Genomic DNA, 50,768 nt, shown 5'->3' with positions numbered 1-50,768 from the left:
AGACACTGCGTTGCGCGCGCTTGCCTCGGCACGTCAGAATTGCCTCAGTTTGGAAAGGATCGGGTTCCACTCCAGGGCTTCCCCCTTTACTGTGTTGACATGTGAACACGGCGGCTACTCAGCAGTTTCTTGGAATCAATCCTCCCACCCGAAACGCCTTCCGGTCCAAATAAAGCTGTTCCGAACCAAACGGAGCAGCGAGGCTCAAAAAATGGCTGAGTCACGCTTACTCCAGACTAGCGTACATCCAGTTCTGAAAAAGACCTTCTCAGTTTACGGAGGGCGTGGTTTCTTTGTGTCCAATTGTGACGTGACTTCGGCACGTCTCTCTCTCTCTCTCTCCACATATATATAGGTACTACGTCAGGCGGACGAGCTTAGAACGTTTGCGAGAACCGGCGGTGCAAGGTGGTTCCTGCTTCAACAGTGATTGGACGGAACCGACCGACCCACCGTGCTTAGGCCTTTATCGACTTCTTTGCATTCAACACAGTAGCCCCGCCGCCGCGCTGCCATGGCTTCCTCCCCTTCTCAGGTGCGCCAGAACTACCATCAGGATTGCGAAGCGGCCATCAATCGACAGATCAACCTGGAGCTGTACGCTTCTTACGTGTACCTCAGCATGGTCAGTAACCGAGTCTCTTGGAGGGGCGGGAGAAAAGAGGGAGACCGCTGGACACCCCCCCCCCCCTCTCCTCTCTCCCCAATCTTGGAAGCCCGGCACGCATCGCTCCTTGCGGGCTGGAGGAAATAATCCTCCGCGGCCGCAGCTTCTGTGTTTACGCCGCTTCTTCCCTCGAGTGTCCCTGAGCCGCCAGCGAGGCCTGCCTCCTCTGCATGCGAGCGAGCGGTATAGAGTCCTGCGGGGTTTTATCCCTCGAAAGAAAACGAAGGTGTTTTTTTTTTCTCCCTGCTTTGGGGGTGGGTGGGTGAAGAGCGTTTGTGAACGGTCCGCTTCCAAGATAGCCAACTCGCCTCTCGGACTTGGCCTGTCGCTGGTTTCGGGGCTTCTGTCCACGGGCGCGCGTGGGTTGCTCTCGTGCGTTGCTTTCCGTGGAAGAAAGCAGGGCCGCTCTGAAGCCCCCGATCTTTGATCAACCGGCGTGCCCCCCGCCCCCTCATATGACGATTCAGAAGAGGTTTCTAATAAAGGAGAATATTTGTAGCTCGGGGTTGAAATGAAGGGTCCTTGGTGCCCTCTGAGTTTGCTGCTTTTCTTGCACACGTTTCCTTAACCCAAATTAGGTAACATCGGTGCTAAATCAGAAGACGTTTCCTTTAGGCCTAAGCTACCTTGCTTTCCCCCAAAAAACATTTGCAATGCTTGGCCTCGCCTCGCAGTTCCTTACCTAGAAATGGAAGCCCAGGCGCCTCTTTCTGTGTGTGTGGTGGTGTTGTTGTAACAGCCGTTTCACTTAAAGGATTGTAGGCTTGACTGGGGGGAAGCGGGCGGAGGAATCCCTCTTGATCCTGATTTTTATGCCTCTGGGTGGCTGGAGAAGTGACGCAACTTGTTTATGAGCAGTGTGCCTGCTGTGGTATCTCGGATGTAAAAAAAATGGGATTGCGCTTTAATTGACTTTGTACTTTTTTTTCTACGAATTTGATTAATGTGGACTTCCGCACTGTGCTGGGAAACTACGAATTCGATTAATGTGGACTTCCGTGCTGGGAAACTAATGTTTGATTTTAGTAAAAGGCATTTGATAACATTGTTTGGTACTGATGTTGAAGTCCAACACATGCAAGAGGGCAGCAAGTTGGGAAAGACTCTTGTAGATAATCATGCATGTTAACTCTGGCAGTGGTAGCTGCCTTTTAAAACTGAAGGGGTTTTTATAACCTTCCTTGAAGAATTGCTATATGACTGAAATTATAATTCAGTCATTGAGGAATTGGATCAGAATTGTTTTTTTAAAAATCTGGATGGTATTTTATCTAATTTAAAAAACTTTAATTTTTTTGACAAGCTACATTTGCCAATATTTATCCAAATAATTGTTTCCTGTCCTTAATTAGGAATCTGGAAAAGTTACAAGCTGTCTAATTTTGCAAAGAGTAAGTTCTTTGTTGCAAATGAACTAGCTATCTTGATTTGGAGATAGTTTTCAGGTCCTGTTCTTGCTGTAGGATATATAGAATCCTTGATGATTTGATCTTAAATGTATCAGCACTTCGTATTGTATAATCTAATTATTCTAATTGTTTAGTAATAACATCTGCAGGGAGGCAAGATTGCATCAGAAGTAATGCAAGCTGCCTTTTTTCCTACCTGTGTGTGACATTGCATGCCCCAAAGCGGTGGAATGTATGTCACACGTCCCATGGATTCCGCTAGCAGTTGGTTGTCTTAGGAAAATGCAAACTGGTGAATTAAGCATAAATAGATGACTGTCCTAATGCAAGAATTTTATTTTGATTTTCAGTCTTATTATTTTGACCGTGATGATGTGGCCCTCAAGAACTTTGCCAAGTACTTTCTGCACCAGTCTCACGAGGAGCGTGAACATGCAGAGAAACTCATGAAGCTGCAGAACAAGAGAGGTGGCCGCATCTTCTTACATGATATCAAGGTAGGTTGTATCAGGGGAGATGAGATGGCAGGAATATAACAGGTGAAATGTTGCTGCTTTCTGCTTAGGCTTCTATAGAGAAATTCAGAATGATGTATCATGAATCTACGTTTGACTACAAGAAACTGCACATAATTGATAGATATGACTTAAATTAGTTCGGGAGGATGTGTAAGCAAAATGATGTGATCAAAACAGATGTGGAAAAATGACAAGAACCATTGCTTTACATGGAATGCTTTTGGAACTCCCATAGAAACCCTGACTTTGTTCTCTGCTGAAAATGCTGATCCAAAGTTACTCTGTTCAGATGTTATACTTACTGTGTGTGGCTGCTGAGCCTATCTTGCCTTGATCACTGGTTTTGAGAACCCTCATTACTCCCCACAATAGGGCATTAGCATACCTCCCTGATAAATGACAAAAAAAAACCTTACCCCCATGGTTTATCCCTGCCCGTGATCAGGTTAGATTGAGAATCTGTATGAGATACATACAGGCTGCGATATGTCCCTATAGCCTTTAGAACTTGCAGAGGCTCTTGACTGATATACTGATGTTTACAGAGGTCTTTCTAGATAAGTAAACTTGAGAACTGCTGGGAAAAGCATAGATACATGTGTTGTCTCTGGTGTACTGATAATTAAGCTAAAATTTTCAAGAATGTGTTTAAAATGCTTTTAGCTGATTCTATAGTGCTTGCACAGAACAAATAACCTATTTAATAAACCTACATAGTGTTTGAAGTTACATTGCCTGTGTCTTAAAAGGCAAAACCCTTCCCCACTTTATGTTTGTGAGTGGTGGGTGAAGCTGAAAGAGCTATTTTATTAAAAGAAACCTAAGTGAGAATATCTTCAAACAATAGAAAGATAATCTTGTCATTGAATTGTAATCCAGTTGGTGGGCCAACAAAGATTGCTAGAAACTAACTGAGCAACATCTAGAAGACTGCAGTTTGTCTACATCAAACTTTCATCTTCAAATCTTTCAGACATTACTAAGCCAGTTGATTTCTTTTACTCCTCAATTGTTCTGAGCTGGTGGAGGGGTGGAAAGATTGCAGCAGTTGGTGGAAGCAAGTTCATGGAGGCTTCTTTTGTAAAGTTATTTCAATCTGTGACCCTGTTTCATTCCAGGTTCAGGGACTGGAAAAATGGTGCTATTAAAACATGTGGTCTTGCAACTTGGAAAACCAAGGGCTAAGGTGCTGGCTTCAGTGGCCCATTTTTCACTATATCAACCAGTTCTGAACATCATTATGGTGTTGTAATCATTCTGATTCCAGTGGTTCAGCTTTAAAAAATATTTTTTTAGAAACCGGATCGTGATGACTGGGAGAATGGACTGACAGCCATGGAGTGTGCTTTGCACTTGGAAAAAAATGTAAATCAGTCACTTCTGGATCTACACAAGCTAGCAACTGACAAAAATGACCCTCACGTAAGTCATACTTGCTCTATGTAATGTCTTTGGCTGGTATTGAAAACAATGTACCTTTGACTTTCTTGTAACTATAGGTAGTCCTTGACTACTTGACTTACAATCACAGTTGAGTCCAAATTTTCCATTGCTAAGCAAGATAGTTAGGTGAGCTTTGCCTCATTTTATGACCTTTCTTACCATATTTAAGTGAATCACTGCAGTTGTTAATTTAGTAACACAGCTTAAGTGAATTTGGCTTCCCCATTGTCTTTGCTTGTCAGAAGGTTGTAAAAGGTGATCTCATGATACTGGTACACTGTAACTGTCATACAAGCCAGTTGCCAAATGTCTGAATTTTGATCATGTGACCCAGGGGATGCTACAGTGATTGTAAGTATGAAAAATGATCATAAGTCACTTTTGTCAGTGCTGTGGTAAGTTTGAACAGTCACTAAACAAATAGATGGAAGTCAGGGACTACCTGTATTTCTTTAAATACAGAGCAAGAGGCAAATTATTGATTCAAATTTAACTAAAGAATTAGAATATCAAACTAATGGATTTTCAATGTATCCTAAGATATAAACAATAGATTTAATTCTTGCATTCATCCTCTGAAGGCTCAAGTTCTACTCTTTTGCTGCCCATGCATCCAGATATATGTTTTCTAGGCAAATTTGGCTTTATTTGACTTGCTGGAGGTGGAACTTTTAAATAACATTGGTTGAGTTTAGTAATTCATGTTTTTTAATCTGTGTTTCTTTTATTTGCAAAAAAAAAACTTGTACATCTCTAGGAAGAGAGACAAGGTTTGTAATATTGCTTTTGTCTTCTAGTTATGTGACTTCATTGAAACTCACTACTTGGATGAACAAGTTAAATCCATCAAAGAGCTGGGTGACCATGTGACCAACTTGCGCAAGATGGGAGCACCAAAATCTGGAATGGCAGAATATCTTTTTGACAAGCACACTCTGGGAGAAAGTGACAATGAGAACTAAAGCCACTCATGAATGTTGCAAAGAGACTCTTACCCTCAACACCTGTGCATGCTTCTTTGGTTTATCTCTTAATATTTCCATAATTGTAAAAAAAAAAATCACTTCTGTTCTTATGTGTTATATCTCACGCCCAATAAAATGACTAGGTCTACTTATTTCCAGTTGTGCTGTGGTATGTTTTGAGTTTGAAAAAAATAAAAAAATACACTGCAAGAAGAGTTTCCCTATAAATGAAGTGTTGGCTCTGGTCTCAATCCAAAGCTGAAAATGTGCTTCAGAGTGGTTGTGGATATGGTTTCTTCAAGGTGGCATTAACATGCCTAATAGCAAAACACCTTTTTGGATGTGGATCCAAAGGGTAGCTCAATTTTATTAATTTATAGGCCCATGTTTGGATTCCCAGTTACAATACTGCCCAACTTCTGAATATCTGATTAATATTAAGCTTGTTTTGTCAACTATTCAGTTGTATGGGCTGCAACTTACAAAAGTCCCTATTTTTATACCAGGAAATGCAGCACAGTTTGAGCTATTATATTTACTTAGGAGTAAATATTGAAATAGATGGCACTTCAATAAATGTGGATAAGAAAGTGTTAATGTCATGTCCAGACAGCTCTGTGTTTGACCTGTAGAATCTGTATAATCATGAGTAAGAAGTTGCTTCCATATAAAGAGCACAAACCCACCTTTAATGGAAATTAAGCTATACCATATGGCATACATTCTCAAACTTGGTCTATATTTTAAGGCAATGAATTTCCCAGTGTTCTGCATCACTGGAAAACTAACTAAACTAGCTGTTGGAGCAAGTTTAAGTTAAAATAAAGATGCTTACTTTGAAAACAAATCACGTGGTGTTACACTGTTGAATTGTATATGCAGAAAAGTTTAAAACCTGTTGCCTGGATGCATAGTAAAATTTAATGATTCATTAAATGTATGCTGCATTAAATGGGACACAGTTTGGGATGTTGAAGGGGGATTTGGTTTCTAAGTGATGTGGCATGTCAATGTCTTTTATGGTGGCAGCACATTGGAAGCCATCTGAATACTGACCATGTACAGCAGGGGTGTCAAACTTGATTTCATTGAGGGCCACATCAGGGTTGTGTTTGACCTGGGGGGGGTAGGTGTGGCCAGGGTGGGCATGGCCACCTCGACGTCACTGGTGTCGGGATAAGTGCTAAGGCAGGACTTCCCTCAGACCCTCATAATTTTCCTTCCGTCTACCCGTCATTCCTTCTTCCCCTCTCCTTATTTTTCCTTCCTTGCTCTTCCCTTCTTTGTCTTTCCCTTTCTCCTTTCCTGTCCCTTCTTGCATGCTCAGATGCAAAAGGAGAAACATTTTCCTTTTGCTTTTAGTTTGTTTTGCTAGCCCTCTGCCAGCGAAAACTGAGCTCACACATTTTCACTGGCAGAGGACTGCAGGAGGCTGTCGCAGCCCTCCTGAGCTCCATTTTCGCTGGCAGAGGCACTTGCAGGCTGGTCCTTTGCTGTTTTCAGGGCGACCTCCTGTGCCAGATCTAAGCACCCAGTGGGCCGGATCCAGCCCGTGAGTCCTGAGTTTGACACCCCTGATGTACAGTCCAAATGTCACACTTATTCTTCATTGGATTACTATGGGCTGTACTCTTGCTCAGCCATAATAAGGAATGGGAAGCTCAGTGGGAAAAATGCTGTAAAGCAACAAGGGATTATTTTTGGAGTTTCAGGGGTGATGGGGCAGTGGGGTGGGGCAGTGATGCAGAGTTAGTCAGCCAATATTAGGCATGTTTGGGTGCAGCCAGATTTTTCTGTGGTTTTTGTTTTGTAACCAAACCTGCTTTACAAACAAACGTCTTGTATTCTGCATCAACACAATAAACCATGCTATCAGTTTTCTGTTAAGGAGGCCTTTGGGTCCAGAATAGAGAGCTAAACACAACATGTGACATGAAGCCTCACATTGCTTATCTCTCTAGATCAAAAGCTAAAGTAACAATGGAAAATTACAATGTTGGCCAACACACATTGTGACAAATGTCATTTGTTCCTAAAACCATTTGGCTTGATTTTATAATAGCAGTAAAGACTAACTTACCTGCCATAAAATGGTTCTTTTTCTCCAGCATTTTTTAAACATTCACTTGAGATTGTCCTATTTTACTCTTTCATATGCCAAGTATGTTTACAGAATATTTTCGGACATAACATAGACTTTTAAGACATTGCAAGACAGGATAAGATCTCTTCGCTATAGACTATTCTGTTACCAAAGTAGTCTGAATATTGGGATCTCTAACTGATGCAACTCTACTCATAGCCCCTGTTTGAGGTTTCTCCTACTTTCCCCAGAAAAAAAAATCAAAACAATGTTAAGATGTTGGATTAAAAAACTGTGAAGACAGATTCAGGCTCAGTCTTCACCATATTTTTAGTAGTTAATTTTGGGCCAGTCACTTTTCTATCCTGCAGGATTGTACTATGACAATGAAATAAACTGGACAGCCCCATTCTATAAGCTTCCCTTGAGACCTTGGAGAAAGGTGAGAGAAATCTAAAGAGCAAACAAATTGTTTACAGAACAGACTTGCTCTGTAGAAAAGATGTTCTCCTTTGGACTTCATAAAAGACAGACAATGAAAGTCCTCAAGTCTGATATGCATTTGTTTTATTTCATAACTTATTAGGCCAGCTTTCCACTATGATCTCTGGAATTACATCTGAAAAGCACAAGGTTAAAGGAGAAATCAAAAGGAAGGATAAACAAAGATTTGAATGTTGGGGACATTTCCACTGGGTCTCTAAGAAAACTGTGAAGCCTCTCAAGGTTTCTAACATGACAAACTCAGCCACTGGTGTAATGGTTAAGGCAGCCCGCTAGAAACCGGGAGACAAGAGTTCTAGGTACAAAACAGGCAGGCAGGCAGGAAAAATATGAAAATGTTGCCAAGAATACTATAGGGACCTGCCTAGACATTGCCAGGATTCCAGACTGACTTGAAGGTGAGAGGGATGGAGAAAGGAGAGGGAGAGGGAGAGAGAGAGAGAGAGAGAGAGAGCTCAATCTGCCAATCTCAGATAGTGATTCTTCATATTTCCTTGGCTGCAGTTATTCTGGCACCTATCCCACTGTCCTAGCACAAATTTGATTATATCTATTAATTGCACAATTGGTTTAATACTACTGTCTGCTTTCTATCTGCAGTTTATATTAGGAGGAACTGAAACCTTTTCTTCAGTTGGTTTCAGGTGTTACTGTCACCTGCTTTTTACCAATAGATTATAAACAAACATACATGAAAAGTATTTTAAAATGACTTTTTCTTGCTAATCCTTTTCTCAGAAAGAGAATACAATGTAATATCTAGTTAGTAATCTAAAATGTTTTTGCATTCTACCACTGAGTTAGACAGCCCGATATAAACCTTTTAAACTTTACAAGAGAAGAAACTTCCAATTTTCTACTTCTCCATTTATTTTCAAGTTGTCTTATACAAGTAAAACAACATTTCCCAAACTGTTGAAACACTGGCCCATTTTTTAACATATTGAAACTAGCAATGCATCTCCTACATATTTTCTAATTGACCTTCAATAGGCATCTTGTTTGCTAAAGTGACCAAATAATATTGTCCTCTGATATCTCAACTTCTTTTTTTAGTCAAGGTAGAATTGTTCTGTAAGGCAACCTGTCGAGCCCGAAATTGACATATATGTAGCCATTTTATTTAGCTCTATATTCTAAGCATATATTCCTTTTCTTTCTTTCTCTTTGCTGATAAAGGGGGACGGGTTTCAGGCTCGCCATATTCCTAAGGTGGGAGGAGTAGTTAGATAGTAAGGATTGTTTTGGCTAGGTGACTTTCCTTCCCATGGGAACAGAAGCTGTTCCAGCCGAGACCTGGAGGTGGAGATTGATGACACCAGGCAACGTTGATTTATTTCTATTGGGGAATGTGACTTTTGGAGGCTGTTTCTAAATTCCAATATTATGTGGTGTAATTCCGGTTTGTTCAGATCCGGAATTACAACAGACTTTGCCAATTTGATGCTTATCTAAATAAAATAAATTTGTTTTGGAAGATGGATTTTGCTCAATTCTTTTTAAATGGGTTTCATCACTTAGAAACCTGACACCCCCAAGATTTGCATCCTCTCCTGCCATCTGGAGCACAGGACATGCCATCAAGTCCTGAATACCAAAGCCATACTCACTTCTATTAAAAAATGTTAGGTTTTGGGTTGGAAACTGACTGGATGAGTTGAGTCATATTGGTGTTGCCCAATTTGAATGGAGTGTACCATCATGCCACTATCCAATCTTCATCTGTAATTATTGCCTGATAATATCCACATGAAGTATGATCTTGTGTAAAAGAATCCTTCTAGGATCTAATAAATATAATTTGGCTAAGTGAACTGGTAATATTCCCAAGAAAAAAAAAATCCCCTTTGTAAGTAATTGGAGGATGGGGAAAAGAAGTCATTGTGTCCTTGGGCAATGACCATACAACTGGACATATGATTTATCTGTTAAATTGTCTCTCCCTGAAGTGGGATGTGCATTTGCAACACTGGCAGCAAGGTCCTGTTCTTTGGTACTTTCAGATAAAATAGCAAACAAAAGATTAAACATGGAACTAAAGTAACTCTGCTGAAATTAGAATTATTTCCTTAGTTGTGTGGTGCTGAAATTCCATGAGTGGCCCTTAACTTGCTTGATAGTGTCAGCATATATGCATTTATGAAATGAGCTGTCCGGCCTAAATGTTGATTTCCACTTGTTTTGTAGTCTGTAGTGTGGGCTTTTGCTACCCTTAAAAAGTTGAATAATAATGTTAAATATAATAAAGCAATTCCTCCCGTCACATCTACATGAAAAAACTCTGAGCCCACTTAACTGAACTGTCCCTTCTCTCCCTTCTGTTCATCGCTTGTGTTCTCACTTATTTCCATGATCACTTCCATTAATCCCACAAAGTCTCTTTCTGCTAGAGAGATGCCAGAGTCATTAGGTGAAGAGCTGGTGGTCTTTCTCTGCTCCTCAGTGTAATAAATACTTTCCAGGTCATTTGCAGCTTCAGAAGCAGCTGAACTATCTTGCTTTGTAACTCCAGGGGAAGCTTCTGAACGAGTGACAACAGCAGCATTTCCTTTGCTCCGATGAGATGGCTCAAGCCCTGTGGGAGTCAAAGAGGTGAAGGGAAAGAAAGTGACAGGACCATTGCTATTAGGAGTCTTGTTGTTATGAGTATAAAGGAAACTGGAATGGTCTGGAGATGTGTTATCTGGAAGTTGCTGGTGGCTTTTCAGGTTATTCAAGTTTTTGAAACTGGTTTGTATCTCAGGGCCTGTGCACTCCACAAAGGGGAACTTGGTACTTACAGAGTCCCCTGAGGACAGAGGTCTTTCCGGGCTTCCGAGAGGAGATGTTTCTTTTGACCAATTTATGGTTTTTGTATCGTCTTTAGCTGACATGATTAATGAATCTGAAACATGGCTTTTTTCATCTGGCCACGGAAAAGACTCCTTTGATTTTGAGCCAACCAAGTTCTCACTTCTATCCAAATCACTGGCTTTGCAAGGAGACTGGCTTGTAGCACTGTCCTTCTGAAAAGTGGGACAGGCAGCAATATTGGAGAGAGCAGGAGGTTTTTTCCGGGTTTGACGCTGGGATGGCAAGATCATTGGGACTGAGCTGATGGGTGTCTGAGGAGCACTGTAGAACCCAGGTCTTTCATAGAAAGGGCTTGATGTGAAAGCATCAAATTCTCTCAGTTTACTGGCCGCAGTGTCCCATTGATCTTGAGAACCGATGCCTAATGGGGAGCTATCTCCCCTTAGCTGGTTAATACTTTGGAGGTTCCCAGGCTTAACCCCATCCATATAAGCATAACAAGGAGAAGGAGAGATATTTTCATTCCTCCGACGTATAAGGCTCATTCTTGGTGACCTGGTAAAATTGGGAGATTGTACATTCAGAAAGCGGCTTATGTGCCCCAGTAGTGGTGTTGAGTGGTTTGCTTCCTCGTTCTCTTTGATCTTTTCCAGGGGTTGGAATTCCATCTCTTCTTTCTGCATGCTGTAGAAAGGAAACAGATAGTAGAATACAATGATGCATTGAAAAAGAGAATTGAAATCAAATGTCTGCAGGGGAAACTTTGGGGTGGGTGGGGAGGATGCACCTGGGACTCTGCACTTGATATGACAGACATATCAAGGCGGGGGAAATGACAAGTGCAAATATAAACCCCAAGAATCATTCCAATACTTCAGATTTCTCCATATACTTCTGTTTTTTGAATCATTTGATCAATGATCAAACTACAATGAAGGAATGAAAATGATATCAACAAAAGATATACAGGGAATGGAATGGAATGTTATATGAACATTCTGTTCTCAACCTTCTTAAAATCCTTCAAAAGCCATGATGACTCTCAGCAGCACCATCTCCAGGTACCAGTGGTCCCCCTGTCCTTCAACCTTGGCCATGTAGCTCAAAGAGTCTCAAGGTAATTGCTTTTACTTATCCCTCCCTATTATTGCTCATTGTTGCTTATCACCCTGAGAGACAATGAAGAAAACCAGCTGAATGCAACTCTTCTTTCTCATTCTGTTCTTCCTCCTCCTGCTCCTCCTCTCTGTCATTGATGCTCCCTCTTAGAGAGGAGAATGATAGAGGAGAAGATAGGGGGAAAAATGGGGAGGAAGGAGATGAAGCAGGCCCAAGAAGCTCACAAGTGTGCCTATCCATACCAACTCCTAAGGCCAACGCTGTCTGTGCTTGTTAATATTAATATGCCAACATTCATCATTCTTGATTGCCTACGGCATTTTGGCAGAACAACAAAGTGCTCCCAAACTAATGAATGTGTATATGTGTATCATTGTGTATTTATGTATCTCCCTACTTTTTTACTAAGTGAAGGGCTTTCCAGTTGTAAAAACCATGCAATGTAAAACTAACTCCATCAAATGCATACCACAATACTGTACATTTTAAAAAATCAATTCAAAATGCATAGCATCTATGGTTGGCCAAGTTATTTTAGCACTTAGGTAGAGAAGCTCACAGCTTCCCAACTGCCTCCCCAATTCCAAGCAGGAACATTATTTCTGCTATTCCTATAATGGAAGAGTATAAGAATTTGCTTCCCTTTCATGTTATACCAAATTACCTATGTGAGGTGACTGCCTGATTCTGCCTACTTATACAGGTTTGAGTAGCTTATAATAGTAATAGTAATCCTGGTTTGAATAATTTAACTATGAGCAATATTGCAGATGCTTAAAAAATAACCCCATTAACAATTAAATATCACACCAAGAAAAGATGACTGTGGTGATGTGTCCTTATAATCTCATCGCTTAGAGCATGGTAGCATAGTCCTTTTAGAAATACTCTTATCTTGCAATAAATATTTCGTTTGATTATTTAGATTTCTTATTTTTTTTAACCACCCATCTTCCTCATATCAATAACTTGATATCTTTGGTTAACAATATTTGTTTTATGAAGAGCTCAGGGGGAAAACTGCACAGGACTAAAGGAAGCATTTTGCTCTGGTAATTTGACAAAATCAGCTTCACAACATTGGGTTGGAATGAATGAAGTTGTTGTAATGAGTATTGTATCAAAAAGCTCCAAGTCTCAAACTAGCCAAATTAAACAATTTGGGTTGCTAATCTGGTGTAAAATACAGGTGTGTGTCAATCTGATATATATTTACTGAGAGTGAATCCTACTGAAGATAAAATGGTGGCACCCACCAACAAGAGAGAAACAAGAAATTAGTGACAAAGAACAATGTTCTGAATTTCCTTGGATGAGAAGCAAAATACTTTCAAAGGAAAAAAAAGTTGCCTTTTGAGGGGGAATAAAGCACCTTTGGGATAGTCAAATGACAAATGAGCATGTTTAATGTGCATTGAATTATTTCTTACTATTGAAGTTATGGACGGAGAAGAAACTGTAATATCCAAGCTTGGCATGGCTGCCTGAAACCCTGAACCGGTCCAATCCATACTGCAGAGCTGTGTATAAATCCTCTTACAACACCAGAGAGTCATGATGTTCCACAGGGAAGAGTCTACTGCAGATGTATATTCTATGACAAGAAAGGGATCCCTGTGGTTATTTGCTGTAGCTTCACTTGCCTGATGTCAAAAGTTGATCCAAGGAATGATGTCCTCTTATATTCTGCTGTTGCTGCAGTATAAGGTGGCTGGGGGTCTGATTCATTCCAATATGGATCCTTCTGCAATGCTGGTAAGTCCTGGTGCATTTCATCCACAGCCATAAGGGAGACCTGCCAAGATATGGCACACTATCTCAGTGGCAGTAGTTGCAGGTATTTGTTTTTTTATTTCTCCATTTCTGAGAAAACACCCATTTCTAATAATTTAGGGACAGCTGCAATCTAAGAAACAATTACGGACCTGTTGCTATTTAGTAACTGGATAGCTGGATAATGGGTTCTGCATGAAGATAAGAATGAACTATGGCTTGATAAGGCTTCAAGCCCCAAGCTGGCAACAAAACTAGGAGGGCTGTGAAACCCCAAAGGTTCACTTCATGGCTAAATGTTTCATAGACAGTGCAGTTCTTTCTAAGCAGTTAGGCCAGTGGTGGGATTCAAGTTTTTTTTACTATCGGTTCTGTGGGCGTGGCTTCGTGGGCATGGCAGGGGAAGGATACTGTAAAATCTCCAGTCAGAGGTGGGATTTTCCAGTTCTCCGAACTACTCAAAATTTCCGCTACTGGCTTTCCAGAATTGGCAGAACCTGCTGAATACCACCTCTGAGTTAGGCTGTTGGTCCTTTTGCATTTAGAAAAAAATTATGGCTTCAAGATTAATAAGAATGTGTAACAGGCAAGAAAGCATGAATGAAGATTGGACAACCATTTGTCTAAAATGGTATGAAATGGTATAGAGATTCCTGCTTGAGCAGAGAGTTGGACCAGAAAATCTCCAAGGTTCTTTCCAACTTTGCCATTCTATTATTCTGTTAATGCTTGGTCAGAACTCTCTATGGGAGAGTTTAAATTTCAGGTTTTTAGAAATCATCCACCCATTGAAAACACGTAAAAGAATATATGTTGAAGATTACTATATGTAAAAGATGAAAATACAAGTTTTTAGTAGCTGATCTTAGGCCAGCCATTTAGGTTTTTATGACAGAGTATACCATATCTGACAAGTAATATCTCAAAGAAGAGGAACGTAACATAAAACTTTTCACAGCCATATTTCTTTTGAATATTAGACATCTATTGCATTGCTGAGAAAGAAAATAAATTAAGTTCTAATTTGTGCTATCATTTATTTAAAGTTACATATCATGAACTACAAAATTATTATTTTTTTGAGACATCTCAGAAAGGATATATCCTAAGTTCTTCAATTCACCTGCAGATTCCTATCAATAAGCCAATTAGTTTCAAAGTCGTCATCATCCTCCCCAAATGGATTGATAAGCTGTTCTGCTACCTGTGAAATGGGAATAAGGACAAGATCAGAAAAAACGTCCATGGTGGTTCAGCAAAATATATCACACTCTTATATTTAAAGTGACATTACCTGTTAGTAAAAAAAAGGAGTAAGATTAGTAGAATAGGATAATCTAAGACTCTTAGAAAAGGAAGCAACAATATATTTGTATTTATTAAAGACCTTGCAGATTTCCTATCTTTGTCAATTTTTTATCAGTCTCACTTCTGAGTTTAGAAACTGCCTGGAAAAAACACTGCTGGAGCTAAGGATTGCTGAGGTAAAAGAGCAGTACATGAGGGGGCTAATCACCTTCCTTTTACCATTTACTTCATAATACAGTATATAAAAAAGCATATCTGTATATTACATGTTATTTGATTCTCATTAGAATGTTGAGCTGGTCCTAACTACCATAATACAGAACATAGTTTTGTCACTTGAAATTCAAGAACAAACTTCAGAATATTATCCCAACGAACAGAAATTCTCTGGAGGACAATTCCATGTTAAACTGACCTTTAGCCAGCCAGCATAGAAGAAAAACTGCAAGAATGTGAAAATCGGCACATAGAGGTCCATTTCATGGCCAGGATACCCCTTAGCTGGATCCAAGAACTGCCGACCAATTAAACATGCAAGGAAGAAGCTGTAAACAGCTACCGTCACAACCTTGGAGAAAGAAACATTGTTAGGTTCTCTTTAAAAACCCTGACTTACTAGGATAGGTTTCTATTGAGGAGCAGTGTTGAACTAGAAGTCATTCCAAAATATGCTTTTAGGAACAGAAATTGTTAGATCTGAAGTGGATCGGTTCGAAGGAGACGCGAGACCATTCTAGTGAGTTCAGCTCTTTATTTAGAATAGGAACAGTCTGAAGAATACAAGCCGCGGCAGCCATTCATATAGGGCTGGCTCGTGGCTCGGCGGCCAATGGCAGCACTTTGAATCTCCCGCGATCGGCACAGCCAATTGCGGTAGATTCTTAGCGCTCCAATCACGGCCGGGGCTTCGACCAATCAGGTCGCTGTCCGTCTGGACCAATCAGTTTGCGAGGGTTTGGAGTATGCTAATACAGCACAGAAATACTATTATCTACACCAGGGGTGGGCAATTAAGGCCCTTGTGTGGCTCAGGAATTCTAGGAGTTGAAGTCTACAATCATAAAGAGACCATAGTTTTCCACTCCTGATTTATACTCAAGTCACTAGTTCAACAATTCAATATCCTCAACAAGCACAGCTTCTCACATCTCTTTTGTTGTGTGTGCTTTTGCAAAAATCCTGTCACCTCTGAGCCACAGGTGTCTAAATGTCTGCTGCAGGCCACATGATATAGGCCTCACTGTTGCTTATTTAAACCATGTTAACTTAAACTCAGTTGATGAAATCTTTCCCCAATATAACATTTGCCTGCTTTTTGCAGTATCTTAGTGCATATTTCATTCTATTTACAACTTTACATTTATATCTTCCAGTATTTGCCTGGTTCACTCTCTTTCTTGATGGGGAAATAAAGATCTTTCATGGTACAGCTAGGACTACTAAAGTGATAAAATGAAATAGAATTGCTGTCTGGAGAAAAAATATTCCTTGGAAAGATATAAAAAATTTGAAGAGCTACATCCCATTTTTGTGGAGAGGTTTTCTGCTTAATCCAGATTTTAAAATATGCTACAGTTCGTACGCTATTCTATAGTTTCACATTTCAGATGGAACATTCTTAGGGCTACCACTGCTACTATTCCATATAAATTCTACATCATCAACAACCTGTTTTGGTTTTCAGAGCCAGTTTGGTCTAGTGATGAAAGCACTTGGCTACAGACTACGAGTTCAAATCCCACCTCAGCCAAGAGTCCACCTTAGCCATGAAAGCCAACTGGTGACTTTGGTCCAGTCAGTCTCTCTCTCAGATGAACCCACTTCGCAGGGTTGTTTTTGTGAAGAAAATAGGAGGAGGAAGGTACATTGTATATGTTTGGTGCCTTGAGTTATTTGTAAAAATAATATAGGACAGGATATAAATAAATAAAATCTGAAATCCAGATTTTCTTCCTGCCATTGCTTACATTTCGCTAACACAAAAATATATTTGAACTTCTAGAAGATAATATATGGGTTGAACTGTGGAGTCCTTGGTGCTCTCTGAGCTTGGTTGTTTACTTGCAGATATTTTATTCTGTTGTAGTCCACAAGAACTCCGCAATTTGAACCTAGCAATTTATACTCAAATGTCATCCTGCAATAAGAGATTATTTGTAGAACACTAGAAATAAAACCATTATTTGGAGTAAAATGTGGCAAAACTCATTATTGTTCTGTATTGCATTATTAGACTTGTTAACTAAGGCTGGCCTGTTGCCTAATTACTTGTTTCTTTAAACTAAAAGTTTAGGGCAGCAGTTTCTGCTGTTTCACTTTTAATCCACCTGAAAAAGCAAACAGGATTCCAGGGGCACAACCCAGCCAGTGAGAAAAAGGCATAAACAAAGGGATAGAAGGGAAATGAGCAGAAAAAGCAAGCGCTGCCTTATATTAAAAAGAACATGGATGTAAAGGCGTCTTGCAAGACACAAGCTGCCTTTCATTCACTCTACTCAATTCTGTTTCTAGCAACAAAGACTCTCCAAAAGTGGTGCAGCTAGCTTCCATAAACGCTGTGACTTGCTGTGACCAATTACATTTCCATGGGCATCAGATCTTGGTTTCATCTACTTTGGATTTGATTTGTAGGAGACCTAGCTGGGCTGAGTGTGAATTTCCCATTATACTTATTGGTGCACAAGGAATGGATTCTGCTTCTACCCCATAGAGTCCAAGTTCATTATCTAAATAGTAGGCTGGGGTTTGGGTGGCACTGAACAACTTATCTGCCTGGTGCTTGAAGAAGATAAAAGTGTGCTCTGCATGCACGTTGCTATCATTAAAGGCCATAGAATGTTTGCCAGTAGCTGAGAAACTGCTCTTAAGACTCCAGAAAAAAACATGATCTGTTGGAAAGTCATGCAAAGCTTCCTGTTTTTCCTAAGGAAGACATACAGAAATGTGCTTGCTTTGTGACAGTTGATGGATGCATAGCATACATTTAATCAAGTTGATTTAAATAGTGGTCATTCCTCATTTATTCTTAACTGTGGCACAAACATGTTTTAGCAATATAGTTTATTTTTCTGCTCAAACTTTCTGACATTGGCTTTATCTCATCCCCAGCTCATAAGTGAAGTTGCCTTAGGGTTATCATTAGTGTTAAAGTAGTTCTCTTTATTCTAACACCATCCAAACCAGAGGTGGTATTCAGCCGGTTTGCACCTACTCGGGCGAACTGGTAGCAAGAATTTGGTGTGGGTTGCCGAACCAGTAGCAACATCTAGCTGGTCACACCCCCCACCCGGTTTCCACTCACTCGCTTGCCCTGCCCACCCGATGCTCGCTCGCCCCAGTTTAAAGGAAGACTGCTCCCCCGCCTAGCCATGCATTTTCAAGCAGCCACTTGAAAACATATGACTGTGGGCGGAGCAGCAGTCCGTTAACCGGCAAAACTGTTCCAAGGCTGGATTCTTCATGGACATTAGAAGTATCGCTTCCCCTTGTGAGTAAAGTGCCTGGAGCGAGAGGGAAAGAACACTGGGGGAGGGGGGGAATCCAGCCATGGGGAAGTTTGCAGAAGCTGCAAATGCAAGTCCATTAACCTGCAGAACTTCTCCAATGCTGGATTCACTTCCCCTGTGAGTAAGGTGCCTGGAGTGAGAGGAAATGAAGGTTGACAGGTGTGTGTGTGTGTGTGTGTGTGTGTGAGAGAGAGAGAGAGAGAGAGAGAGAGAGAGAGAGAAGAAAGAAAGAAAGAAAGAAAGAAAGAAAGAAAGAAAGAAAGAAAGAAAGAAAGAAAGAAAGAAAGAAAGAAAGAAAGAAAGAAAGAAAGAAAGAAAGAAAGAAAAGAAAGAAAGAAAGAAAAAAAAATAGGGAGAGAGAGAGTGTCGTGTGTCTGTGAGAGAGAGAGAGAGAGAAAAGAAAGGAAGGGAGAGAAAGACAGAAAGAGACAAAGAAAGAGAAAGAAAGAAAAAGAAATAGGAAGGGAGAGAGAGAGAGACAGAGAAAACTCTGTGCTATTATTTTTAATTGTTCCATTATTTATCATGTGTTAATATTTTACACTGTCCCTACACCTAGAGTGATTCTACTGCTGTTCTTTTGCCCAGGGCTACCACATATTTTTCAGGGTTTACATGCATTCAATGTCTATAGTCCAGAGCATAAATACATGTGTGTTTAACAGAGTTGAAAGGGAGTTTGGAGGTCTTCTAGTCCAAGCCTGAGGATGCCAAACTCTGAGTAGAGGTCCTGGGAAAGGTGTCAGAATAACACTTAGAAGGGACTTTGGGGAGAACCCTATACCATTTCAGAGAAATGGCTGTCCAGTCTTTTAAAAATTTCCAGTGATTGATCACCCAGAACTTCTGGGACAAGCAGGTCCACTGGTTAATTGTTCTAACTGTCAGAAAGTTTCTCCTTAGTTTTAGGTTGCTTCTCTCTTTGTTCAGTTTCCATCCATTTCTTCTTGTTTGCCTTCTGGTGCTTTGGAAAATACATTGCCCCCCCTTTCTTTCAGGCAGCCCCTTAAAAGCCTGTTGCCTATCACACTCTTGGGCAAAGCATATGAGCCATTTTCTCCTTTCAGTGGTCCATGAAAGTACATCTATTGTATGTAGATAATAAAGTCAAAAAAAAAGGTGAACAACATTTTTACAGAACTATAGATAAGTTGAGGCTGGGTGTGACAAGGAATGGCTGGGAAGGGAGGGGCCAGGTGAGGCAGCCCTCGATGTGAGTGACATTAAGTTAGCCACAGCTACTCAGTCACATGACCACCAAGCCATGCCCACAGTCACATGACCACCAAGCCACGTCCACCAAATAAGCCACGCCCACAGAACCGGTAGTAAAAAAATTTGAATCCCACCACTGCTCCAAACATATTTCAAAATGTGAGCCTTTATATCCTTTCCTTTGGAAGATAATCAGCTGAGTGGCAGTGATCAGAAACAGAGACAAATAAAATCAATGGGAACAAGTCATGGGATCTGTAATGCGAACAGAACATTTCATATGAAACTTGTATGCTGCCCAACTGCCAATAATTCTGAGTGGCTCGCAACAAAAGAAATTATAACAAAATCAATTAAAATTGGCAAACACAATGAAGGAAGGGGTCTCATTCTCCCTTGTCAAATGCCTGGGTTAAGAGATAAATCTTCAAGGCCCTTCTAAACAACAGCAGAATGGAGACCATCTGGATGGTGGGGGGGACCTTGTCTCAGAATGCAAGTGCTACTACAGAGAAGGCATATCTCTAAGGTCTGAATATATGACATTGTTTAATTTAAAGTATCTGGAACACACCAACCCTATAGGAAAGTTAGATAGCAGTTCAACTAAGCTATAAGAAAGGCTTAATATGAAGCACATATGAGATCTATTTTCTTATAAATGGGATGTACTTTTGGCTGCAATCAGTCCAAAATACATTTGTAGTACAATTCCTACCTGTGTGTAGACCAAGGGAATACTAATCCAATCATATCCATAGAGACGCCCACATTGGCTACGCAGTGTGTTCATTTCCTGATGGAAGGAAGGAAAAGTACCATTAGAAGAAATAAAGTTTCACCATAGGATTTCAGTTCAATGTGTAGTTTGTTATCCATGTCTTTGTCAGCAATCTCTGAAAAGTGTACTACTAAACTCTTTTTATTTAGTGTTTTTATTTAGACCAGGGTATTTTGGGGCTAGGAGAGTTTAACAGTGAGCATAGTCAAAAGGTCTTGTTGTACAAGTAGTAGAATTGTAAGAACTTGATAACTTCTCTACATTAATCCTCGACTTTCCTTTGCACCAAAGGCCTCTCCGATTCTAGGTTTCCTTTCATGCTACCCATCCTGGATTGTGTACAACAGAGTTTCTCAGCCTCAGCAGCTTTAAGGTGTGTGGTCTTAACTCCCAGAATTTCCTAGCCAGCATCAGTTACACTGCCTGAGGAATTCTGGGAGTTGAAGTTCACACATCTAAAAGTTGTTGAGGGTCTTGTCTGAAGTTGAGAAACACTGATATATGGCAATCTTTCCCACCATGGTGGTACCAAGCTATTAATTTTTCCACAGGCTATAGTTAGCAGGTCCAATAGCTGAAATGATGAATATTGCAATATTAGAGAGATCTAGACAGAAATCTAGATTTAATGGAGATTTAGAACTTTTCCTTAAACCAAATTTGTCTTTTCCCAGGAGTGAATTGCATTTCTGGAGGGTAGCAGTGCAAACCCAGGAAAAGATGCAGCTTCTTTAAGAAACCGCTCTGTCAGTGCTCACAAATAAACCAAATTATCTTTTCCCTTCAAAATATAATTTTCTGTACAGCCTTATCTGATTATAGTAGGCCTCTAGCATGAAGAAAGCTGAAGTATAACATCTGTTTTGCTGGAGCTTCTCCTCTGCTAAGAGACTAAAAATGTCAGGTAATGAATTCAAAACATGACATATGCGATGTATATCTGACTCACATTCAAGATGCCTTGAAGGAGTACACTGTCACGGATTCGCCCATCATTACGTGCCTTCACTGCCAAGTTTGAGAACCAGACACATGGGATCCAAAACTTGTTATGCACTGAATTTAAACTTTCAAACTTCTTGTGCTCTTCTGGTGTCATCAGGCCTACATAGATAGAAAGAGATAGTAGAAATGTACTGTAGGAAATACACGGAGGAGGGCAGGCTAACTCCAACTAACTATATCCTTTCAAGTGAAAATCAAGCAAGCAATTATGCTTGAGAAACAGGCAGGAAGAAGTTTGAAAACTCACAAGAAAAGTGCAGTAAGAGCTAAAGAAGAAACACAGGAAATTCTAAACTATCTATACCCCAATGCATCTAAGTGAGCAATAGATTTTGAGGTGCTAAGAGTTAGTACAACTAAAGGCACACTTGCAATGTCCCTTCTATATTCATGCATTAATTTACCATTCCCATCATCTCACAAAGTGGTCTGAGTCAATCTCTGAACAAAAGCTTAGTGAATTCATCTGCCATCATCTCTGCCAATGGGCAGTATTTCAGGTCCATGTCCCCTTTCTTGTGTGTTGCACATGTGTGCCTTTGTGCTGTGTCCTGGATTTATTTGTGTTAATTGTGAATACATTCCTTATTGTGTTGATATATCTACTCCATAGCCCATTAACAATTTATGTAGCCACACAGTTTCTTATCACATTTGTGTTGCTGATATGCATTCCACTTTTGTGGATGACAGAGCTTCAACTGACCGCATTCAGCTTGGCCAAGTGATCAGCCCATTTCCTTTCAGGAGCAGTTATCCAGCTGTAAACTCACAGTCTACTCTGCCTCTTGTTCGGTTTGCATCTGTGTAGTCTATTACTTGGCTCAGCTGGTAAGCTGGGTATGCTGTGTCCTTGAGTACCTGCTATTAAAGTTAAAAAGAGGTGCTTCACTAGTACCTTGCTCAGATGAAGTTCAAATTCATCAGAAAGACACAGCAAAAATTAATACTACGATCTAGACAGAGGCAGAACTTTATTAACAATGAATACAGGGTACAGAATCTATCTTCTACTAATTCTGCTCTTTATTTACAGCTTGAGTCTTAATTTTTGTGTGTGTTGTACTTGTATTTGGCTTTTAATTGAGTTTATAATTGTTCACTACCCAGAGTAACTTGTTTGAGATGGGTAGCTATAGAAATTGAATAAAATAAATGTGTATGAAACATAGAACACCAACAATTCAATGCTTGGTCAAACTTTGATTTTCCGTTTTAAAAAAGGCTTTTGACTTCTTTCTACATCATTCTTAAGGTGTTTTAGGTATCTTTCAAACTTATAAGAGTATATTTATGTGTTGATTTTATTGTTGTAGGGTAATTTGTTTTTCTCTTTGAGACTGGGTAATTTGTTTTTCTCTTCAGCCATAGTTAATCATATTTTCTGATTATAGAATGTCTCATGAGAGGAGTTTTCTAATGATAACTTCCTTTGAGATATAACTGAAGCCATCAATCTACTAGATACAGTAGGTGATAATCAATGAAAAATAAAATATTCATACATATCCCTTGTGTATCTTTTAGGCACAAAAGCCTCACTCTATGATAATTTAACTGATTTTTTTCCCCTTTCCTTCCAATCTAAAATCAAAATAATAGTTCACCAGATTAGCTTTCCAGTCTAATTACCCAGATTGCAATTAGACTATTAGTTTGATTCATTCTATTATACCACAATAGGACCTGCTTGTTTTGGCTTACCAAGAGATATGAATCCATCTAGTGTTATATATGAACCAGATCTATAGCTTGTTCAACAATCTCTGGTTAAACAAATAGCTAAATTCTGTCAGCCCTGCAAGATAGTCCAGACAGGAAGCACTCCCAGATGTATCAATTATATTTATTGTAAGATTACATTAAGACTTGTAAGTTTGGAAATATGTACATCTCTCTCTCTTCTAACCTTTACAGCTCAAGAAACTAGAAAGGGTGATTTCTGAGATTTTTGCCATCCCATACTCCTGTTTCATAGGCTACGCTACCCCTTATTCCAACAAACCTGTGGCTGTGGCTCTTCCTAGTCTCTTAAGCCTTCATTCCCACATATAATTACAAGTTCAGACATTGTTCTAAGTCTTGTGATTTGCTGAATAAACTACAGTGGTTGCATGTACATCTTTCTCAACCAGGATTCACAACCAAATCCACATTGTGGCTTAGCACAAACTATGGCTCTACACACAGAGAATTAGGATCTATAACCTTACTGCTTGGAGGTAAATAGGACTCTTACTTCTGCTTTATCTCTAACATTATACTCCCTCTGAGTGGAAGAAAAAAGCCAGTTACAGTACTTCCAATTGCCTTGGTTACCCCTATGAAACTGGACTTCATTGACTGAATCTCAAAGGAAAAAAAACTTGTTGAACACTCTTACCATTTGTTATTTCTTTTTATGCTAAAATTGAATTTTATTATGGAGTTGCTGTTCCCTTAGTAACGTGATATTTTCAGATTTCAATTCTAAAAAAAAAAGTCAGTTCCTCTTTCATGTGTCACATCCTTGTGCATTGTTGGAAAATTACTTTAAAAAAAAAAAATGTTTCTAGGCCCAAAGAAGGGCAATCACAGCACGGGGAAATAAAAGGCAGAAGTAGAGAGAAGAATGGCCACTAGATTGTTGACCCATTACTACAAATTGTATTGGAGAAAGACACACAAGAGAGAACATTTCTCTTTTACTTGTTAATCTGATACTCATTCAGTATATCCATCTTCATTGGGGCCATGAGACCAGGAAGTCCAATTAAATTCCCATTCTCACAATGAAGCAGATTTGTTTCTTTGCTTCTAAAGTGTTTACAAAGCTAAACAGCCAACTGAAACAGATCCTGGGGCAGAACAATTCACTTTGTGAGCTGTAGCTCATCTGAAGGACTTATCATACATAGATTTCATGCCTAAAGGGACTACCAAACTGTCCTGTGGTGGATATGCTTATTATTAAAATTATATAGCAACATTGTTTATTGGGAGATACTTCTGAGTGTTGGATGAAACTCTTAACTTTAGCTGGGAAGTCAGTCTATAGCTAAATATAAGTTTTCAGGGGACCCAACAACTAAGGTTATTTGATATTTTAAAGACAACTTGGAATTTATGAAGTAAGAAAAGTTATTACTGGCCTGCAGAGAATTTAAAACATGACAAAAGGAAACAGAAAGACAAAGATAGTAGTGCCATCAAGCATCCACTCCTCTACTCGTTGCAGAATACCTTATGCCACCAGACTCGAAATTCTAGACCTAGAAAACCTAGAACTATGCCGCCTTTGGTCTGATCTAAGTATAGTATATAAAATCATACATTACAATGTCCTACCTGTCAATGAATACTTCAGTTTCAACCATAACAACACAAGAGCAAACAATAGATAGAAACTCAAGGTTAATCACACCAAACTTGATTGCAGGAAATACGACTTCAGCAACAGAGTGGTCAATGTCTGGAATACTCTACCTGACTCTGTGGTTTTTTCCCCAAACCCCAAAAACTTTAACCTTAGACTGTCTACTATTGACCTCACCCCTTTCCTAAGAGGTCTGTAGGGGGCGTGCATAAGCGCACCAACGTGCCTACCGTCCCTGTCCTATTGTTTCTTTTATATATATATTTTTCTTATATGTATCCATGTATTCATAACTATGTTTTTACTTATGCCTATTATCTTGTAAGCAATTGACAAATAAAAAAACAAATAAATAAAATAAATTTGGGGACTGAGAGCCAAAGCACCTTTATGCAGAGTAAGCAGGAGGAACTCAAATCAGCAGGGCCTGCTTAACAGAAACAGAAAGGTCAACTGAAGAAGCCCCCTCCTGAAATCATTAGGTCTTCTCAGACTAAGGACAGTTCTAGATAGTTCTGAGAGCCTGCTACTTTCCCAAGGAGGCAGGCAGTAAGCTTTCAGTTGAAAAATGAAAGCAAGAAGAGCCATGGAAAGCTTTATGGAACTACGCTGGAAACGGAGCAATCAACAGGATATATATATTGGAATGGAAGCATTGGAGAGCCAACCTCTCTAGGGATTGTCAGGGACAGTTCAAAGAATCCATAGGGTAAGATTTTCCATATCTTCCACCTGTACGAATAATCACTTCTGTGGTGGTGGTGGTGGTGGTGGTGGTGGTGGTGGTGGTGGTGGTGGTGATGATGAAAACATTTTTAATGTATGAATTGAATATGAATCCAAGAGATTTTTCTCCCTGGACAATGCAGAGCTGAATTTGAGTAGTTTTAGGTTATACCTCAATTATAAAAGAGATTATAATTGGAAGGGGGCACTTAGGCCATCAGGTCCAACTAAGTGTTCTTATTCAGAATTAGCTATAGATAATTTAATTTGATTTATCCCCCAGAACAAAAATATTGGACTGCAGTGGTAGCATTTCTTGGATTGATTTATTTATAACACTTTCATAAAGCTCATCAATGTAAACTTTTACAATCAATCTCAGAACAACAAAAATACACAGTAACAGAATGAGGAAAAATGTAAACAAAGCCAAAGCCAATGGAAATAAAGCATTGCAATTGAAATAAAAAACCCCATCCTCTACCCACTCAAATTGATTGTTGGAAGGCATAGGATAGTTTGCTGGTGTCATTTCTACATAGTCATATTAGCCAAGTAGAGACTGCCAGTAAGGATATGGCTTGGTTATCATAGAAAGCTGCTGCTGGTTTTTCTCCCTATAGTGATTGATTGCAGACATTCCTGACATAAAATGTTCTCTTGGTTGAAAAAAGCTGCCTTTAGATACCCTAGAGTGGCCTCCATGAGATCCATCAGCCTGTGAGCCAATATGGCTAATCCTTTGGTCAATGCATGGCTTTGCTGCTTAAACAACCTCTCAAAACACCCTCCAACTTTCACAATTGCCTATAGATCTAGGGATGAAGCAATACATCCATCTAGTTACATGTTACTGGATTTTAAAAAATCCTTGTTTGAAGGTTGTCTGAAGTTATCTGAAGGTTGAATCATTGCAGCTGGACTAATTTTTAGTTTCAAAGACATTTCACTGCCCATCCAGGCAGCTTCCTCAGTCAGCGCAAGGTAGACAGTTAGGCAGAGAGTTGTTGGAATGTACCAACTCCTGCCACACCAAGCTCAGGGGATTCTTCCCCAAAATGTGTTGCAAAATGTTGATGAAGATTCTCAATAATCTAGGCACAGATGTCTGAAGGTTGTCTGAAGTTATCTAAAGTTGAATCATTGCACCTGGACTAATTTTTAGTTTCAGAGATGTTTGAATCTTCTCAGGTTGGTGTGGCAGGAGTTGGTACATGCCAACAACTCTCTGCCTAACTGCCTTGCACTTGACTGAGGACACTGCCTGGATGGGCTGTGAAACATCTCTGAAGCTAAACATTAGTCCAGTTGCAATCATTCAACCTTTAGACAACTTCACACCACCGTTAGACATCTCAGCCTGGATGATTGAGAATCTTCATTGAGAAAGATTCCTCATTAAATGTAGGATCTGATTTCAGAACTGAATGGATCTTACTCTAATTACTTTGGTTGTCTTTTAAAATAGTAATGTGGGACAGAAACAGTCAAGCTGGTAAAGGGATTATCACAGAGAAAACTGTTTACCAAATAACTATACAGAGCCAGTTTGTGTAGTGGTTAACATATTAATCCAGAAACTAGGAGACCCTGACTTCAAGTTTCACCTCAGGCACACAGCTGATGGTTGACCTTGGGCCAGTTACTTTCTTTCAGCTCTAGGAAGGAGGCAATGGCAAACTACTTATGAAAAACCTTGGCAAAAAAAAATTGCAGGAACTTGTCCAGACAGTCTCTGACAATCAGACCCAATTGGATGGAAGAAAAAAAGTAAAATAATCTAAAGGAAGTCAAAAGGGCTGCAGTCTTAATGATCTGGGGAAACTGCTGAAGCTGCTTGGAGCCTTTTAAAAGACAAAATTAGTGATCATTTAAGTCTGCATAGCCCTCCTCATTTGATTGAGTATGGATATCCATAGGATTAGCTATGTGGCTAGAATCTTGGTCTTGACAAAGGAATGTTAACCACTTGGCTTTTTAAATGATAGTATTCAAGGGGGGGGCTGCCTGTTATAAACCTCATAAGCAGGGGTGGGATTCAAACGGTGTTACTACGGGTTAGGTGACTACGTGTGACTATGCGCACATGTAAAAAATATTAAGCTGTGCCTCCTGGACAGCTGAAAAGCGCTGCGTGCAGGTACGCAGCTTTTGAAAAGTCACTTTCCCCCTGCTTTTTCAACCTCAGCTGTGTCATGAAAAGCAGCTGAGGTTGAAAAAACAGGAAATAAAGGACAGGTCAGAGCGGGCGGGCAGGCGGGCGGGTAGGGCAAACAGCAGCAAACACAGAACAGGTTCGGTGTCTGCTGCTCTTCAGAGCTACCGGTTCTATAGAGAACCGGTAGTATTCCACCCCTGCTCATGAGGACTCAGTAATGTTCTCCCAAAGAAAATCAAACCCAGTTACTTATGATTTGAAATTCGCAGTAAACAAAAGTTGCAACTGTTCCAAATGACCGAACCCTCCAGCTTCATAGAGTGTGATACTGAGAGGCAATGTTAAGAGGGGGATATCAGGCAAAGATCATTTTAGATTGTCAGTCCTATAACTCATTGAGTGGCCTTATTCAGCAAGCATTATCTTTCTTTCTAAGCTATTTTCTAGACTAAAATAGATAAAGAGAGAAAACTACGTATGATGCTGTGAGTCCTTTGGAGAAAAGGCACGTAGGATAGAAGTGTAATTAATAAACATTATTTATTTATTCTTCCTGTCTGCGTCTTGGTAAGCCATTTCCTCCTAATCTTGTATCCCCAGATGTATTGGACTATAACTTCCACCATCTCCTCCTAGAAGATCTGACATGAGTTACAGTTTATTATAGCTGATGGACTTACTACTAGAAATAATTCAGTCAACTTCAGAGCTTCCAGAAGTATCATTAGGAGGTGCACCAACTTTCATGGCATTTCATCCTAGCTGAGTTGTCTTGGCAATGCCTACCTGCTGTCACTACATGTTCCATGCTGGGAAACCGCTTGAAGACTGCAGTGCTGACTGAGCGCAAGATCAGCACACTCAGTAGATTAATGTAGCGCATCAGTGTGCGCCGCAGAAGACGCCCATACTCATCCTTCCCATCCACGCTACTTGAAACCAGATTCATAATGCGGTCAGGCCATGGGATACTCTCGTATTGTCCCCACCAGCGAGATACCACTAAAGTTACATAAAAGCCTAGAAAGGAACAAGGACAGCAAGGCACAACTCAAAATCAGCCAGTTATCTGTGGACAGAATCCATTTTTTTTTGCATTTGATTGTCCAGAAAATACATGCTCTTCTATGGTAACAAAACTGGGGCTTTGATGAAAGCTCCAAATTTGTTTTTGGAAAATAATAATAATAATAATAATAATAATAATAATAATAATAATAATAATAATGATGATGATGATGATGATTTTGCATTGGGGGAAATAACTGCCTGAATGGCAAAATAATATCAGTAATGCTTTGATTAAACTCTTGCTGAGAACTACCATTCATTTTTCAACCTTTTGATCACCTGGAGATAAAAACACAGGTCATAAATAAAGAGGCACTGCAAAATTGTCTTGCAGTAACATTCTGCAATAGGGAAAGGCTTGTAAATCATCACAAGTGCTATAAACTAAAAATAACAAAAGTAGTATAATTCATCTTTTCCCCATCTTCTGCAGTTCTTGTGATCATTTTTTAAAAAGAGCAATAAAATCTAAGGGCTACATTACACTTTTTGGGGAAAGCAAAAAAAGAAAAAAGAAAAAGAAAACAATAACCTGATTCCATAATGTTACCAATATAAAAAGGAAGAATTCACCAGAAGTCACCCTGAAGTCACCAGGTGTGACCTCAACACAAATGACTTTATTTTTTAAACTCTATTTTGTTCTGTTGAGAATGAGGTGAGTTGAACCCGCTAGAGATAGTGGACTATAAGTAAGCTTAGAGACAGCCAATTCAACTGGACTTTGGTTTAGTGGTTTTCATTAAACACTAAGTAATTAATACTTCATTTTAAAAAGGTCACATAGGAAATGAGAAACAGCATTTGGATTTTCTGCCCTAAGCACTAAAGTTAAGAGCTAGTACTTGTAGATAAATCAATTAACTAACATGTATAGGGAGACTTCACATTCATAGCATTTGTCTCACATTTTTGCAATCTTACCTAAGACAAAAGACACAGGAATCAATTCAGCATAACTATTGCAGTAAAGGGCTAATTTTTCAAACATCAGCCTTTGACTCTCATTCAGAATTAACCTGCAGTCAAGCACATCACTGTGATATGTCTCAAAACAGCAAAAAACATTTCTTATTGGTGAGAACAAACAAAATATTAATTGCTCTATAAATATAGACTCAGGTGCATTCCTGTAAATACTGGGGATTAAGTATTGTTATTGCGGTTTTGCAAAATTACAATCTTTTTTATTTGTTCCACACAGGTTACATGTGCTAATGCAGCACTTTTGCTATAGGATAGTACCACTTTTTTAACCAATCAAAGACTATTCTTTAAACCAGGGATATGTAATTTTTACTGCAGATAGTAATTTATTTGGTATTTATTATAGGAATGTTAGCAATTATGGTCCACTATTGATTAGATCTCTTGTATCAGATCAGATACTGTTTTATCAATCATCCACTGGCTATTTTGATTCTGTTAAAAAAAAGTGGTCACATGTGAGAATGTATGCCTGAATGGTAACAATGAATTGCAATTGCCACAATAGGCTATAGAGAGCAGCCTTCTTTAATCTGGACAGTTCCCAGAATGTGCACCAATGGCCACACATGATGGAAATTCTGGTGGCTGAGGTTGACACATCTAAAGGGCGCCATTACAGAGGGTGCCATCTAAAGGGAAAGCCATTACAGAGAAATATTGTGTATTTTTAAAAAAGCAAGTATCTGCTGCTTTTAGGATCAGATGGTCAGAGAAAAGGGGGGGGGGTATTTATTTATTTTTACATGCTGCTGGGAGGGCGGGGAGAAAGAATTTTCAATCTGGAAACATGAATTTACCATTATTATTTTGCAATTGTATTGTTTCAAATCCTTAAACTCTGTTACAGCACATCTTAAACATTTTTATGGGGAAAAAAGAAGCTGTAGGAAAAAAAGAAATAAGGAATGGGAGATTACATTGTATGAAATTACCTTCCAAAGAAAAATCTTTTTAATGAAATGTGCTCTTAGAAACAAGTACTGTTGTTTAAGATTAGACCACGCAGTTTATCTGCTAAGAAGTGCATGAGGAACAGAGAGTGGAAAACAATTTTTGAAGGCATTGGCTCACTATACATCTTCAGAAGATACAGAAGTAACAACCAGACTAAGAGGAACAAAGCTGCCCTACTGATCTATTTTTCACACACACACACACAAATTCAGGTTTAGAGAACTGGAAATGCTCACCTGTAGATGAGGCTGATGCCAAAATAAAGTGATACGAAGATTAATAACTCACAATAGAGGAGCTTGTAGATGCTGCCTTTCCATTGTAGCAGAAGCTGTGAGAAGGTGCCCAGGCGGGCCTCAGCTACACGGTATGTGTAGGTCACTGTCATCACAGGGCCTGCTAGAAACAAACAGCAGCATGGAAAGAATTAAACAAGAAGAAAGACCTGTAAAAAGATTACCATCATCCCAAAACATTCAAACTCAAGAATGAAACAGAGTCCATCATACATAAATATATCTTCAAGTACACTATCTCAAATAATGGTCAATGCAAACTTTGGGCTAAGTCCAGCTCAATTCTTCCTGATATACCATACATTGTAAAAATCTTATATCCAGTGTGGGCAGCCATAATCCTAGTCTAATGCATAAGATCCCAATTTATTTCCAAAAGTCATCCACAAGTGATCAGGCAAGAGTTCTAGTCAGTGTAAAATAGCAAGCCTCTGGACAAAATGATGGGAAAAAGAAAAGAAAAAGAAAAAAAAAGAAAGGGGGAGGAGAGAAAGACTATCTCTATATCTCCTTATATTATAAAATACTTTCCAGAAAATGAAAAAAAAAATCTGATGAAAATGGCACATGAGCAGTATTTTAAAGTATTTGCAAACCAATTAGCCCATACATCAACCCATGGTGTTTTTAGGCTATTTCAGAGACCAAAACGGTGTTCAAAATTTCACAGAGTTTTCTGCAGACAAACATGAAAAGTGTCACATGCTGGCCACGCCCATGCCCAGTTTAGCAAAGGGGGAAAAAGTCCTGATTGTCATGTGACATTGCAGTGACGATGTGAGTTTGACACCCTTGCTATAGAGAAACTTCTCCAAATTGGGGCATAATTGAAGCTCAGAATTTTTTTTAAAAAAAAGGCAATGCAGAAAAAGTCATTTATTAGGCAGTACCATGACTCTGGTTGGAACTGCTGCCCAGGAAAAAGTTTACAGATTTAAAAGGAAGATTAAAGCATGTTGATCCCTCAAAGGGCCTTTTCTACATTGCCCCAAGCAATCAGCAACACTGCTCTGAAGTACTGTTTTTGGCTAACAATGACTAGAGTGGGTGATTCTGTCCACTCTGTATTGCAGAGTGAAAAAATAAAGTATGAGATGGGAGACAATTTCTACACTGTGTCCTTGTCTCAAAGAAGCACACAAGGGACAAATGATTAAGGTAGAATGCAATGTTTGACATCATTTCCCCCCTTGATTATGCAAATGTCATAATTTTCCTTTGAGACAGCTCTCCTGGCTCACTTGCATCATGCCTGGAGTTGCTCAACATAATGGATTACATGCTTTTCATAAAGTTCTAATGTTTATACTGTGTTTCATCCTAAAGTTTGCTGGAGAGATATGATGACCAGCCCCCAGAAATATTAAATTATATATTATATATAAATGGGGAAAAACTGGAGGAAGTAAATGACTTTGTATGCCTTACTAAAATGTTTACTAAAGATGGGAGTATTTATTATTTATTTACTTAACTTCTTAAATGCCCACCTTCCCTCATATCTAACATTTATATTTTGCTTGAAATTGAAATGGCTCTTAGAACATTTTAAGAAGTGCAATGCTGGTAGAAAGCTAGGGGGTAGTATGCAATCTGCTATTGTAAAGAATACATGTTTGTCAAAAGAAGTGACAAAAGAAGTGTGTATGAAAATGCTCTTGAAACTGTCCATTGTTATCTGGAAGCAAAAATTGTGTATATCAGGAGAAATATTTAAGTTAATTGAATGCAGTAGGAATGGGTTATGCAAGAAGTATGTATGTGATAAAACAAGAAAGGGCGGTGTCAAGAATTAATGGGTGCTGAATAGAAAAGTGAGTTGTTTGTGTCTATATGGAGAAGGAACAAGGATCAAATTTCCAAAGAAATATATTAAAGAAGAATGAAATGGTGAAGAGGAAAGAAAAGACTTACTAATTTGTTAGATGAAGTTGATGAGCTTCTGGAAAAAGAAGCCCAAATTTAAAGAGGCAATGTATGAATCAGAAAGAATGGTCTTGGAGACAAAATGATAAGGAAAAGTATAATGAAAGATTAAAAAAAATTTTCCGCATAAGTAAAAGATCAATAGAAAATTACATGGAATTAAATTAATGAAGAAGAAGAGAGAAAATAAGAAGTAGAAAAGACATTGTAGGTAAAAAAAAGGAAAGATATATAGGGCATAAAGAAGCAGCTTCCAATTTTCTTTACAACAGTTACAAACAACATCATTATTTCTCCTCCCTCTTTAAAGTTACAACATGGTCCTCTTTATCCCATATTCAACCTTTTTTAATTAGCAAATCCATAAATCACCAATTCATTTTTTCCAATTTCAGCAAGTCCATAAGAGGTTACCAAGAAGTATAATCAATGATTTGATGCAAGCCAAATTTATCAGTATTTTCTTCTGTTTCTTATCTCATACTTTAATCTCTTCAGCTTACTGTTTCTTACTATTTTTTTTACTCTTTGTCTATCATTGCTTACCCTGAAAGAGAATAATGTTTAGGGCATCTGTTTTACAAATAGAAATGAATTGTTAGAATATTTCAGATATGCAGATTACTCAGTTCTTAAATGTTGGAGGGTTATCTGCAAGAATCTTAAGGTAGGTGTATAAATAATAGAGTAATGATAAAAACATGCTTTTCATGCAGACTTGAGAATCATTTACAAATATTACTGCTTTGTGTAGATATTTTATTATTTCTTTTGTTTTTCCACTGCATTCAGGTAAATTTGCTGCCATGAAACTCACATGCAGAATTCTTATTTTTTACCAAACATGGAAAACTTCAAATCATGTCTGTGAAAATAACACCCACAAATTTTTGCCAGTTGATATTTCTAGGAACAGAAGCGCAGACTGAAAAGCTGTACTGCCTCCTGTATGTAATGCAGCAGAGCTACAGTTAAGTCCTTCAGCTTATTGGAGTGAAGGCTGCTAAGAAGGAAGGATAGTCTCTTAGCAGATAGGATATTCTTTTTAACTGCATCTTGCAGAGCTGAGAAGAAGAGACAAAAGATACTTCAGGACAAAACTAACCCATTCCATTCACAGAATTTTATAAGCAGAGAGGCAAACCTCATTTTCCATTGATAACCCTGCTGTTTCTTCCACTACTCCCTTCTCCTTTGGAACAAAAAATATCTATTGTGGCAGGAAAAACGACATTCCCACTTTTTGATAGTAAAAATCCACAATGGGAAGTACCTTTGATCACCAATGCATACCTTTTCTGTGGACCAATGCTAAAGCCCAAGATCTCCTTCTCCCACACATACACATTGGGAGAGAGAAAGAGACAGCTGATGAGGGAATGATCACGATATTATCTAAAGGTAAAAAAAAGGCAGGCTGCTCAGCTGATTGGTAGACAGATCAATCTTAGATCATATAGTTGTAATGATTTCTTTTGCAAGACTCTCTTCTGGCAAATTCCTCGTAAGGAGTGACCAATTCTATGACCAACGATCCTATAAATTATCTTATCATGGCAGATAATCTTAAAAAAAGATTATCACTTCAAAAAGTATACAACACAAATCCATCTTCTTTTAAAACTTTCATTTTTTCTTATAAGGGTACAGTCTACATTGACATTCTTAAATACAGCCGATGTGGTAAAAACAGATTTTTCTCTTGATTTCAGGTGTGGATTTTTCACATGGAATCGTGACTGAGATCTATAAAATATAATATTTTATATATACCGTATTCTGATAGGATGTCGTGTCCCCCCCCCCGCTGATTTGGCAGTCTGGCGCAAAGACTCATACTCTCAAACAGAAGCTATTAGATTCAAAATGTTTTAAAGATCTTATCATACCAAGCCAATTGTAATTTAAAAATGATTATTTAGGTGCAGAAGGAAGCAGCTCCTAAAAGTTCAAAATAATTATTAATTTAATTAATATAATTCAATGTAAATATTTAATAAGAATATTTATTTTTGGAGAACTCTAATAAAAATGGAAAAAGCCAATGATTCACCAAACAAAATTAAACAACACAACCCTAGATTGTCAGCAAGGTGACCAGGTACTCCAAAATGATCCACTTTATACAAGGTTGCAGGATGAATATGAACATACTAGTGTGAGCAGACCAGGCTTGCCTTGCTGAAGCTCCCGTCCCTTTTATGCATCCTGAAAGAATGCAGGATCTGTTCTGTCCCTTTCCTCCTCTCTTCATTTCAAAAGATTCATTTTTCAAGGCATGCATCTCATAATAATGAGTGGATTAACATAGAGTTTGTACTCCCCTCCTTTGTCGCAAATATATTTGCCCAAGTAAAAAACACAGAAACATCGAACAAGTTCTCCACATAGAACAACAACAGAGGAGCTACTTACAACAATAGCTTCTGTCTGTCTCCTTCAAAGCTGAGAAGATGGGCCTGGTGCGGATTCTGGCAAAGTTCTTTTGCAACACACTTAACACTCCACCTCTTCCCACCTCTGTGGCGTGTGGCTGATTGAACCTGACAGTGACCTGGTGCACTAAGAAGCATAAAACCCACTTGGGAGCCACAGCTGGTCACCTGGTGTCTTAATCCCACTCCCATTACAAAAGGCACTCTGTGGTCTTTTGCTGTGCTCTTTCCTAATCTTCTGAGTAAGCCTTATGTGTTTAGAGAGGTAGCAGCCCGGAAGAGAGGGGAAACAGGGGGTGGCCCTTCAGCTGGGGCTGCTCCTGTTGGCTGACTCCTGGCGCAGCCGTGGCCTCCACAAGAAGAAAGCCATTTATCACACTAATTCTTTCTTGTTTGGATATTTCTGAAATGTCATTTTTAAGAAACCCTAGGGATTAAGCGGGGCTGGAATTTTCCACAATGTTTATAGGGGGTTTGTCATATTGGATGGAGCTCAACTGAATAGATGCAAACTATGTCTTGCTGTGAGCCAGGACATTGCGACCTCCAAAAATATTGAACCCAGGTTTGTGCTTATCTTGATGTGCTATCACATCACTTGATCAGTTAAATGTTTTATATGAAAGGGGTATTCTACACAATCATAGAATTGTAGCATTGGAGAGGACCTGAGAAGTCATCTAGTCAAAACTTGCTGTTCAAAGCAGGTTCTACTGTGTTGACTTAAGTCTACGGCTGTTCAAGAGGTAGCTGTTCACTACCTCTTGCAAAGAAAGAGTATACCTTGGCAGCTTGTTCAACTATCAAAACCCTTACCATAGTTTTTGAAAATTTCTCTTTATATCTGTACAATTTCCAGCCATTTCTACCCAATAGGGGGTAAATCTTCATCTTGTGTTTGAGAAGATGTGATAGAAGTTCTGTTTGAGGAATTGGTTCTGTGAAATCTATTTTTGCAAATGTCTGTCTTTGTGATTATAATATCAAACTAACAAAATATATGATATGTAGTCCAATATTTTTAACGCTCTTTCTCCTTAAAAACTGTATTCTTTATACTGGCTAAAGAATAATCATGACTTCTGGGTGCTGCAGAATACAATGAGTTTCAAAGTTGCATATTATTAGTTTAGTTGTGGACATAGCACTGGCATAAAATTGACTGGATTAGGTTTTCAGATCAGATTAAACTGAGAAATTCATTAGAAATTGCAAAGCTTCTTCTGAAGGATTTCTGAGTAGGAAAAGAGATGTTTTCCCTTCAATATCAAGTGCACACAAAGTAAGGAGCTATGTTTTGGACGGTTCATATTTGCCAAAAGAAGCTTGAGTGAAAACAAACAATCACAGAAACAACTGGAACTTGTAACTCCAAACAAGTTGCTTTTCCAACATCCCCTTCTTTTCTTAGATTTATCAAGTTTGTGCCCAGTGTTTTCTCAAATCCATGGATGCAACCAAATTTGTTGGTGTCTCCTTGTTTCTCAATTACTTAGATGGAATGGCTTGCCTCCAGAAGTTGTGAGTGCTCTATCACTGAAGACCAACAATTTGTCTGGAATTGTAGAGAGTCTCCTGCTTAAGCAGAGGGTTAGACTAGAAGATCTCTAAGGTCCTTTCCAACTCTGTTATTCTGTATTCTGGACACACAGAAATAATCTCCTAGCAACTCCATGTATTACAGAAGGGACTGTTAATTATATTAGTATTCTATCTCAGAACTAAGTTTTAATCTAAGTACTGTATATTAGGCATAAAGATTATGATCATTTGGTGTATAAGCTGAATTTGGTCTAAACAAAGACAAGGGCACTGAATTCACAGAGCCACCTGGCCCTATTGCTGGAGCAAATGAAAACCAAAACTGTCACAGTAATATGAGTTGTTAGTAGTATCTGCAAAAAAATAGTGCTCATCCTTTGTCTTTCTGCTTAGCTTCAATCTAATTTTAACATAACTATCCTTTCACAATGAGCTATCTTTGTGCTTTTCATTAGAACCAGACACAAATTATCTGGGAATTTTTAACCAACTTTGTGGATACATGTGCGATCAGAACACAGACTATAAATTTATGGGGCACTGAAGAATCAACAACTATTAATGCTAGCAGTCACATTTCTGGAAGCAACCCAAGAATATAGTGAAAAGTAGCCAGAGAGAAAAAGAAAATGAGATCCCTCCTTATTCAGATTAGAAAGAGGGAGGGAGGTACATTCTGGGTACACAACTCAGCTCCATCTCGTGGAGGGTTGTGAAGCTGCTTTTGTCAGCAATGTGAAGAACAAACTACACCCAGCAGTTCTCTGTCCTATGCACCTGTGTAAAAAGAAAAGCTGCACTGATCCCATATAAAAATGTTGATATACTTTTTCTGAGATTAGGAAAGATTATTTCCTTTCTGACTTTGGTGATTTTGGAAATATGTTTCAAGCAATTGGAAAGAAAAAAGAAATATTAGAGGCATTTTTTGTTTCAAAGGGGATGCATAGAAAGTTAGCAATTAAATATAGGTACATGCAAATGCAAGTGGGCATTCCTTGCCTTGACATCAAATAGAACAATTCGGTAGTGATGGAGGACATTTGAAGATTACTGGGAATACTGGGAATTGAATCAGAAAAAAATTGTTTGGAGAATGTATTTGTCCATTTTGGCCACCTTAATCTTAGCTGAATTTCTTCAGTTCAAACTGGGTTGTTTTTAAATCATTTCTTATATGTTTGTACCTTTCCTGTTTACTGTTGGCATGCCACTTTGTGTAGACAACTGTCTAAGAAGCAGGATATACAATGTTCACTAAATCAATAATACAATATCATTATTTAGAAATGTATGTGTAGAAAATGGTTTACACATTAACTGGTTGTCATTTTGAAAAGCGTTTTAAAAAATTGAGAATAAATATGGCTGAGAGTCTGTAGTTAAAATGTAACCTAGATGAGAGCCGTTATACACAGGAATAATATTGCTTGTTATTCTTTACTATATTTTTAATCCAGAAGCCATACACCCATAATTATAAAGGGCAGTCCTTTCTTTCAGAAGCTATCCTTTAGATTTATTTAATTTACTTATTTATTTTTTTGGTTTTGCTCTTGAATTTTCCTTTTTGAAACAAAGTTATAAACATAACAAATTATTATTTTTTATCTATACAAACTGTTTCAGATTTGCTCCGTTTTCAGCTTCATCCTTTATTTTTTCACCAAGAAAATATGATCATTGTACTCATATTAGGACAGGAAATGGGATGCACAGTGCCGTAATGTATTCAAAATACTTATAGCTCCCCTTTGTAGTTAGAAATTCAAGCTGCTTAAAGTACCTTAACATTAAATGACAAACAATCCAGACACAAGAAACATGCTATCAATCTGAGCAAACAATGAGCTGAGTAAACAGCAAATAAGCAAAGTACAGTGAATAAAAATTATTCGCCAAATTGCTACTGAAATTAGTCATTAACATACAACCAGTGACCAAATATTATCAAAAAAGCAACAGATCTCCTGTGGGAGTGAACATATCAAGGGAACCTGAGGGATTCAGACCTTGCTGGAAAATTGTGAGCTGATAAAACCTTCAAGGTTTTCAGAGTCCTTAAAGTGACAGACCTATTATTCTTGCTATATTAGTACAAATTTTCCTTTGTACCTTCCTGTTCTATGGTATTGCTGCCTTTATTCAAAAAATTTTCCAGGTCATAATTCAAAATATGCTTCAGGCAAACAAAAACATGGCCTCCAAGGATGAGTGTATGTCCAATACTATGTAAGGGTTGCAAAGACCGATGTTGTGAGATTGTCATGCAAGTGTTGAGATAGGTTCCTAATAAATAGAACAGATTCACAGAAACACACTGACTCTGGACCTGAAATGGTTTGGATTTTTAAAAAATACTCTGTAACTGAAACACATGTATTTGTCTATCTCTTGGCTCAAAATCTGCTTCCTTTCATACATTTTTTTAAAAAATTAGTAGCTAGAGATTGAACTATCTAAATCAATATTTTCCAAACTTGGTATCTTTAAAATGTGTAGACTTCAATTCTCAGAATTCCTCACATCTTAAAGTTACCCAGCTTGAAAAACGCTGACATAAATGATAGTGGTGATAGTGAAAACTGGGGAATCCTCTGCTCAAAGATGACTGAAAATAGCCCTCAGCCTTTGGTTGCCTGCTCATGCTCCACTAAGCAAAACATTATTGTTCAGAATACAAAATCACCAAACTTTAGGCAGGAAATTCCTTCTTTCCTGTCTATTCCATGTTTTAAATGTGAAAAGGGGAAGTTTTACCACAAGGGGGCTCCAAAGACTGTTCATAGACAGCTTCAAAAAAGAATAGGATTATTGAGGGAGAGCAAAAAGTACTTGCATACTGGCTTAACCCAGCCTAGATTAGCAGAGGCTGAGGCTAGCCTATGATTTGCAGTGTCTTCAGAAAAAGTGCTACTGTGATTACCACCAACTTAGATGGCTTTAAGAAGTTTTCAAATAAATTTGATAGATTAGTAGAGGAACAAGGGTGGGAGGATGCTGTTGCACTTCATTTGTTAGAAGAAGCAGGCAAGCCTTTCAACTGATTCAGCAGAATCCTTCTTAGATGCCTCCTGTGCCCAGAGACCAGCATAGGTTTCAGCCTAATTAATGAGTGCCAAGATGAAAGAGGAGATATTCTATTATAGCTGCAGGGTTTTGGTCTTTGGCAGATGCAGAGACGTAGAGAAGAAAGCCATGCTCCTTATATTTTCTTCCTGCCTTGTTGAACTTTTACCTCTGAAAAGATTTACTCTTCACAAGTGGCCTTTCCAAATAAGAAATAAGTAACTAGGATACCATTATCAGTCAAGAATGTCTGATAATTTTCTTTCTTTCACTTGTGGACAATAGCCAGTTTTTGGATATTTAAACCTATCTGCTACATTTGGTCCCATTTGTGAAAGTATGCATGGTACATGCAATCTGGTAGTGCTGAGAAAGCATGCCCAATGGTGGACTCAATGTACAATTTTAAATAAAAATATTTGGGCTCAAGTCAAACTCAATCCCTGCTGTTGTTTTCTTGGCAATAACAGAGAAGTGGCTTGCCTTGCTTTCTTCCAGGATAATTTTTCCATTTCCCAGAGTAGTCTAATTCTCAGCCATTCTTTGGACTCAAAGTTGGCTCAGGAAAGATGTTTGATTTATTTTAAATACTTCACAAACAGCTGTATGTACTTTAGTACAAACCAGCTGAGTGACAGTGCGGTATTGTGGTCAACACATTGGACAAAGACGAGGGACAAAGTCAAGTTCAAGTCCATTCTCAGCAATGGAAATCCATTGGGTGACTTTGGGCCAGTAACTTTCTCAGCTCCACCAGTCTCATTGGGTTATTGTTGAGGGAGATCTCTAGTCTAAGTTATTTAGAAGTCCTGGATAAAAGGCAGGATATAATTCTTAACCAATTCTTAACAAACACATACCACTTTTCATATTGGAAGAAAAGCCACTAGAAAGCAACTTTTTGCATCCTTATGGGATAAATATTTTCTTATACATGTTAGTTTTCCACTTGTGTCTGGTGTCTGTGTCAGCATGGGATTCTCCACCTGACATCTGAAGTAGTATTAGAAAGACTTGGGCTATTGAATAATACATTATTGTTCAACTCACACAGAGAACAAAGCAGGGTTTTGCAGTATTATTGAGTTTCATGGATTTCTTGAGAGAAAGTCCTATTACTGCCTTGCATAAGGATGCAGCCAGGACTAGAAGGTAAGAACTGGACTGATGAGATTTCACCTAATCAGTTCTTGTTCAAACATGAACTAATCACATCTCACTAGCAGCTTCCATGCAACTTTTTCCTACTCTTCCTTCCCCTCTTCAGTTGTCTAAACCAGTGCAATGAAATGCATTAGAAGATTTGAACAAGGTTGATGTTCCCATTAATTTTGGGGACCTTGGCCAGCCCTACTTTGCCAGCTTACTTCAAAGGGATGTTATAAAACTAAAATGGGAGAGAAAGAACCATGATTTGCATGTTTTCCCCTTTCTTTGCATATGCAAGACGTGGAGTTTTGGGAGGGCCATGTTTAGAAACCTTTGCTGAGCACGTCTCCAAGAGCCATCTGATTATTCTCATCTCAAAAATGCCCTCTGACTCTAATCTTAAAAACAGGCTAAGTTAAGACTCTGAACACTCTTGGACATTTCTTATCTACTTTCCTTTATATACAGTATTTTAAGAATATAAGTAGAAACAGTAGAGATAGGTCCCTCTGATTCCTCTAACTCCATAGGGAGCTCATTGTAATTGGTTCCTGGAAGTGATCACTTTTACATGGCTAGCAGGGAGCAGCACTGCAAACAATACAAAGTTAGGAACCTCGGTGTGCAGATCCATCTCTCATCTGTCAGCTAACTTTTAATCGCACTGTGATGCCTATGATTGAGTGGGTTATGTTCTTTCCATGCACTTTATGGATGAAGTGAAAATTCTGAATTCAGTTTGACAATTCAAACCAAAGCAAATTCCTTTTTTCTATGAATGCTTCTTTGAATGCTGACTAGGACATAATGCTGGGATTCTCCTTTCATACCCTCTCTTTGAAATCAGATCTTACTTTCAAGGATCTTGGGAGGATTCTTCATGACACCTTTCCAACCATTGGGTAAACATTCAGAACTGGATTAGCAGTGGAGGGAGTAAGAGCTTCTATTTCCAAGGCCTTTCTTTTTATTTTATTCTCTCCCTCCCTCCCTCCCTTTCTCTTGACAACTACACCTTTGTTATTTTCTAAATAACTTTGAGATACAATTCACATTTCCACCAAGGATTCGTGGGTCCTTGACCTCTGAAGTTCAGATTCTATATTCCGGAGTTTCCCATAACTTCGCTTTGGGAGGGCAGTGGGCAGAAGCTTAAAAAGTCCAAATTCTTGCTAACTTTGGCCCAGCTGCTATTGTCAAGTTCTGGCTCAAATCTGCCGGCTGGTTTTTTTTGATGTTGCTGCAATTAAAAGAAGGAATTTGAGTGTCTTGCCTTTTCCCTAGCAAAGTATGGAGAACTGTACATCTCAGGCCATGTTAGAAAAATTGATGTAAGTGTATTTTATAAACAAACATTTCAGATTTGTAAATCTGAGGTGTAAAAACAAACATTTAAGAAAGGGTGCAGGCTTCGGGTTGTATCAGTTATTATTTTGCCTGGCCTGTATGAACAAAACCAGAGCAGAAGTCTAGATTATGAGGTAGTTCCTGGACCTCTTCTCTATTTCTGCCTTGGTGAAGGCAGGAAGGAGGCATTTTGGGCTGGGAGAGGGGACACCCATGAAAAGGCTGGGGAAGGCTGTTGTCTATTTCCATCTCTACCATTTTCCCCCTAAAGATGAGCCTCCAATTATTTCCACCACCTCTCCCTTCTCTGAATCCATGTGTGATGACCCGTAGTCTCTCAAAATAACCCCAAACCCCAAACATACATTAAAGTCCGGTAATGCCTTCAACTTAACTTCACTGTTTTATTAGGCACAGTTTAAAGTCACAAAAGTAAATAATGAGGCAAAAGGAAGCCAAAACAAACCGCACTGACGAGAGTTCCGAAGCAAGCCAAGATAATTAATCATACATTCCAGGAAGATAACGGGGAGAGTTGTTGAGTTAATTCCCCGTTAGGAGAATGAGCGCATACAGGGAGACGTAGTGAGAGAAGGGAAGAATAACACACACACAGCACACAGATACACTGTACAGTAAATGTAGGTTTTTACTTCCAATAAATGTTTAAGCACAGTCCAAGATAAGCAGTCCAAGTCATTCACAGGTAAAGCAGTCAGTGTTCAGTTCAGGGATAACCCAAGTATCAAAGTCCAGTATCAAAAAACAGTTCAGTAACAGACTTACATCAACGATCAGTAACAGTCATTAGGAGGAACAGCAACTCTCTCCAACAGAAAGGAACAGAAACTCACTGAGACTAAACAACCCAGGTTTCTGGCTCCATCTTATGGCCATTTGCAGAACCACACCCAATTACAGTTTTAGCATGCTCTTAAAGACATCGTATTAAAATGTCTACCTTAGTTTATATATTTCCAACCCAAATAACTGTTAGGTGACTTACATTCCTAACAAGAGTCCATGGGAAGAACGCCAACAAAGATAAACCTCTTTCAAAGGAAACACTAAACTTTGACTCCAGCAATTCTGACTACACAGTTACAAACTTATCTACATAGCTCGCAGCTGCAAGCCATGAGGAGGATCATGGTAATCGCCTCCTGAGTAGACCTCGCTTTTTCCTGATCCTCTTCTCTCTGTGTGCCCTAGGATGGATAGGGGATGGGCCTGGATCCTCTTCTGATTGCTCAGCCATCCTCTGCCCTTCCCCAGCCTCCTCCACCACCTCTAGAGCCACACGCCCACTCCCTGTTGGCTGTTCCTCCTCTTCCTCAGAGTCACTCTCCACCAGGGGCATGACACCATGTATTTGTGCTGCTTAAAACTGAAAGTATGACTAATTGTAGCCATCTCTCCCTGCATGGAAAAGATGAAGTACAGCACCTGTTCTTCCCCCTGTCTCCCTCTTGTAACAACTGCGCCGGCCCTTCATTTGGATTTCAGTTTTTAAGGCCAGTGAGTTAGCTGTGTGAGATGGTGGGGAGAGTTAGGAGGTGTAAGGGTCCCCTTGAGTTCCATGACTTTATTTTTGCTAGAAGATAAGGGTTATGAATGATGTCTGATTTACTCTGTACTCCATTAACTAGCTGTTTGCATTCTGGTGGTCATCTCTTGCAATTTGCAGGAGGGAGGGAGTATCATGCCATCTTCTTCTTTGCCATGGTAGCAAAATATCTTGTAGTAATCCTACCAAACAGCAAAGACCAAAAGATTCTAGTCCCACCTTAGCCATGGAAGCCAGTTGGGTGACTTTGGGCCAATCACATTCTCTCTCAGCCCAACTGGTCTCACAGGATTGTTGTTGTGGAGAAAATAGGAGGAAGAAGGAATTGTAGGTGTATTCACCACTTTGACTTATTTATAACAAGAATAAAGGCAGGAAACAAACAGATAAAATAACCCCCAAATACACATTTCAAAATAAGCACATATAGCATTCCTTCCAGTTAGTGGCATTCACTGTGACTCAAAGACTTTGGCTTGATGTTATCACAGTTGTCCATCAAGGAGCTTAGGACTGGTACTTTGTCCTTGAGCCTTTCTCCTTTGTCTTCTTCCACATAATGAAGAATGCAGTTAACTCTTTCTATACCATTTTCTCTAATGCTGTTGGAATATCCCAGTCTTATATTCTGTGGAACTACTCATGTTTCATTTAAGGCCAAGTGCGCTAGGCCATTTTCATTTTCACAGGATGATTTGGGGGTAAGACCCTTTCAATGGGCATCCATTCTTTTGAATTCCTCCATCTCTTCCAATTTGCTTCCTCATTGCCACTAATTACCAGCTTGAGTCTGCTTTCCAGATCTTATTTATCAGCAGTTGAATTCTTATGCACATAAAAATAAACTTGCTAGCCATGTTTTGGCTTGGTTTATTGGGCTAATCCAGTGTAAGTTCCCCAAAGTCACTTGATAGTGAGATGGGTGGCATATAAATTTAATTAATAGTAATAATAATAAATATCTGAGGTCCTTGGATTCAATAGGTGGGATGAAAATGTCAGATTCAGTCTAAACATCTGGCTGAATGTGCAAGTATCAGGACTTACAAACTGAAGTTGAGCAACTTTGGAAAAAGAAATAGTGTGTTATCTCAATTGTAATTGGAGCCCTTGGAGCAATACCTAAAGGACTGCCTTGCTATTTGGAAATCCTGAATTTATCAGACTTGAATACCCTGATTCTACAAAAAAACCCACCCTACTTGGAACAGCTTATATCCTCTGACGCTACCTGAACAGTTCCTAGGTCCTTGGTTAGGACTTGACCTGTTGAGCTACCAACCAGCCCCAAAGGCTGTGAATCTCACTAAAGATTTAATAATAATAATAATAATAATAATAATAATAATAATAATAATAGTAGTAGTAGTAGTAGTAGTAGTAGTAGTAGTAGTAGTAGTGATGGAACAGCTTACATCCTGTGAGGATAACTTTAGCACCATCAAACAACATCTGCCTATCTCAGATCCTTGGGAAGGACTCAATAAGTGGATAAAAAATGCCAAATCCAGGCTAATGAACACCTGACTGGCTGTGTGACCAACCATGACAAAAATATAGGAATGTAGGAAATTCAGAAAACTGGGCTATTTGATAGACAAAGTTGCCATGCAAACAAAGCCAGGGGTATCTCCCACTCTTGTACTTTGTTTTACTCCCTGCACATTAAAAGGCAGGAATAGAAGGAAGAGCAGAAGTAGGAAAAGGATCAGAGGCAAGTCAGCCTTGGCAAAGTCCTATCATGCTGAGACCATAAAAACTTACGCTGAAGCAACAGTAAAACTAACAAAAAATAACAATGTCCAGAACACTATCATATGCTAACAAGCCTTGGCCAGGCAGTATCATAATCCTTTATTGAGAAATTCAACACAATGAATGCTATTTCTTTCCGGTAGATGCCCCACCAAATTCCCAATTAACTGTTTTAATTTTTGTAATCACTTTTGTAGATGCCTTCATAGAAATAATAGTCACTAACACTTCTTTTAGTAGCTGGACTGCCTATACATGTCCTTATACTCCTGCTTCTAGCCTAGTTTGCTAATTTTTAATTTGCTAGACTCCAAAGATCTAGAAAGTTGTACACTGATAACTAAGACCAGGAGTTAATTATTATACAGGCTAATAAATGACAGGAGTGTCATTTATCTGGTAATTCATTCCTCATCTTTTTGACTAGTCCTTGAGGGAAGCAAAGACTGGAGTCATGTACTCTGATCCCTCAGAGGAGCTATGTAGCTAAAATGTATGGGTTTATTGCATGTGGAAACATCAATGTGCATTAATATTTACACCAAGTTCCTGAGTCCTATAGAACCTGAATGCATCTTTTGATGAGTCACCTTATTCAGCCCCATGAACTGACAGTCCTGATCTTCAGTCCTGAGAGTAAACTGTTGCTTTAAGCAAGACTTCCACAGTTCTGTATCCTCCAGGTATATTGGAATCTAATTCCAAGAATGTTCAGCTAGGAGGGCCCCTACTGGCCAGGAAGGAATTCTGAGAGCTACAGCCTAACATATCTGGGGAACACCAGGTTGGGAAATGTCCTTAAATCATAATCAACTAGGAAAATGTTGGGGAGTATTCAAAGAAGAGGATTAAGCCAAACAATAGGTAGCAGAGCAAAAAAAGGGTTATGAAAGGTAGTAATTGTGATACCATACACATAAAAGTGGAGAAGGAAAAGGTTGTGAAAGGTTATGGAAGAGAAATAGTCTTATCATTTCCAAATAGCTTTGTGTGTGAATTGCATCAGATAAACATTTCCTAGCTCAGGTCCTGAGTATGTGACCCCAGTGTACAACTCATCTCTCCAGCATTAACTCAACAAAGTATTACTAGTAGTCAAATTCTCTCCCATAAACACACACATACACACACACACACACACACACACACACACACACACCTTCCCATTAATCAATGCTTTTCAAATTTAAGGCATCTCCTCAACTGCAATCAGGCTGCAATCAGACAATAAGCTTATCCTATCCTATTCTTTTTTCATTGTTTGGCTCCTATGATTTGGGCAGGTCATTTCTCTCCCAGTCATTTTTTTTCAGAAAGTATGTTGGCACATTTTTTGTGGGCTGTCAGTTCTTCAAGGCAAGTAAAAAGCATAATAAATAGCTGTGTTGATTTTTGCTGGGCATCCAGATAGTTCTTCAATGGCTTTGGAGAGATGCAGGAATTAAGTTAAAAATGATAGATCTAATCTGACCTAATCTAAAATGGTCTAAAATGAAACGTGAGCCAAAGACAAAAATGTGTATAGAATGTATGAGGAATAAGGAGAAATAGAGAATAGAATTCCCCAGGAATAAGGGGAAATTTGAGGAATAAACAAATCTGAGTGAATTTCCATCTCTGTATTCATGGAAAGTTTTTTTTAAACAAAGTAGCCCTGTTATTCAGTTTCAGAAGTGGTAGAAGAATTTGATGGCTTTTGCTGTTATAGCAATTGCTATTTGATGTTTTGTATCAGAGACCTCTGAAAGCAATCTCTCATCCAGATTCTGTATTCCGAGTAAAGCAGCTGTTACTATGTGCGTGCAGTGTTTGGGGGTCTGGGATCATTGTATTCTGCAGATTGGGAAAGTTCTGACTGACCATCCAAGCCACGTAGTCAATCTGTTTCCACCCTTAACCTACTGTCCATGGGCTTTTTCAAGCCTCAGAATGTCTCAAATACATGCACTCTAACTTCCCTCATTTGAAGATTCCCATCCCCGTCCCTGGATGTTGCTCTGCTCACTTCCGTCCCTCTAGACTCCAATCTCTCCTTCTGAGCCAAGCTGGAGAAGCAATACAGTCAGAGGGCTTGTTGCATTCCAGATGGTGATGTAGTTGAGGGAAGGAACCACAGTGCCTGGAACCAATTTAAATTCCACTCATATGTTATTGCAGTTGGTGGGCTCCTCCAGCTGTACAGTTGTAACTGCTATATGGAGTAGAATTTTATAAAGCAGCTTCCTCAGTAAAAAAGAGCCCTTTGCCTTTTCTTCCTAGTGTTTGCTAAGGATTTCTTTCTAGATAATTTAATAAATATTTTTTTAAAAAAAACACAAGTGGAGTTTATAAAAGGAGATTGCTAGCCTCCCCCAGCTTTTTACCCTTCAGTTATGTTAGATGACAAGCACCTATGTGGGGATTACGGGGTTGGTCGGCTAAGAGATCTGGATGGCAACATAAGCAATTTAGGTCACAAAAAAACAAGTTAGTCTTTAAGATCCCAAATGCTGTTTTGTTATTTTTTGCTACCCATCTGAAATATTTTTATCAGCATATATTCTGTCAACTATTTTTCAGTATCACAGAATTGGGTTTCCTGCTGCTATTTCTAGCTCTGCACCATTGTATTTCATTGTAGTGTTTACTTGTTATTGTAGTAGTTTGTTGAGTGAGGGCAAAATAAATCTCTCTGGCACATTTCCACCAGATCTTAAAAATTTCCTGGGTCTATAAAGCAAATTATAAAACAATTTTCTATCATAAATCAACAATATCTCTGACTTACTTGTTTCTTTGTCATTTACTCTTCTATTTGACGGCTAGGCATAGTCCATTCTGCCCCTGTTATTCCTCCAAAAGAGAAATAAATTTCTACTGCATTCTGTTCTGTTCTGTTCCATTCCACTCATTTACACATTCACAAACAATACAGTAAGAAGAGTTCTCCTTTTTTTTGTTTTTAGTGTTGTGAATGGGTCTTCCCCTTTGCATTTCTACTGGAACTGCTCTGTGACTGCTGTTGTCATAATTCTCCATTTTAACATGATGCTATTGAGGGCTGTTTCAAACTTGTCAATTCTATGTACATAATTGTAGTAGCAACAAATTTGCCCATATTGGAAGTAAATAGCAAATTTTTCAGTTTTCAAATATTTCCAACAAAATTAGCCAACAAATCATATAATTCTAGAGTTGAAAGACACCATTTAGGCCAGGGCTGTCAAACTCCTGGCCCACGGGCTGGATGCGTCACACACCGGCTACGCCCATACCCAGTCATGTGATGCCGCCGTGACAATGTGAGTTTGACAGTCCTGATTTACGCCATCCACCCAAATCTACGCTCAATACAGAAGTTAGATCAAAGCAAAGAACAATTGGTCATCCTGCCTTAAATAAATGGAAGAGAATCCTATCTCTTCTCTGTGTACTTGCACTGTCAAACTCCTGTTGCTCTTAGATATTCCTCCTCTAACATTTGGCTGGAACCTGACTGTCCTTATCTTAAAACCATTATTTCATGTTCTGTCTTATGAAGACAGTGCTTGATATTATTCTATGTGAAATCTCTTCACCTCAGCTACTGGAATTTTTCATGAGATTTAGGTTTTTTTGTCTCTAATACTTTTCATTTTTCTGTCTAAATTTGCTCCAATTCATCTGAATACTTTTTAAAGTATTGTGACCAGAACTGGACCCAATCTTTAAAAAAGAGGTCTAGTCAACACAGAATAAAGTGAAATTATTACTTCCAGTTATTTTGAACTTATACTTCTTTAGATGCATTGTTCTGTGTGTCATAACACATAGTTGACTCATAATTTACTTTGCAACTACCATTTCAAGATTTTTCTTACTAGTAATATTGCCAAATTAATTGTTTTCCATCCTCTAGCTGTGTATTTCATTCCTCTTTCTAAGTGAATTCTTTTGTACTTTGTTGCTGTTTCATTCTTTCCAGTCCATTCCTATAATCAAGATTATTTTGGATTGTATTACTATCTTGAGTCTTAGCTATTCCTCTTAATGTTATCTCTATTACTCATCTGGAATATAAACTTTCCCCATCCTTTTAATTAATATTTTTTGATATGATAAACTTAATAAATCTTAAAATTCATTGTGACGCATTCCTCCTGTGAGGCAGCATATTTAAATGGTTAACACATATTTATTTCTATTTCTCATAGTACTGAATCACCAGTTACTGTAACTATTCTGTCTCCTTGCCAGATGCTGCTTGGCCCTTCGAAGAGGCACCATCTCATTTCCTGTTCGGCAACATTTTTTTTTCTTCTTTGAAAGCCCAGAGGCTTTTTTTTTTTGGAAGACTATTAAATCTGGGTCTGAATTCCAGTATCTTTTATGTTGTTTCTGGACAACACTCTTGTCCACTCATTAAACAAACATTCATTTGTTTTATGAAATGAAACTGCTTCATTGTCAGTTCTTGTTGAATGTGTCTTTATTGGATCTATGCTGTTGAAGCTTGTTTACTTCCTGCTCCAATTCTTGTGCTTTTTCTTCAGAGCCTGCTCCAAGCTTGGGCTTTCTACCCATATAATTTATTTTCAGGGCAGCATCCAAAACATGTCATGTGAATAGCAAGTCATGTCCATTCATCTCCACTGCTGTCTCTCAAGGACATCATCCACCAATACAGAGGTGATATCTTTTCCTTTTCTCAGGCTGTCAAGTTAACTAAGTACCAGCTGCCCATCAGAGATTAACTTTTTAATTGACTTCTTAAACTTCATGTTCATATTATCATGTCTTTCTCTGGTTTGCTCAGATATTGCTTCCAGAAAAGTGCCATATTACAAAACATTTGGTGCTTTGGGGAAGAGGCCTCTGGCTTCTGTGTACAGAAATCTCCTATCCAGGGTAGGGGCAGCAAGTGAAACAAAAAAATGTGTTGGAAATTTGATGGAGCCATTATGAGCAGAATCATGGTTAAGGCAAATGAAACCTGGTCCCCCTTGGCTGAGATAAAACCTCTTTCTCTGTCTTAGGGAGAGAACAGAGCAAGGCTTGTTCCTCTTATCCCTCTCTTACCTCCTATTTAGCATTGAGAGCCAGACCACATTCACCCTTCCCACTGCCTTCCTTCCCTTTCCCTTCCATGCTTGACTTCAACAAAGGCATACCCAACAGCTCATCTGTCCGTTCTCCAATTTTCCCTTTCCCCTTGCCTCTCGTTAGCTGCCACCCTTGAATTCAAGTCTAATGTACCCACTTCTGCTTGGCTTTTTCACATCTCCCACCCGAGAACATCTCTGATATAACCCATTTTGAATTCATGCCTAGATTAAACATATATTTCAATCCAGGCATGGATCAGTCACTGTCTTTCCTAT

General features: G+C 38.9%; 2 protein-coding genes and 1 long non-coding RNA gene across 6 annotated transcripts; 2 read left to right on the top strand and 1 right to left on the bottom strand.

Moving 5' to 3' along the window:
• Positions 1-373: 373 nt before the first annotated feature.
• On the top strand, positions 374-5,154 carry LOC113424549 (ferritin heavy chain). Its single transcript, XM_026686297.2, has 4 exons — positions 374-625; positions 2,427-2,573; positions 3,891-4,016; positions 4,835-5,154. The coding sequence occupies exons 1-4, from the start codon at positions 515-517 to the stop codon at positions 4,997-4,999; spliced, it is 549 nt and encodes a 182-aa protein (XP_026542082.1). The 5' UTR covers positions 374-514; the 3' UTR covers positions 5,000-5,154.
• Positions 5,155-8,435: 3,281 nt separating this feature from the next.
• On the bottom strand, positions 8,436-35,065 carry LOC113424552 (bestrophin-1-like). Of its 4 annotated transcripts, XM_087950653.1 has the most exons (11): positions 34,981-35,058; positions 33,383-33,629; positions 30,580-30,742; positions 29,324-29,418; positions 28,115-28,348; positions 21,034-21,188; positions 20,022-20,099; positions 14,998-15,150; positions 14,398-14,478; positions 13,145-13,296; positions 8,436-11,066 (listed from the first exon to the last, which is right to left on the bottom strand). In XM_087950653.1, the coding sequence occupies exons 3-11, from the start codon at positions 30,729-30,731 to the stop codon at positions 9,881-9,883; spliced, it is 2,286 nt and encodes a 761-aa protein (XP_087806779.1). In that variant the 5' UTR covers positions 30,732-30,742; positions 33,383-33,629; positions 34,981-35,058; the 3' UTR covers positions 8,436-9,880. The 4 variants fall into 4 exon arrangements, with proteins under 4 accessions (XP_087806779.1, XP_087806778.1, XP_026542085.1 ...); XM_087950652.1 differs by lacking the exon at positions 33,383-33,629 and having other exon boundaries at positions 34,981-35,065; XM_026686300.2 differs by lacking the exon at positions 33,383-33,629 and having other exon boundaries at positions 30,580-30,739; positions 34,981-35,061.
• LOC148133262 (uncharacterized) lies at positions 16,701-20,878 on the top strand. Its single transcript, XR_015746619.1, has 2 exons — positions 16,701-18,069; positions 20,759-20,878. It is a non-coding gene; the product is annotated as an uncharacterized LOC148133262 (long non-coding RNA).
• Positions 35,066-50,768: the final 15,703 nt, after the last annotated feature.

Source organism: Notechis scutatus, chromosome 1, assembly GCF_049901735.1.
Source record: "Notechis scutatus isolate UNSWTSFEM ecotype Mainland chromosome 1, rNotScu1.2, whole genome shotgun sequence".
Classification (NCBI taxonomy): domain Eukaryota; kingdom Metazoa; phylum Chordata; class Lepidosauria; order Squamata; family Elapidae; genus Notechis; species Notechis scutatus.
The sequence above is the reverse complement of the archived record's forward strand: the minus strand, read 5'-3'. Positions and strand labels throughout refer to the sequence as shown.

Coding starts and splice junctions, on each gene's coding strand:
- LOC113424552 (XM_087950652.1), bottom strand. CDS start 30,731: ATGACAGTGACCTACACATACCGTGTAGCTGAGGCCCGCCTGGGCACC. Junction 29,419..30,579: donor GGCATCAGCCTCATCTACAG/GTGAGCATTTCC, acceptor GCTTGACTGCAG/GTTAATTCTGAATGAGAGTC. Junction 15,151..20,021: donor TTCCCTTGGTCTACACACAG/GTAGGAATTGTA, acceptor TCTTTCTCCAAG/GTTGTGACGGTAGCTGTTTA.
- LOC113424549 (XM_026686297.2), top strand. CDS start 515: ATGGCTTCCTCCCCTTCTCAGGTGCGCCAGAACTACCATCAGGATTGC. Junction 2,574..3,890: donor TCTTCTTACATGATATCAAG/GTAGGTTGTATC, acceptor ATATTTTTTTAG/AAACCGGATCGTGATGACTG. Junction 4,017..4,834: donor CTGACAAAAATGACCCTCAC/GTAAGTCATACT, acceptor TTTGTCTTCTAG/TTATGTGACTTCATTGAAAC.